This window comes from Trachypithecus francoisi, unplaced genomic scaffold (genome assembly GCF_009764315.1).
Source record: "Trachypithecus francoisi isolate TF-2019V2 unplaced genomic scaffold, Tfra_2.0 Lachesis_group3, whole genome shotgun sequence".
NCBI classification, from domain to species: Eukaryota; Metazoa; Chordata; class Mammalia; order Primates; family Cercopithecidae; genus Trachypithecus; species Trachypithecus francoisi.
This window is the reverse complement of record NW_022681468.1, coordinates 62,193,269-62,265,357: the sequence shown is the minus strand read 5'-3', so window position 1 is coordinate 62,265,357 and position 72,089 is coordinate 62,193,269. Positions and strand designations below refer to the sequence as shown.

The 72,089-nt window shown below is 34.2% G+C and overlaps 1 pseudogene; it reads left to right on the top strand.

Moving 5' to 3' along the window:
* Window positions 1–22,963: 22,963 nt before the first annotated feature.
* On the top strand, window positions 22,964–31,438 carry LOC117071031 (annotated as a pseudogene).
* Window positions 31,439–72,089: the final 40,651 nt, after the last annotated feature.

Here is a 72,089-nt window from a genome sequence, read left to right as displayed (position 1 = left end):
GAATTCTATCAGTCTGAGTTTTTCCCTTCAGGACAGTGGAATCCTTTCTGACCCAGGGAAGGTCCAGAAATGCCATGCAGGCGCCACGGCCTGGAATCAAGGACTCCAGGAGCCCAGTTGGTGCTCTAACTCACTGTGGCTGAGCTAGTACCCAACCTGATTTTTGGGTCTTATGAAGATGCTTTTTTGTGTGTGGAGAGTTGTACAATTTGGTATTCCTTCTCGGGAATGGGGTACAATCACTAGAGGCTTTTTTTTTATTTTTTAGATGGAATTTCACTCTTGTTGCCCAGACTGGAGTGCAATGGCATGATCTCGGCTCACCACAACTTCCACCTCCTGGGTTCAAGTGATTCTCCTGCCTCAGCCTCCCAACTAGAGGTTTCTAATAGACTATCTTGCTCTTTCTCCCTCTCTGCAATGTAATTTTACATATTTTGGTTTTCATCCACTATCTATTATTTATAAATTTCAAATCAAAATAGACCTCATTCCCAAATTGTAATGTTTTCAGATTCTCTATTATCTATAATAATGTCACCCATATGTTACCAAATGATTACAGCATACAAAACAGTATGATATGTGGTAAAAGTGAAATACAAGAGTACTGAGACCATTCATAATAAATAGGTACCATGAAGAAATTGGAGACATCCTCATAGATAAGGTATCTATGTAAACTGTAACATTGTATTACTTTTTATTTTCAATCAACTCTCATGGTGCAATAAAGTCTTATATTAATACAGTACACTTGAAACTAAAAGAAAAAACAGTGATATCATAGTAACTGTAAAGATTACAAGATAGCCTGAATTACTTCAGTTCTGTCAGTCTTTCTAAAGCAGTGGATAAAACATTGCCAATATTTATCATCATTTATTAATTTCACTTATAAATAATATTTCAAAGTAAAGAACAACATTTTGGCTCTTTATCATAATAGAAATTGTTGCTACACATCCTATTGAAGATTTTTTAAAGCAAGTTTTATTAAGTATAATTTACATGTATAAAATTAAAGTATGATTTTGTAATTTATAAAAATTTTCTTTTTTATATATAGTTTTATGAATTTTGACACAAGTATACACTAGTGTAATGGCCACAAATAAGATCTAAAATTTATCACCTCAATAATTCCCTTGTGACTTTTTGCAGTCAGTCTTCTCCATTTACATTTAGCCCTTGTGACAATTGTTTTAACTTCTATCATAATGTATCACCTAAATTAGATTACTTTTAAGAGACATTGAACACAACTAATAGTAATAGCTAAGAAAATGTGTGTAACCTGGGACTATAATAGAAAACGTTATTTGCAATGTTAACTGTTTATATTTAACTAGTAGGCAATGGAAACTCCTGAACACTATACAGTATAGGGTGGCATAGGTATAGCTGCTATTCAGCATAATAAAAATATATGACCAATTCATGAAATGAAAAATAAATTAACAGAAATGGTTCCTGGGAAGCACAGACATTACTAGAGACTCACTAGATAAAAGAATTTAATCTAATTTTCTTAAATGTAATCAAAGAACTAAAGGAAGCCATGTTTGAAGAACTACAGGGAAAGTGGAAAATAATGTTTCAACAGTGAATAAACTTACAAAGATGGACACTATAAAAATAAATTTATGGAAGTTACAAAATTGAATAGTACAATAATAGACCCAAAAAATTAACAATAGGGTTAAGCAGGCAGAAAAATAATCACAAACTTGAAAATAGGTAAAATGAAATTAGCCTAGGGAGCCAAAAGGAAAAAAAATAAAGAAAAGACATTGAGACTTATGAAATACCATCAACAGTAAAAACATAAAGAATGGCAATGTCAAAAGAGTAATTAAAGTAATTAAAGAATATTTAAGTTAAAAACCTAAGAAATTTGATAAAATACATGAGTCTACATTTTCAAGAAGTTCAACAAGCTCCAAACAAAATAAATTCAGATTCAATTTGAGACATATTATAATCAAATTGTCAAAAGACAAAGTCAGACCATTAGAAACAGCAACAGGAAAATGACTTGTCATGTACAAACATATTCAGTAAGACTAACAGCTGATTTTTAATGAGTCAATTCAATACTGCCAATCAAGAATTCTATATCTGACAAAAACCATTCTTGGAAAATAAAAGAGAAATTATGACATTCTCAGATAAACAAAAGCTGATTGTTCATTGCTAATAGAACTGAAAAAAAAATCTTCTAAAAGTTCTTCAGGATAAAATGAAAGGATATTACATTGTGATTTGAAGCTATGTCAAGAAATAAAGAACACTGGTCAAAGTAACTACATCAAATAATGTTAAAACCGGTATCACTAACCTTTTGGTTTGTAACTTCTCCATTTTCCCCATGTGATTTAAAAGACAAATGCATAAATCAATGATTATAAATATGTTAATGGGCACATTATACATCTGTTAATGTAAGTGTTGGAATGATAGGAACATAAAAGAGCAGGAGTGGAGCTGAATAAATACAGAGCTTTCTGTACTATTAACGTTAAATTGGCATTCATTTAGATTACTATAATTTTAAGTTGTTAATTTTAGTCCCAGGGTAAACAGTAAGAAAATAACTGAAACATATAGACAATGAAATAAGATGTGACTAAAATGATATACTAAAAGCAATTAATTAAACACAAAATAAGGCATTCATGGAGAAAATGAGGAACAAAATAATATAAAAGCATAGAACAATGATCAAAATGACAGAAGCAGGTTTTTCCTTACCAGTAAATAAGTGTAAATGAATTTAAATCTCTAGTAATGTGAAAATTGTCAGGCTGAATAAAAAAAAAAATACAACTGCTATCTACAAGACAATACATTTAGATATAAAGATAAACATAGGTTGGGGAGACGATAGCAAAAAGAGTTCTATAAAAATTGTAACCAAAGAAATTTTTGGAGGCTATAATAGACAAAATAGACATAGATGTTGAGTTAAACATGGTTACAAAAGGCAAAAATACATTATATATCAAGGAATTTTAAACTCATGAAGAAATAAACATATATACACCTAAGAACAGAGCCCTAAACATCTGACATAGAAACTAACAGAATCAAAGACAGAAATAGATGGCTCTAAAATAATAATTAAAAGCTTTAATTACGGCCGGGCGCGGTGGTTCACACCGCTAATCCCAGCACTTTGGGAGGCCAAGGCGGGTGGATCACGAGGTCAGGAATTCGAGACCAGCCTGGCCAATATAGTGAAACCCCGTCTCTACTAAAAATACAAAAAAAAAAAATTAGCCAAGTGCGGTGGCGGGCGCCTGTAGTCCCACCTTGTTGGGATGGCTGAGGCAGGTGCTTGAACCTGGGAGATGGAATTTGCAGTGAGCCGAGATCTTGCCACTGTACTTTAGCCTGGGCAACAAAGTGAGAATCCATCCAAAAACAAAACAAAACAAAACAAAAACAAAAGCACTTTTAATTACTTACATTATTTAGTCGCTTTAAGTGATAGATAGAACATCCAAACAAAAAACCAAAGGATCTGAAATACATTATGAACCAATTAAATCTAAAATATATACAGTGCATTTTACCCAACAATAGCATAATACTTATTCTTCTCAAATGTACATGAAGCAGTGTCTGAATTGACTACATATTAGATCAAAATATCTCAGTTAGATTTGAAAAATTGAGATTATACAAAATATCTTCTCTGACACTATAAAGCAACCAGAAAGTAGCAATAAAAGAAAACTGTACAATTTTAAAACATATGTAAATTAAATGCACTCCTATCCAGTGAAACAAACAAACAACAACAACAACAAAAAAAAAAAAGAGAGAGAGAGAAATTTAAAACTACTTTGAGACAAATGAAAACAAAAACACAACAAACCACAATGTGTGGGATGCAATGAAAGCAAAAGCAATGCTCATAAGTAAATTTATAGTTGTAAACACTTACATAGAAAAATAAATACCTCAAATGAATAACCTAACTCTACACTCAAGGAACTTATACAATTTTAAAACTAACTAAACTAAATAAAGCTATATTATCAGAAAGAAGAATGTATTAAAGATTAGAGGAAAGTAAAATAAAGAATTTTAAAAATAGAAAAAAAAAGGGCAAGATAAAAAGTTTCCTGTTGAAAAAAATCAACAAATAGCTAAACTTTTATTTATACTGACTAGAAAATAGATACGTCTCCATTTATTAAAATCAGAAATAAATGTTAGGACATTATTATGACCTAACAGAAATAGAAAGGTTTATAATAGAATGCTACAAAGGAATTTTAACCCTAAAATTAGATAATACAATGAAATAGACAAATTCCTAAAAGCAGAAAATATACCAAAACTAACTGAAATAAAAAATAGGGAAAGTGAACAGACCTATAACAAATGTACAGATTGAATCAGTAATTAAAAGCCTCCCCAAAAAAGAAATGAACAAGACTCGATGTCTACTTTGATGAATTCTAACAAACATATAAAGAAGAGTTAATGTCAATTTTTTCCTATGTCTTCCAATAAATATATAAAAGAAGACACTTCCTAATTTATTCTACAAGACCATCATTATCCTTTTGTCAGTCAAAGAAGTCACTAAAAAATTAAACTAGAAAACAATACTACTTATTAATATGAATGGAAAATATTAAACAAAATACTACACACTCATTCTGGCAGCACACTGAAAGAATTACATACCATAACAAGTGGGATTGAACAAAGTCAGTTTAACATGACAACCAATATAATATACATTAATAAAATAAAGAGAAAAACCCCATATAATCCCTAGAATGGATGTATAAAATGTATTTGGCAAAAATTCAGACCTTTTCATGACAAAAACACCACCAAAGTAGAAATAGCAGGAATTTTCTCAACATGCCAAAGGGCATTTATTAAAACCTTACAACTAACATTATACTCATAGTGATAGACTGAAAATGTTCTGCCTAAGAACAAAACAAGGGTGTCCATATCATTTCCATTCAACATTGTAATGTACGTACTACCCAAAGTAATTAGGCCAGAAAAACAGTAAAGGCATCCTAGTTTGAATGAAAAAAGTAAAACTATTTATATTAGCATATGACATTGTCTTCTACTCAAAAAATCCTAAATACTAATATATATATTTTAAAAACTTATATTTTTTAATATATATATTTTTAAAAACTTATATTTTTTAATATATATCTATTTTATATATTTTTAAATATATATATATTTTATATATTTTATATAATAAATATATAATATATTTAAGAATTTATATTTAAAATTTATATTTATAAAATATATTTTATATATTTTTAAATATACTTTTAAAAACTAATAACATATTGAGAAGAATTGTAGTATATAAGATCAATATGTGAAAACTAATTGCATTTCTTTACACTAACAATGATTCATCACAAGAAGAGATTATTCCATTTATAACAGCATCAAAAAGTTAAAATACTCATGAATAAATTTAACCAAGAAGGAGAGAGGCTTGTATACTGAACACTACAAAGCACTGCTGGACGAAGACCTAAATAAATTAATGAAAAAGCATTCCCTGTTCATAAATTAAAATTCTTATTTTTTATTTTTTATTTTTTGAGAAGGAGTTTCGTTCTGTCGCCCAGGCTGGAGTGCAATGGCGAGATCTCAGCTCACTGTAACCTCCGCCTACGAGTTCAAGCGATTATCCTGCCTCAGGATCCTGAGTAGCTGGGATTACACACATGCGCCACCAGGCCTAATTTTGTACTTTTAGTAGAGACGAGGTTTCACCATGTTGGTCAGGCTGGTCTCGAACTCCTAATCTCAGATGATCCACCCGCCTTGGTCTCCTAAAGTTCTGGGATTACAGGCGTGAGTCACCGCACCCGGCCGAAAGTCTTAACATTGTCAAAATGGCAATGGTCTCGAAAGTAATCTACAGGTTCAATGCCACCTATAAAGTTCCAATGGTTTCTTTTGCAGTGGTGGAAAACCTAATACCAAGAATATATGGAATTTAATGGAGCCTAGACTCACCAAAGTAATATTGGAAAGGAAAAGAATAAAGTTGAACTTCTATGTTTTGAGTGTGTCCCCCCAAGTATGGAGGTGTCGCTAAGGTGACAGTACTAAGAAGTGAGGCCATTAAGAGATAATTAGGCCATAGGAGTTCCTCCCTTGTGACTGGTACTAGGTGCCATTATAAAAGGGCTTACCTGAGGAGGTTTTTGTTGTGTTTTGTTTTTTACCTTCTGCCTTCTGCCGTTTGAGGATACAACATTTCTCCCCTCCAGAGAATGCAGTATTCAAGGTGCCATCTTGGAAGCAGAGACAGGATCCTCACCAGAAAATGAAACTGCTGGTGTCTTGGTTTTGAACTTCCCAGAACTGAAATACATAAATGTTTGTTCTTTATAAATTTCCCAGTCTGCCATATTTTATTATAACAGCACAACATGAACTAAGTCAAGGACTCTCACTTCTCAATATAAAAATTTCCTGCAAAGAAACACTATTAAGAAAGTGTGGTACTGACCAAATTTATCGTATACACCACTGAAATCAAACTGAGAATCCAGAAATAAAGCCACACATACTTAGTCTTTTGAAATAACCCATAAAAAAATTCACTACTAAATTACTGCTTTTTGATTTTTCAGATTGTGCATTTAGGATGCTAAGTCATTTTGAAAAATTTACCCAGCCCTGCATATCAATATCAATCCTCTAACTGTACTTTTTTTTTTTTTAATCTCAGCTTAGTTTGTAAGGCTACCAGGCAAATGTCATGTGGCTCCACCTTAGCATACGTCATCATTTTTTGTAATGATTGTTTGAAAATCCAAGCATCCCATTAAGATTACTCTGCCTATCATTTGACAGTACATTGAAAGCCATAATGCTGAACTTCAGCATCTCTCCATATAAACATGTCATTACATGCACTCATACTACTTCCAAATTCTTATAACACTATGTGTTCTCCTAGTGCTTTCACACACTTCCTCTGCAAAAATAGTCCAAAGTACCTGTTTCCATTTCTATTATTTCCATTTATTTCTTTGTCAACTACAGAAAATGTTCTATATAAATCCAAAGAAATTTTTTTTTCCAAAATGACTAATGGTCTTCTAAATATTAAACTAGTTTCTCACTTAAACTATTTTTTTTTTTTTTGGCCTTGTTGCATGAATTTACACTGTCGTTTCCATCCTTCTCATTATAATTTTACCTTTTTTTCTTTTTCTTTTTTTTTTTTTTGAGACGGAGTCCTGCTCTGTCCCCCAGGCTGGAGTGCAGTGGCACGATCTCGACTCACTGCAACCTGTGCCTTCTGGGTTCAAGCAATTCTCCTGCTTCAGCTTCCTGAGTAGCTGGGATTACAGATGCGTGCCACCATGCACACCAGCTAATTTCTGTACTTTTAGTAGAGACAGGGTTTCACCATGTTAGTCAGGCTGATCTCAAACTCCTTATCTCATGATCTGCCCACCTTGGCCTCCTAAAGTGCTGGGATTATAGGCGTAAGTCACCGCACTAGGCCATAATTTTACTTTTTAAAGCTTTTTTTTTTTTTTTTTTTTTTCCTTCAAGAGTGGGTGCTTTTTCCCATTTTATGTGCTCAATATTATTTTATTTTGGAATTTTTTTCTCCATTTATTTCTTAAATTTGATGCTTTCTGAGGTTCTTTCTTTGTTCTTCATTTCCTTTCCATCTTGTCACAGAATAATTAATGAATGCCTTTGTTTTCAACCATCTATGGGTGATTGTTAATTCTTTGTTTTCAGTCCACTCCTATTCTGAATTTCAGACCTTCAGTTTGCCTATAAGACATTCCACTTAATATTACACATCTTAATTGAAACTAAAATGAAAAACCATAAGACCTACATGGCACCAGGAGGAGATAGAAACAACACATTCATTCTTTTGCCTAAAACCTGATAGCTAAGTGTGACTCCTCAATTCTCCTTAATTATTCCATGTAACTGATGATGATCTTTCTTATTTTTATGCCTCACAGTCTCTTAAAGTTGACTAATCTTTTTAATTCCAATTTCAAATTAAGTTGCTTTAGATCCTCTCTCACTAGTATTATTAGCATAAGGCATTCTAATTGGTCTTCCAGTCTTCTGAGTAGTTTTCCTTAACCCTTCCTCACCCCAGTCCATCTTTTATACTACTTCCAGAGTGGAAGATAATACAAACATAATCATAATTAAAATTTGTAAAAAATCATTTAATGCCTCTGCTTCAAAAAAATCATTAAATGCCTCTGCTTCACTCAGGAACCACCTAATCTACTTCGGTATTGACAAATTGTATTACAGGTAACAGACAAAGTGGATCTTCTGTTACTAGACAGTAAAATTAGAACCAAGAGACCATGACATGGTGAGAAAGAATTCATGCTACCTGTGTCCTTAGAAAGAGTTGCAAAACCTGTTCTTCTGCAACTAAGTCAAAGTACAGTTTCTGCAAACAATACAGCTGGTAATATCCCAGCCAACCACCAATAAGCAACCTGGTGCCAACTGATGGACTACCTAAAAATCAGCCAATTAATAGAGACTCATGATTTGGGGCTTAAAGGCTGTCCAGTCAAGACTCTGTTATCACTTCCTTGGCTCCTCCCCTGCCCTGCAGTTTTTGCATTTATGATCTTTAACTCTCTACTCTCCGAATCGAAGTGCACTTTCATTTTACACCAAAGAGTGCCTCTTTCCAGTATGCAGAATACTTGTAGAAAATAAAGTTCTCCTCTTGCCCTCGCAGATCTCATGGGTATTTTATTAACAGTGTCCACCACAAATACCTCTATGTTAGAGATTTTTTTCTAAATTTATATAATGCTTTATTTGGCCTTTCTAGACTAAGTTATGTGTGTATCTATTCAGAGCTAACTGTGAGGACCATGAGCCATGACACAGCCACAGTGATACAGGAGGTAGAAATAAATTATTTAGGCAGATACTGAGGGTAAAAGAGTTCTTGGCAGAACTCTTAGGCAGGACAAAAAGCAGCTCAAGAAATTATTTTTTCTAACAAAGAGCAGCCTGAAAAATTGAGCTGCAAACATAAATACGCAAACTGGTAGCTTGCACAGGGGAATGCCAGCAGCAGTGCCAATAGAAAAGGGCTACCTGGGGGCCAGGCATGTCTAACATGGAGGCTCTATCTTCCCTCTTTTTGTTAACAGGTATACAGTAAAAGAATGGGCAACATGGCACTGGCCAGGCAGAGAATCCGTCTGCATAATAAAAGATTAAGGTGGGGTCAGCCAGTTTTACATGCACTATGCAAACGGCACACCTGGTCCAACCCATCTTTTGTGCCCTGTGTAAATCAGACACCGGCTCCTCAAGCTCATCTATAAAACCCCCTGCATTTTGTTGCAGAAACAGCAACCCATTCTCCAGGACCCCTTTCTGTAGCAAGAGAGCTCTTCTCTTTCTTTGGCTTATTAAACTTCTGCTCTTAACCTCACTGTTGTGTGTCCACGTCCTAGTTGTCTGTGGCCATGAGACAATGAATCTCAGATATCACCCCAGACAAATGAGGCCATTTCATCAGGAGGTCCTGGGAACATATGCACCAGATGGTTGGGTTACAGGTTAATTTTATACATTTTAGGGAGACATAAAATGTTAATCAATAGATACAAGATATACTTTGGTCTGGAAAAGCAGGGCAACTTAAAGCAGGAACTTAACAGTCATAGATGGAGTCAAAAACTTTCTAATTGCCAATTGGTTGAATGAGTTAAGTTATTATCTAAAACCTGAAATGAATAGAAAAGAGTGTGTGGGTTAAGATAAGGGGTTGTGGAGACTAAGGTTTTTATTATATAGATAATGTCTCATAGGTGGCTGCCCTTAGAGGCAACAGATGGCAACGTTTTCTATTCAGATCTTTAAAAGGTACGAGATTGTCAGCTAATTTCTTCAGAACCTGAAAAATATCTGGAAAGGGAAGGGGATTCTCTATATTATGTAAATTTCCCCCACAAGAGACAGTTTTGCAGGGTCATTTAAAAATATGTCAGATACATATGTTTTGGGGTAAAATAGCTTAAATTCTTTCAGAGCCTGCTATTTGATACTATACTAGAGTCAGATTGGACTTTGGTTCCTATTGCTACAAGGAGTCTCTTTTGTCAGTCCTAAGATTTCTCTTGTAATGTTAATGCAGGTCACTTGTACCTGAATTCCACAGGGAGGAGAATATACTAAGATATGTCCAAACACCCCTTCTCATCATGTTCTAAACTAGTTTTTCTGGTTTCTTTGGAATCCCCTTGGATGAGAAGGGGGATCCTTTTAGTTGGTTGGGGGCTTAGAATTTTATTTTTGTTTTATACTTCCATTGCACTCATCTAATACTTATTTTGTAACTGGTAAACTGGTCTGTGATCTCTAGGAGTGCAGAAATTAAGTCTGATATCTCCATGCCTAATATTATACCTGAATTTTACTGAATAGTTGTTGAAAAAAAAATTAATGAATCGAGACAAATGCATAACAGAAAAAAGTTAGCCTCAAAAATATTTGTAGAAAAATCTACTCAAGGATGCTATATCTAATCTCTAGCTGTTTTTCCAGTGTATCAAGGTGTCAGGTCTCTGAGCCCAAGCTAGGCCATCATATCTCCGGTGACCTGCACATATACATCCAGATGGCCTGAAGTAACTGAAGAATCACAAAAGAAGTGAAAATGGCCTGTTCCTGCCTTAACTGATGACATTACTTTGTGAAATTCCTTCTCCTGGTTCATCCTGGCTCAAAAGCTGCCCCACTGAGCCCCTTGTGTCCCCTGCCCCTGCCCGCCAGAGAACAACCCCCTTTAATTGTAATTTGCTATTATCCACCCAAATCTTATAAAACGGCCCACCCCTGTCTCCCTTCGTTGACTCTCTTTTCAGACTCAGCCTGCCTGCACCCAGGTGAAATAAACAGCCTTGTTGCTCACACAAATCCTGTTTGGTGGTCTCTTCACACTGAAGTGAGTGAAACAAGGTAAATATAGAAATGCTTTTAAATGCATGAATGTCTATTTTTTGGTTAACTGCCCATATTTTAACGTAGTTCTTAATTTCAAGTTTACTTTCTATCATTTTAATACTGAAAATTCAAATTGTAACCCATCTATGGTGGTCAGTCTTAAAATTCTTTACTAGCTCCTCTTTAGGCCACTATAAAATATTTACTACATTTGTTTTCTCTTTTTGGCTCCATTGATAGTTTCCATTACATAGTAAGATTATCTAGTATTTTCTTAAAGACACCCTCCTCTTGATCATTGCGGAGATGGACTTAAAGCAAATTTGAGTGACTTTTGTTTTTCAAGATCATAATATTTTATTTAAATAGCAATTTGATGAAAATTCTCATATTTTGTGATACATAGACATTTTAAGTTGTATATAAGAAACACTGACAAAATTCTCAATCAGAAAAGGAGACAATTAACCAAATGATAATTTTTTTTTTTTTTGAAACGGTGTCTTGCTCTGTCACCCAGGCTGGAGTGCAGTGGTACCATCTCAGCTCACTGCAACCTTTGCCTTCTGGGTCCAAGCAATTCTCCTGCCTCAGCGTCATGAGTAGCTGGGATTACAGGCACACAGCACCATGCTTGGGTAATTTTTGTATCTCTTTAGTAGAGACAGGATTTCACTATGTTGGCCAGGCTGATCTCGAACTCCTGACTTTGTGATCTGCCTGCTTCAGCCTCCCAAAGTGTTGGGATTACAAGGATGAACAACCACACCTGGCCCCAAATTACAATTTTAATGGCAATATTTCATGTCAGCAATTGCCAACATCCCCATGTCATTTTCTCTATTTTTCAGTGATTAAGCATATTTTTGTAGAAAGTATGGTATATAACAAAAAACGGTCTCTTTCTAAAAGGTACCAAACAATTTTTTGAGTATTTAAGAAATAATTCTTATAATATAAACTAATATCTGGCCAGTGATCCGCCCTGCTGCTCACTTGTTACGTGTAAATTCTGCATGCAATCTACATGGGTTTGAATCAAGTTTTTCCCATTTCAGCTATGGTATTTAGGACACATTTTTTAATGTTTTAATATCAGTTTCCTCATCTATAAAATATAATAACACCTACCTCACAAGATTATTGTATTATGTGAGTTATATAAAGTGATCAGGAAAACACCTGACATTAAAACTTGGGAGCATTTTCAAAGGGTAACAATTCTTATTATTTTAGTAATTTCATATTACAAGCATACTTCATTGTATCACAATTCTCTTTATTATGCTATGTAGACATTGCATATTTACAGATTGACAGTTTGTGGCAGGCCTGTGTCAAGCCCACCAGTGCCAGTTTTACAATTTGTGCTCACTTCATGTCCTATGTCACATTTTGTTAATTCTTATAATACTTTTAACTTTTGTTATAGTTATATCTGTTGAGGTGATTTGTAAAGAGTGATCTTTGATATTACTGTCATAACTGCTTTGAGGAACTACGAATTGCCACCATATAAAATGGTTAATTTACTTGGTAAATATTGTATGTGTTTTGACTGTTCTACCAACTGACTCTTCTCTCACCTCTCTTCTCCTCAGGCACTCCTTATTCCCTGAGAAACAACAATATTAAAAGTAGGCAAATTAACAACCTTACAATGGCCTCTAAGTGTTCAAGTAAAGAAAGAATTAAACCTATCTCACCTTTAAAACAAAAGCTAGGTATAATTAATCTTAATGGGGAAGGCATGTCAAGGCCAAGATAAGATGAAAGCTACTCCTCTTGTGTCAGATAGTTGGCCAAGTTGCAAATACAAAGGAAAAGTTATTGAAAACAATTAAATGTTCTACTCCAATAAACACATGAATGATAAGAAAGCCAAACCACCTTATTGCTGATTTTGAGAGTGTTTTGGTGATATCAAACAACATTCACTTAAACCAAAGCCTAATTTCAGACTAAGGCCCTAAATATATTCAGTTTTATGAAGGCTGAGATAGGTGAGAAAGCTTCAGAAGAAAAGTTTGAAATTAGCAGAAGTTGCTTCATAATATTTAAGGTAAAAAAGACATTTTCATAATACAAAAGTTCAAAGCAAACAGCAAGTATTGATGTAGAAGCTACAGCATGTTATCCAGAAAATCTAGCTAAGACAATTGACAAAACTTCCTATCCTAAACAAGAGATTTTCAATGTAGACAAAAATAGTCTTATATTGAGAGAAGATGCTATGTAAGACTTTCAAAGCTCAAGAGAAGAAGTCAATACCTGGCCTCAAAACTTCAAAAGACAGGCTGACTTAATTGTGGGGGCGAAGGTAACTGGTGATTTTAAGTTGAAACCAATGCTCATTTACCATTCTAAAAGTTCTAGGACCCCCTAGAATTATACTGTCTGATTTGCCTGGGCTCCATACATAAGACAATAAAGCCTGGATTTTCCTACTACTGAAGAAACACATTGCAAAGCTATAGCTGTCAAATATAGTAATTCTTCTGATGCATCTGGGAAAGCTAAAAAACTGGAAAGAATTCACTACTCTAGATGTTAGCAGTGGCTAATCCATATGGGTCTGCAGCAACCTCATTTCTTCCCCTCTAAGAAGAAAGAATTTGACTGAGGGGCATAAGGCAGAGTAAGAGACTAAAGAAAGTCTTAGAGCTGGAGTGAAAGTTTATTAAAAAGTTTTAGGACAGGAACAAAAGGAACTAAAATACACTTGGAAGAGGGCCAGTTGAGCAGTTTGAGAGATCAAATGCAGGGTTTGACCTTTTGACTTGAGATTTTACACATAGGCATACTTCCATGGTCTTGCATCCCTTCTCCTCTGATTCTTTCCTTGGGGTGGCCTGTTTCATGTGTAGCGGCCTGCCAGTACTGGGGTGGGGCTGCATGTGCAGTGCATTTACTAGAGTTTTAACCTCACTTGAGGTGTTCTTTCCTTACCAGCCAAATATTTTTTTAGAAGACCTTATACTAGTTACACTGCACCATTTTACCTCCTAGTGAATATGTTTGAGCCTACTCACCCAACTCCTGAGATCTTATCAGGAAGCTGCTGATCACCAGTTTCTGGTCAGTAGAAATCTAGTAGGAGACTGCCTTTCCCTGGTGCTGTCTGGGACCAGTTATTATTTTAGAGAGACAGTTAACAACCACCTCTGACTACCTACTGTTACACAGATGCCATTAAGAACAATCATGACTCATTAGAGGAGGTCTAAAAACGATATGAATAGGAGTTTGGAAGAAGTTTATTTCAATCCTCATGGATGACTTTGAGTGGTTTAAGACTTCAATGGATAAAGTAACTAGGAATGTGTTGGAACTAGTAAGAGAATTGGAATGAAAAGTAAAACCTAAAGATATGACTGGGTTACTGAAATCTCATGATAAAACTTTAAGAGGTAAGTAGATGCTTCTCATGGATGAGGAAAGAAAGTACTTTCTTTAAATGAATCTACTGCTGAAATGCTGTGAACATTGTTATAATGAAAACAAATAATTTAAAATATTACATAAAATTAGTAGATAAAGCAGTTGCAGAGTTTGAGAAGATTGAATTAAATTTTGAAAGAAGTTCTTCTTTGGGGAAAGTGTCATCCAATAGCATTATGCTACAAATAATATGAAATGATGAGTCAATTGATGTGGCAAACTTCAGTTTTCTAAATGTTAAAAGTTTCCATAGCCATACAAAATTTCAGCAACTCCTGCTCTGATAAGTCAGCAGCCAGCAACATCTAGGCAATATCTTCTACCAGCAGAAGAATTATATCTCATTAAAGGCTCAGTTGATTGTTAACAATTTTAAAGAATAAAGTATTTTTAATTAAGATATGCATTTTCTAGACATAATGCCATTGCACACTTTATAGACTATAGTATAAACATAACATTTATATGCACTGATAAACAAAAAAAAAGGTGTGACTTACTTTATTGCAATCATTGATTTATTGCTGTATTAGTCCATTCTTACACTGCTATAAGGAACTGCCTGAGACTGAGTAATTTATAAAGAAAAGAGGTTTAATTGACTCACAGCTCCACACAGTTGGGGAAGCCTCAGGAAACTTAACAATCATGACATAACCAGAAGCAGGTACATCTTACACAGTGGCAGCAAGAGAGAGCATGTGAAGAAGGAACTGTCAAACACTTATAAAACCATTAGATCTCCCGAGAACTCACTCACTATCATGAGAACAACATGCGGGAAACTATCCCCATAATTCAATCACCTCCCACCAGGTCCCTTCCTCAACACGTGGGGATTATGGGGATTAAAATTTAAGGTGAGATTTGGGTGAGGACACAGAAACAAACTATACCATTCTGCTCCTGGCCCTCTAAAATCTCATATCTTGTTAAAATTTTAAAACCAATCATGCTTTCTCAACAGTCCCCCAAAGTCTTAACTCATTCCAGCATTAAGCCAAAGTCCAAGTCAAAAGTCTCATCTGAGATAAGGCAAGTCTCTTCTGTGTAGGAGCCTGTAAAATCAAAAGCAAGTTAGGTACTTACAAGGTACATTGAGGGTATGGGCATTAGGTTAAGTACTTCCATTCTGACATTTTCTGGCTGTGCCCCCACAAAAATCTTATTTTGAATTGTAGCTCACATAATTGCCACATGTTGTGGGAGATACCCAGTGGGAGATAATTGAATCATGAAAGCAGATTTTCCTACACTGTTCTCGTGGTAGTGAATAGGCCTAACGAGATTTGATGGCTTTGTAAGAGGAAAACCCTTTCACTTGGTTCTCATTCTCTCTTGCCTGACCACCTAAGATGTACCTTTTACCTTCTGTCTTGATTGTGAGGCCTTCCTAGTCATGTGGAACTGTGAGTCCATTAAACCTCTTTTTCTTTATAAATTACACAGTCTCAGGTATGTCTTTATCGGCGGTGTGAAAATGGAGTAAAACACATGCCAAAAGGGAGAAATTGGCCAAAACAAAGGGGTTACAGACCTTATGCAAGTCTGAAACCCAATATGGGAGCCATTAAATCTTAAAGCTTCAAAATGATCTCCTTTTACTCCCTGTCTTACATTGACGGCACGTTGATGCAAGAGGTGGGCTCCCAGAGCCTTGGGCAGTTTTAGCTCTGTGGCCCTGCAGTGTATTGCCGCTGCAGCTGCCTTCTTCACAGGCTGGCTTTGAGTTCCTGCAACTTTTCCAAGTGCATGGTGTAAGCTGTTTGTGGATATACCATTCTGGGGTCTGGAGGACAGAGACCCTCTTCTCACATCTCCACTAAGAAGTGCTCCATAGGGGACTCCATGTGGGGATTCTGACCCCACATTTCCCTTCTGTACTGCCCTAGCAGACGTTCTCCTTAAGGGCTCCACCTCTGCAGCAGACTTCTGCCTGGCCATCCAGGTATTTGTATACCTCTCCTGAAATCAAGGCAAAGGTTCCCAAACCTCAATTCTTGACTCCTCTGCACCTGCAGATCAAATACCACCTGGAAGCCACCAGGGTTTGGGGCTTACACCATCTGAAGCAACAGCCCAAGCTGTATCTTGGGCCCTTATAGCTATGGCTGAATCTGGTTTGGCTGGGATGCAAGGCTGCACACAGCAGCAAGGCCCTAGGCCTGGCCCACGAAACCATTTTTTTTTTCTTCCAGGCCTCCAGGTTTGTGATGGGCAGTAGTACTCTGAAGACCTCTAACATACTCTGGAAACATTTTCCCCATTTTCTTGGTGAATATAACATTTGACTCCTCATTACTTAAGCAAATTTCTATAGCCAGCTTGAATTTCTCCCCAGAAAATGGGTTTTTCTTTTCTACCACGTGTTCAGGCTGCAACTTTTCCAAACTTTTACACTCTGTCACCTCTTGAACATTTTGCTGCCTAGAAATTTCTTCCACCAGATACCCTAAATTATCTTCTCAAGTTCAAACTTCCACAGATCTCTAGAGCAGGGACAGTATGCTGCCAGTCTCTTTGCTAAAACACAGCAAGAGTAATATTTACTCCAGTTTCCAATAGTTTCTCATCTTCCTCTGAAACAACCTCAGCCTGGACTTTATTGTCCACATCACTATCAGCATTTTGGTCAAAACCATTCAACAAGTCTCTAGATAGTTCCAAAGTTTCTACATTTTCCTCTCTTCTTCTGAGCCCTCCAAATCGTTCGTATCTCTGCCCGTTACCCAGTTCCAAAGTCGCTCCCGCATTTTCAGGCTATCTATCTAGCAGTACACCACTCTACTGGTACCAATTTACTGTATTTGTTCATTCTCACACTGCTATAAGGAACTGCTCAAGATTGGGTAATTTATAAAGAAAAGAGGCTTAATTTACTCAGTTCTGCATGCATGATGAGACCTCAGGAAACTTACAATCATGACAAAAATGGAAGTAGGCACATCTTACATTACAGCAGGTGAGAGAGAGAAAGCATTTGAAGAAGGAATTATCAAACATTTAAAAAACCATGAGATCTCATAAGAACTAACTATCCTGAGAACAACATGGGGTAAACTGCCCCCATAATCCTGTCACCTCCCACCAGGTCTCTTCCTTGATACTTGGGGATTATGGGGACTACAAATCGAGATGAAATTTGGGTGGGGACACAGAGCCAAACCACATAAATTGCAGTGGTCTGGAACCAAACCCACAATATCTCCAAGATATGCCTTTTGTTTGATGCTGTTATAAATAATGATGTCTAGTAAATATTAAACAATTATATACACTTTATAAAGAAAAAATATTTAACTCGTGATAATATATTAAGCATTTTATTCTGATATTTGAAAAAAATGATAGGCCATACTTTGTTCATTTGTCTATTTTTAATTTTAAAATTTATCTAAGTTTTTTTCCAAACAATATGACCAGTACATAGAGAAACAATGTCACTAAGGCTATTAATTCAATTATCAAATTGCCCAATGAATCAATGCAGGAGAAAGAATTTCTATTACAAGGCTACTTATGTAAACATTAACTATTATTCTAATTGTCTTTCATTTATTTTATAAATGTTTCTATAACTAGCATATTGGACCCATGATGTGAAATCATGGTGACTATAGTTGTTGTTATATGTGTGAATAACCTTGGTGATAAATTAAAACAAGAGAAATGATGCAGTTCATTACTTTTCACAGTGTTTCTACAAAGGGGAGTACAATAGGGATTTTCTTAAGTATGAAAAATTGAAGAAAATATCACACACTTGGGTGATGAATTTTGTTCATAAAGCAGGAAAAATGAATCATGATAAGGAATAATAAGGGATATTGCTAGTGAGTAGACATGTGACAATGTCTCTTTTTCTTTTTCTTGGAATGGATTTAAATGAGTATTGATTTAAGGCAAAGACATGGATGAGATAATATCATGGTCTTTCACAACATCTAGATTTTTTGACTTCAAAACCCTTTGATGAGATATGCGGAATGAAAAGTAGGTTTGTTGAGAATAACTGCCTACTCTTTGTTTAGTAAGTGATAGATAAAACAGATGGAATCTATATGAAAAAAATTCACCTTTCAGTTCTAAATTTCCCACTTATGATCAGAGAGAATGAGCTGGACAGTGTTGAGCTGATCAGAGTATTATGAATTCTGATTTTTGGAAGAGACCCACTCAAATCCTACATTGCTTTCAGATAGAAAAAAAAATGTATTATAAAATTGCCTACTATAAAAAGCCTAGTTTTCAGGAATATGCTGAGTCTATGGGATTTATTTATCATTACCATCACATTCAGCTGGTTCTTTTCTGATTTTAATTTGTGGTGTTTACACGGATTCTGGTTAAGTTAACCTTACAGATTTTTAAATTCACAAAGTTTCTTATATTCCAAAGCATACTTGTTAAAATTTATTCTCACACTTTTATATGACATGTTGATATACAAATATTGTATTTATTTTACCAGCTAATTCTAACACTCTGGAGGAAAATATAGCCTCTAATATTTTTATCATTAAAAAAATCACTGATTTTATAGGAAAATATGTTTAGCATATTTTTGTAAATATGTATTGCAGAGGATAATTTACAAAAATCTTAAATAAAAGTAAATAATCCTAATATCTTTTTAAGCAATACATATATTCATAAACAAAGGAAAGGTCATATGTGGAAGAAATGATATTTTCCTTGATTTTATTCTTTAAAATGGCATAAGGAAGAGGATATATTTTTGTTCTTAATTTTGATTTCCTGATTATAATTATTTATGTGTGAAATGATATCAGACTTGACTACTCATACATAATAATATTAAAATTTATGATGTGCTTCTTGGAAACATAAAACTTGTTGGAATTATATTTCTGATTGGCATTGAAAATGAATTAAAATGCTCTTACAATATGTTAAAAACATTTTATTAATATACATTTTACATTACTATCATTTAAATAGTAATATATTCTATTATTAATTTTAGTAGCAGTAAGTCGTTAACTTGAGTATATTGCTTTAGGAATTGAAAAATAATTTTAAAAGATTAAAAGTAAAGTATTTTTTATTTTAAATTTATTCTCATTAGGTTAAGGAACAATATACTTATCTTTACATGGACCTTAAAAATTTAATTGAAAAAATTGATTTTATTCTGTCGAAGATGTCATCAACAGAAACTTCTGACTGTCTGATATACATGACAATGATGTAAACTAATCACCTACTGATGCTAAGCATATGCTTCTCCGTACACTTAGGATGAAGATGTGGACAATACACAATTTCACAAATGACTAAAACTGATTTGTTGGTAGGAGACTCTTAAGAAAACACAAACCATGAATACAATAGTGTATGCTTGTCTGTGGAAAACTACAGAAGATATTTAGCAAGAGAAACCTTAATGGTGATTAAGAGCCAGACACATGACGATCAGATGTAAGAACAGAACAGGTAGAGAGAGTATGAATGCAAATTATTGAGATAGAAACAACCTTTATGTGTTTCAGGGGCAGTTTGGCCAGGATAAGAGTAGTAGAAGTCAAATGTAACAGTGTTCACAAACCGCAAAGTTTAATTGAATGATTAATAGCTATATTTGTTTTAGTTTACCTATCCAGACTAATTTTTTTTTTTTTTTTTTTTTTTTTTTTAATTTATGGAAGAGGCGGGGGCTGAGAGGTTTGGCCTTGCAGTTAGCTCCCTGCCTTTTCAGTCTATTCTTTAAAAATGTGCCACTTAATGCAATTAACATTATAGCAATAAGGAAATTTCTTTGATAAGGTCAAGCCATTGTATAAGCATCTCTCCTTCATGGGGATTCCAACTTGATAAAGCAGCTGTTCATGTTCTTCATGAATTTCCACTTCAAGACTCAACTCAAAACCCATTTCTTTTGTAAAGTCTGACATAAACTCCCACAGAAAGTTTAAGGGTTTTTTTTTTTTTCACATTTCTACTGTAATTTTTAATATATTTTTATTATAATATATATATAATTTTATAGTTATAATTTGAGGAGATGTCAGTCTCCCTGTTAAATTATATCTCTCTAATGGGTAACAATATATTGTTTATTTTGAACCACACAACTGGCAAGCATCGTAGATGTTCAATATATTTTGGCTTAGCCGAATAACGTAATTGCAACACTGTTTTTGAATCAAGGACAATATAGAGTGATTATAGGTTATAAGAATAAAAAATAAAATGGTGGTAGGGCGCGGTGGCTCACGCCTGTAATCCCAGCACTTTGGGAGGCCGAGGCGGGCGGATCATGAGGTCAGGAGATCGAGACCATCCTGGCTAACATGGTGAAACCCCGTCTCTACCAAAAATACAAAAAGTAACCGGGCTCGGTGACGGGCACCTGTAGTCCAAGCTACAAAGGAGGCTGAGGCAGGAGAATGGCGTGAACTTGGGAGGCGGAGCTTGTAGTGAGCCGAGATTGCGCCACTGCGCTCCAGCCTGGGTGAAAGAGCAAGACTCTGTCTCAAAAAAATAATAAAAAAATAAAATAAAATAAAATAAAATAAAATAAAATAAAATAAAATAAAATGGTGTTCCACATTGCAAATTTTGAGTATCATGTCAAGTACTTTGAAACTTAGGAAAGTAGGGTGTTATTTCAAAAGGGAACATGCAGGATCAGCTTGCCATGAAAGCACTACCTTTACTTATCTATTTCCTAGATGACATCAAGCATACTCTTTCACTTACAGAAATAATAAATGACATTACCTTCTTCGTAGAAATGAACATTTATAGTTTGCAATAGTGGAATTAAATTACATAGAAATGTCTTTGTTGAAAATAAATTATGGATGACTTATTTATAAGCTTTAGTACTTATAGAGGTATTAAACCTCAGTGTAGTATTCAAATAGGTTATAATATCTTCTCTCTGGTATCTCATTTTATATATACTAATTGAACAGCATGCATATTTTCTTGTTAATATACATTTTCATGTATTGATGTTTGTTTTTGAAATTAATTGTAAACCAAGGACTTTTCTTTATATAACTTAAGGTACAAAAATATAAATAGAGGGAGCAACTTTTGAAATGTTGGCATTTCTATTCACCTTCCCCACTATCTTTTAAACTTTAATAAGCTAAGATTCTGCATTAATTATGCAATTATCTTAAATCCACAAATTGGACAGAGATTCTTGTGCTATATTACAATTATCTGCACCTATTTCACTGTGGCAAACTTGCTCAATGGGGACAAAACAAGTTCCTCTGAAAAGAACTATTTTCACCAGTATACAAACATTATGACAAAGCAATACTTGAGAGAGCGCCGTTGAGCGTACCTGTGAGAAATGTAAACTGTTAATTTTTTTTTTTATTTTAGAAAACTTTTCCATGAACTTTCCTTTCATTATCTTAGAATAAGTGACAAGGCATTTTAAGTTATTTTTTTTTACAACAATATAAACCTACATTCAATTTTGTTGTCAGGTTATTATATCAAAAAGAACTCATCTTATTTTTGAAGACCAACCAAATTCAAAAGTCTGCATCCTTTTAAGAATAGGCATTTTTCTTAAAGTGTATTCAAAGTTTTTTGAGTTTGTTTGTTTGTTTCTTCCTTGAAAACATTATAAAGATTGCAAAGACTTCTGAGATGGAATAACACCAAAGAAGCCTTCTGAAGTAAAAAAAAAAATGTAAAACCAAAGATACTTGAAGTAGCTAGCTAGACTCACTGCTGTGTTATAGAAATGAAATGTGGTGCTTTATAAAACAAAAACAACAGATAGGTATAGTTACCGGTTACCTCATGATAGTCAGATTTAAACAAAAATAAGATCAGAGAGACCAAATGAAATAGCTGCCAAACTAGGAATTACACCAAATTTTGTTCATCCGCAGAGCATTATTATTTTATATTGTATGCCACATCCCATATCTTGATCACAGGATCTGAAATGATTTTTAAGGACAAGTGAAATATTTATATTATTTTAATCTATCAGCTTTTAATATAGTGAGAATTCCTTACAAGGATGAAGATTTATTACCGTCATTCACAGTTGTTTATATTATATGGAGTATTATCTGACAATATTTTCCTGAAAGTGAATGAATAATTGTAATTTAAATTTTTCAATGTTTCTTTTATTTTTGTGATAAAATGCTGGAGATTATGGTAAAACATCCTCTATGCTATAAACACAAGTCAAATTATTTTATCCTTCTACTAAGGGCCCAGGCATAGCTTTTGTTATGTTGCAATTTGTTCACTCTGTATCTTTTTACACATTGAATTTGTACATGAAATTATGTTTGTTCTAATAATTATTGCATCACATTATTAAAAATAATTTAGAACTTCATTTTATCTTTCAAAATAAACTAAAAATGAAATTCTGTACTTTATTATCCTTTTGACCATGTACATCTCCTAAATTTGTGGACTGCTGGAAATTTATTTAAACTAATTTTTGGAGTGGGAGTTGGAGTCGTGAAAACTTAACAGAGAAAGTGATATATGAGTGAATGTGAGAGTTATGACTGGTAAATCAAAGAAGCAGGAGCATACTGGGTAAGAAAATAGCAAGGCTTGAAATTGTATTAGTGCGCAGCAATTCCATAGAGTATAAAGCAGTTCTTGTGTAGTTATAATAAATATTATAGTAGCTGGGCTTGTGGGCAGTGAGTTATTATAAGATTAGAAATGTAGACTGCGGCTGTGTAGAAATAGTCATGAATACTTGGGAATTTGAGTTGTATATTATACTCAACAGGAAGCCATAAAAATGTTTTTTAACATGAGACAAACACCTCAACATCAATGTCTAGAAATTTTATTTTCACAGTCATATATTGCAAGAATTGAATAGTGAGGAGTCTACTGGAAAGCAAGTAATAATTTCAATAATCTGATTAGTATCTCTGGAAGAGAAAAGGAGGGGAAACGTAAGGAACATTGGTAAGATAATTTTGACAGAGCTTGACTTTCTATTAATGTGAGTGTTTAAAAATAATTAAACATGACTGCAATTCTAGGACAGCTGGCAAAGAAAGTAGTGCCGGCCGGGCGCGGTGGCTCAAGCCTGTAATCCCAGCACTTTGGGAGGCCGAGATGGGCGGATCTCAAGGTCAGGAGATCGAGACCATCCTGGCGAACACAGTGAAACCCCGTCTCTACTAAAAATACAAAAAACTAGCCGGGCGAGGTGGCGGGCGCCTGTAGTTCAGCTACTTGGGAGGCTGAGGCAGGAGAATGGCGGGAACCCGGGAGGCGGAGCTTGCAGTGAGCTGAGATCCGGCCACTGCACTCCAGCCTGGGCGACAGAGCAAGACTCTGCCTCAAAAAAAAAAAAAGAAAGAAAAAAGAAAGTAGTGCCATAGCGTTACATACTGTGCATGTTATGTTGATAATAGTTCAGCCATCACATATGGTCTCCATATTTATGAAAGATGGAGAAGAAAAGAACTGGATTATTCACAGGGGGTTTTATAGTTTTACCCTCCAAAAGACATGCAGCACTTCCAATACATTTCCTCGTCCAGAGAAAAATGAATTAGCTCTAACTGTAATAGGGCTGAGAAGTTTCCCTTTTGCATAGGAAGAAAAGGGGAACCAGATATAAGTGTTTGTTACTGAAGCTGGCTACAACTCACAGGTTTTCATGAATAAAGACAAAAGACATACTGAAACATATGAGGAGCCATGATATATTTAAGTTAAAAAAAAGAATTATTTGAAAAGAATATCAAGCATACTTGATGAGGGCTGCACTATGAGGATAAAAAGAAAGTCAAACTAGAGCATATGTATGTACATGTATGTATACATTCCCACATAACTATACATAAAATGTGTATATATTTTATACAGTCAGTTGCAGGATATAGAGATATACAATGGAAATATTTATGGAAATACATAACTTATTTTAAAAATTGTAATAAGTAATATTAACAATGTTTCAATCATTGAATGCAAGGGACAATTACTAATAGTGTGCTTCTTAAATTATTTTCTAGGAACTCTATTTTTCTTAGAAGGTATGTTTTTTACTTGCATATGCAGCCTACTTTTCTTCTGGACATATATTTATATTATGTGTTTTTTGTGATTCATCTGGTAGGAGGATAAACCATAGCATATATTCAGCGTCAATGGACTAGATTCATTTTTAAAGAAAAGAAACCTTTAGATATCTATCTATCTCACTATATCTATGTCTATCTCCATGTCTAGCTATCATTTAGTTGTTTATGACTTAGCCAGTGGTGTGTGAATCACATGGCTTACTTTGATATCTTAACTGAAAGATTATCTTTTTATATTAATATGTGGTTTAGAACACTTGTGATTTAGAACATTTTTACATATTATTAAAGGTAAAGTGAAATACTATATATCAATTGTTTAAATAAAGCCTAATTTTATTAGCTTGTTTTTGAATAAGTAAAAGATTATATATAATTATTATAATTAACATGTTAATTAAAATTATCTTTTTGTTTCTGTTTAGTTATTATATACATTAAATTCCTAGAATACAAAATTAATAATCAAAGGTGTATATAGTTGCTAGATTTGTCAGCCAGTTTACTTCCAGCAGTATGTGAAGTTGCCAGTCTCTGATCATACCTATTACTATTGTTTATTTTCATTTTACTGTCTTAACATTTTAAGATCTTATTTTTATTTACTTTTTTATGAACAATAACATTTTTAAATTTCACTTATTTTTACTTTTTATTTCTCTGAGAATTAAACTGTTCACATATTTGGTAAACTTCACCTTTTTGTTAGAACTGTTTTATATCACACTCTTTTTGTCATACAATTCTTTTTTTTCCAAAGTAATTATTCTTTTTTATATTCTTAATGATATTTTTGAATATTAACAATAAAAGTTTCTGGAGACCAGCCTGGCCAACATGGTGAAACCCTATCTCTACTAAAAATACAAAAATTAGCCAGGCATGGTGGCACGTGCCTGTAATCCCAGGTATTCTGGAGGTTAAAGTAGGAGAATTGCTTGAACCCAGGAGACTGAGGTTGCAGGGAGTCAAGATCGGACCATTGCACTCCAGCTCTGGGTGATAGAGCAAGACTCTGTCTTGGAAAACAATAATAATAATAATAATAAATTAAAAGGTTTACCATATGTGTATACAAGCACAAACACTCAAACACTTGTTTTGCTGTACACATTTTGAACCATTTTCCCAACTTACGTGCATTTCATATTCTGGTCTTTTATTGTCTCTTAGATAATATCATTGTGTTCTGAAACGTATTCAGACATACACATTAGAGATGGGAGTCAGACTTTGTTGCCTAGACTGCAGTGCAGTGATGCAATCATTTCTCACTGCTGGCTCGAGCTCCTGGGCTCAAGTGATCTTCCTGCCCCACCCTGCTTAGTAGCTGGCTAATTTTTTAATTTTTCATAGAGATGGGGTCTCACCATATTTTCTAAGCTGGTCTTCAAACTTATTCAATTTTTTCTTGATTATTAGCTGTGGAATTTGAAAAAAATTACTTATATATGCTTTAATATAACATACATAAAACAGAAGTCTTAATTTCCCCACCATATGCAATGTGCTAAAATAATTGATTTTACATGCTTAGCACAGTGCCTAATGGAAATTAAATGCTCCATGTATTTACTACTGTCATCATCATTTATGTTTTCTCTATTGTTTTTGTGGTTAAGTCTTTTTTTGGTTCAGATAAGTGCTAGGTAATGGCAAGAGAATTTCTACATTCACATGTCACTTTACAACTTTGACAAATTTTATGACTTTCTAGACTTATTGTCCTTTGAAAATAAAGCAATAAAATAGGATTTCTGTCATAATTTCAACTATGATAACAGAAATAGCAGGTTTTTACATGAATTTTCTGTAATAAATCTGTCACATATTTGTAAAACAAAGGAATGCTAACCAACATTATTTATTCTCTTACAGAAATGTAACCTTTTAACAACAACTAAAAATATTTTCATTCATTATTTAAAGGAAGAACTTGACATTCAAATGGTTTTGAATAGTAGTGTTATTTTAAAAGTAGTACTATTTTCAAAAAACAGATTTATACAAATATATGAAAGGAAAGATTGGCATTATATAAGTATTTCTCTATTTTAAAGAGTAAGTACAGAAAATAAAATGCAGAAGTAAAACGAAATACAAACATAGATGAAATTGATAATTTCAAGATTAAGAGAAAATAATTAGTGAATTCTAAGTATGTATACCACTTATCAGCTTAATCAAAGGAAAACATAGGTTCATTCACAGAGGAAAATACAGGGAATAAACATCTTTAGTTGTTTGCATAGTATATGAAAATTCTTTTTGTTAATGAGTATCTTATAATAAGTTTCACACTTTTCAGAAATTAAAACTTAATATCTTGATTTTCCTGCCTCTTAGAATTTGATCCTGCATTTTCTACTAGTTTATGATTAATGGTGATGGAGATTGCTTTTTTCCTATGTTTCTGTTTCTACCTCTACATAATTATAGAAATTATAGCTAACAATGTTTGCAAAACCCTTTTGCTTCTTGATTTGGTCATGTGACAAGACAGTGAACAGTGGGATGAAAAGGAAATGTCATATAACAGTTTGAATAGATTTTCTTAAAATCTAGTTGGCATTCATACCTTTCTCTCTATTACTTTGTTCCTTTCTCTACCATCTTGGTGATTTTGGTCACGTAATGAGGATAAGTGTGCAGTAAGCTGAAAGAAGCCTTGATCCCAAAGAACTTTGAGAAACATCATGATAGTATCATCCTTGTATTACATACAAAAACACACATACAAATGAGATCACTATTTTCTTTAAAACAATGCTATTTTACTTTACTATCAGTTTAAAACCAATTTTAAATTTGCTAATACATAAATTTTATTCATAATTTGGTAACCCTATATGGCACTGACAGTCCAAGCCAAATATTTGATATGCTATTGCTGTGTATTTCAGTCATCTTTGTAGAAGTTTTGGAACCATGGGCTTAACTGTGACCAGTTACCTCTAAGTTGAAGTAATATGTGCATGTCTCATCCCTGTCTATTTCCTAGTGGAACACTGCCTTTAAGACACAAGTGGTCCAGACTATCCAGTTTTAAATCAAGGAAGGGCATAAGAATTGCATCAGACATTTTGAGAGTGAGAAATAAATTTCTATTGGTTTATGCCATAGTGATAAGGCTGGGAGGAACCTGACTCTTGCTAAGTGGTTTAAATGCATTTGCTTCATTTTCTGATTTCTTCAGGTCCATATAGTAAGTCTTTTATATAAGAAATTATTGAAGCCCACAAGAAAGTCCTAAATGTTTTTTAACAAAGTGCTTTAACACTGCAGACAGACTCAACATGTGTTGGAACTGCAGGCAACAAGAGGAAGCAGTCCTTTACAATGGGTGTTTTCTTGTGGCAAATGTCTATAGGATGTGATCCCGTGAGGTAATACGCTCAGAGAAAAAGAGAAAAGAAAGGAGGAAAGGGGAAAATAGAAAAAAAAAAAAAAAGTAAAAAATGTATTATTTCATTAGCAGTAAATTGCAACAATGACAATATTTTTAGACTTGGTAATTTGGAATAAAATCAGTTAAATTGTATCTATATCCTAATATGTTGTAAACATTGATTTTTTTTTCTAATTAATTGAATGAACACTTTTACACAGAATAAAATGTAAAGGACTATTTATCTCCATTGCTTTTCCGCTATAGCTGTTTTATCTTTTTGGCTATTTGACTCCTTGAAAATACAGTTTATTTTTCTCAATGGAAAAGTCGTAAATGGACTTCTAAAGTGAACAATATAATGCAGAGATACTGAAATATAATGATTGCAATGTGAAGTCAGTTTTAAACTGACTTCTAAAGTGACCGGAATATTGCACCGATATTGCAATGTTCAAATAATAAGACCTTAGATTGATGTTTCCCAGTGGAAGAGCTAAGAACCAAGAATATGCTCAAGTACAAGGAAAAAAAGCAAGAAATATCCAAATTAACCAATCTAACATATTAATTTCAAGCTGAAGTTAATAAACTGAGTATGCTGAAATAGAAGCTGAGAAGAATGGAAGGACTTTAAGTAGTAAGAAGAAGTAAAAATCTACTTAATGTAAATTTTCCAGGAATGAGGAAGCATAAGAAATAATTCATTTCAATATAGTTTAGTTCTGTTTGGATGGAATTAATTAATTCAACAATAAATTTTTAATCATTTGGTATAAAATTTGGTTTTGAGGATGATAGAGCTGATGACTTTGAATGATATAGTGGCTGAATTTTATATTTTTAGCCCCATGAAAATTGGCAAATGAAAATACTATATTTTTAAAAAGGGTAAAACAGTAAGAGGGAAATGTTATTAGTCAATTATAATAAAACTACAAAATTAGTAAAGATTCTGACATTTTATAACAACCATTTCATTTGTGAAAATCACTATATCACAGTACACTAAAAAATCATTTATGAGCCTTTCATGTGTAAGTCAAATAGCTGTATAAAACTTACAGAAAATTGCCAATTGTTTTCCATTAATTCTGTTTTTATAAAATCTTTTCTCAGATAAAAAAACATTTTGGGGGGGATTTGAAATTGTTTGAATTTCAATAATTTTCACAGGAAATTATATCTTTAACTGTATTTTCTAAGAGCTGTAGAAGAATTCCTTTCTTTTCTAGTTCAGCTTCTTTTAAGTTGAATATTGTTTTAATTTATTCATTCACTCATCTATTCATTCAATCATTCAAGAAATTTTGAGGATATTCTATGTATAAGGCCTGGTTCAGATCTTGAAGTTAAAATGTTGAGACTACATTGCAGATGCGGTCTCTGCTCATGTGGCCCTTACAGTATGTAGAATAGCCTATCCACATTTTAGAGGCAATGCAAACACAATTACAACATGGATAATATTCAAGGAGTCTAACTTTCAAATTCTTTATTACGAATATTCAGAAAAAGTAAAGCTATATTTTTATATTTTCTCAGGTAGTTTTCCTACATACTGGCATTTATTCTAAGTTAAAAATGTATTGATCTAAATATGTCTAAAATGTTCATCTTTCTGTTAGACTACATACACCTTGACTGGTGCTGCAAAGAAGTGATAGCAACAATTGCACTATGTTAAAAACTCCTGGACTGGAACAACTACTTCTTAGTAATATTTAAAGTATCTTTGTAACTTATAATGGTGGCTTATGTAGAGTTAGTCCTCAAAACTTATTTTAGTGTATACCTAGATGAGTAAACCTGAGCAAATTTGTGACATGAGGAATTTAACTTTACATTTTGCTGACCTCCACTTACCAACAATTAATTAGAACACAGTAAAGAAATAGAGATAAATTAAAAATAGAAATAAATGAAAGTAAGCTGCTTCTCCATTTATAATTTTATCCAATGGATGAATATATAGACAGACATAGATGAATACACAGAGATAGATATAAATATAGATATAGATTAACACCCCTATTGTCACCTAGGGACAATTGTGCCCCACAGTGCACATTTGGCAATACCTGTGAAAATTTGGCTTGTCACATCTTGGGGTAAGAGTACTACTGGCATCTGACAGATAGGGCACAGTGATACTACCAAACATATTACAATATACAGGAGATGCTCTACCCCCCAAACAATTGTTTGGTTTTGAAATCAATAATGCCAATGTTATGAAAGATATCAAGGTATTTGATGTAAATACAGATACAATACATTTATCTTAATTCTTCATAAAAAGTAAATTATAATTAACAAGTTCCCTGAGCAATTACGCTTCCATATATACTCACTATGTATACAAATCTGTGTTAATAGAATGCAGATACTTGGTAATCTATATCAACTCTTTAATATGATAGCAAGACAATGTTTACCCACATACAATAGCAATATTAATGAAAGAAAAAGAAACATAATAATATCAGTCATTAAGTAATCTCAAAACAAGAATTTCGACGTAGAGCAAAGAACATTTCAAAGGTGGTTTAAAAACGTCTTTTTCCCTTTTTTAATTTATTTTACTTTTCTTCCTGTTGAAAACAAAGCAGTTGTCTTAATTTTCTATCTGAATTCTGATTATACAAGTAAATTCATCATAGTTATTCAGAGCATTTAAATAGGATCATAAGCACACTCAGCATTCTGCTCTCACCCAAGGTGTCAGACACCATGTTAGAGTCCCACAATGCCACCCTCTAAGTCTCATAGCAAATGCAGATGAGACATTTTGCATTGATAATGAAGCTTTCTATGACACCTGCTTCAGAACCCTCAAGCTGCCCATACCCACCTACAGTGACCTAAACCACCTGGTATCTGCCACCATAAATGGGTTCACCACCTGCCTGCGCTTCCCAGGCCAGCTGAATGCTGACCTGCAGAAGCTGGTCATGAACATCGTCCCATTCTCCTACCTGCACTTTTTCATGCCTGACTTTGCCCCACTCACCAATCAGGGCAGTCAGCAGTACCCTGACCATGGCTGAGCTCACTCAGCTGATGTTTGACGCCAAGAATATGATAGCTGCTTATGACCCCCCCGTCCCCCTTATAGGCACTACCTAACGGTGCCTGCCATTTTCAGAGGCCACATGTCCATATGGGAGGTGGATGAGCAAATGCTCAATGTTCAAAACAAAAACAGTATCTACTTTGCTCATTGGCCGCCAACGACGTGAAAAGAGCTGTCTGTGACATCCCACCACAGGGGCTAAAAATGTCTGATACCTTCATCAGCAATAACATGACCATTCAGGGGCTGTTCAGGCACATCTCGGAGCAGTTCATAGCCATGTTCAGGTGCAAAGCCTTCCTGCATTGCTATATGAGTGACGGCATGGATAAGATGGAGTTCACCGAGGCCAAGAAGAGCATGAACAACCTTGTGTTTGAGTACCAAGAGTACTACCAAGATGTCACACTTGAGGAGGAGGTAGAGTTTGAGGAGTGTGCTGAGGAGGAGGTGGCCTAGATCCTTCTGTTAATAGTAGGCGTATGGGGATTCTCTATTTACTTACAGTGTGTTCTGGGATAGCCATGTCTCCCTATGCACTTGTTCTTCATGTCTTTACCTCACAACTTGTTGCATTTTAAAGCATTTTCATAGTATGCGGTTTTGCCTAATAAAGCATTCTTATAGAAAAAAAGAAAAAGAAGGTTACTTGAAAAATATAAAGTGTGGTATGCTTTTTGTTAAAGATAACTACAGGGTATTGCATATACAATTCCCCCTTAAATAATTTCATAGACTAGCTGTAATTAAAGAAAATTGGGTTATTTCTCATCTATATCACAAATTTTACTTAGACCATAAGGATTACAGAAGGTCAAATTTCATTTTTTTAAAATCCAGGTGTTATGTCACTGAGTATTTAGCTAATTTAAGAAATTTGAGTGGCCTCCCAGTGGGAATAAGGTTTTTGTTCAATCATTTATGTCCAATAAATAGGTAATAAATGTTTTCCATGTGGCAAACATTGACCTAGGTCCTATGGACACAAAAGTTGATAAACTAAACATGGTTCTAGTCTTCACATATTGTGTAAGCTAATTAGAAAGACAAAGTATGGGCAAAAATAAAAAATACATGAATAATTTGGGATTTTGAAATGTGATGACAAGTAAACAAGGTGTTATGAAAATCACAGCAAAACTGGAAGACCCTGACTTAGTGTCGTCACACAAGTTCATCTACCGAGTTGATATTCACCCTCAGTTCTTAAACATGAAAAGAAGGCAGAGAGGAAGGCTGAATAAAAATAAAATTGTAAAAATATTCTGATAAATAAAAGAGTTCAACCTGCTGTATCAATGGTCTCCAGAGTAGAATGCTCAAGATGATTTGCTGAGGATTAAAAATAAATTGTTAAAGATCTTATTTATAGTTATCTTTTTATCTAAGGAATAAGAAAGGCAATAACTTTATAAATGAACAATGCATTAATTGATAGTAGCAGGTGAATCCATGGCCACGCTAACATTTTAAATGAAATAAAAGTAAAGTGAGAGATCTACAGGATAGACAATTGCAGTGGAAATTTATCATGCTTCTTTTCTCTTCCTAAGACTGCTTCAATGGACTATAGGTTCCATTATCTACAATACTGAAATTTGGCCTTATATAGTAGGTGAGTAGTTTTCAATGATTCCTGTTTAGAAACTGAAGCCTCAATGTAATGATGATACTGATATAAAGAAGTAAAAAAAAAAAAAAAAAAAAAAAATACAGTGGTATTGCTCCTCTTTAAAGTGCTCTTCTCAGCCATATTTTGGTATAAAAATAATGGCAATCTAAGTTGAAATATCAAAAGTGGCAATGAGATACAGCATTTGGCATTATTAAAAGATTATCTGAAATAAAAATTTTTGAGTAATCTTCTACTAGTATTAAGAATAAATTATGCCCTTTGTGTGTATTGTACTTTGATGTTTTAACTAAGGATGATATGAAGCCAAAGCATATTTCATTTAATCATTTTATATAATTATATAAATGTTAAGTATAATAAGAAAAAGAACATATTGGAAGTAACCTGGGAAACACGAACAAGTGAAATTAATGGATGTTGCCGCAGCTTTTTCACTCCTGATTTTGTTTACACTCACAACTGGCAAACTCCAGATTCTTGTCCCAAGACCAAGAAGAATAAGGCAGGCAGACACCAGAGAGTGAGTCAGGCAGAGTCAAATTTATTAAGTGACAGAAATGCTCTCAGCAAAAAGTGGCATCCCAAAAGAGGCTTGCCAGTTGCAGGGCTAAGTTCAGGGGTTTTTACGGAGTGGGACAGGGGAAGAGTGCGCTGACTGGTCTGCCTGCACTGAGAAAAAGACATGATAGTGAAAAGAATCAATTGGAGGCAGAGGTGAAGGCTTGACCTGGGAACTTGGCCCAGGAATAGTCAGGGGTTGAAGTGAAGGCTTGGTCCAGGGCCTTGGCCCAGGACCAATCAGGGACTGATGGGACATTACACTTTATGCAAATGAAGATTTGGCCCACAATCACAGGAGACAGACATACAAAAAATGAGTGAAAGGTAAGGACCAATATGGAGGAAGCAAGACAAAGATGAACCAAAGAGAGAGAAATGTGTCCAAAAGAGAAGTGGAATGTGTTCATCTGGGCTCACAAAGTAGGCCTTTCAGTTCAAGGACACGTGCTCTTTCTTATCTGAGGCCTGCAGCTTGATTTTTAAGCTGTTCTTGGTTGGAGGGACTTTTGGCAAGGAGCCACCCTAATTGCATGCCTGACTGGTTTCTTCCTTCCTCCTCTCTCAGTATCACCGGTACTGTTAATCTACATGTCTTTTTTCTAATTGTTTCACCTTCCAACTCTCCAAAACTCATGAAATAACTACTAATCGGGTTGATATGATTAGCCTGTGCCTTATTTTTTATAGTTTTAATTCTATCATATGTACATATATTCTCAAAAACAAGTTTTTCATATTTTCTTATTTTTTGAGCTCTATATAGTGTATGAAGTCCTTGAACATGTTCTCTTTTCAACATTGTGTTGATGAAAATATCTGTTGATTTATGTTACTATAGTTTATTTTCTCTTAATGTTATATACAGAATTTCATTTTGTTAAAATACCACAATTTCCTTATTTTCTTTTCAATAGGCACTATATATAAATCCTTTTTTCACATAATTCCTTTTATTTTCATTGACTCATAGGAGATATTTATGAATTTACTCTATTTATATCTTAATTTTTTTTATAAATTGTATTTTGCCTTGTATCATTCTTTAGGTGGTCTCTGATGAGCAGAACTTATTGATTTCAAAGTAGATAATTTTTTAAATCATTTAATTTGTAGATTATATATTTTTTTACTTGAATAATTGTTCCAACTTGCAGTTAATAAGTTTATTGTCCCTTGTACTCTATTAAGAGCTTTATTTTTTTGACTTTTAATTTTAATTTTATATTAATTTATTACTTTATTTATTTATTTATTTATTTATTTATTTATTTATTTTGAGACAGAATTTCGCTCTTGTTGCCCAGGCTGGAGTGCAGTGGCACAATCTCGGCTCACTGCAACCTCTGCCTCCCAGCTTCAAGAGATTCTCCTACCTCAGCCTCCTGAGTAGCTAGGGTTACAGGTACCCACCACCATGCCTGGCTAATTTTTTTGTATTTTTAGTAGAGATGGCGTTTCATCATGTTGGCCTGGGTGGTCTTGAACTCATGACCTCAGGTGATCTGCCTGCCTCAGCCTCCCAAAGTGCTGGGATTACAAGTGTGAGCCACCACACCTGACCAATTTTAATTTTTTAACCAGTCTAAACAGATTTGTTTTTGTTTAGTTTTCAGGCAAGATCTTCTTTATGGTCACCTAATTATCCCAGCATAATTTTCGGGAATATTCAACTCTTTGCCTACTGAACTGTAATACAATATTTGCCATAAAAAATTTAGATAGGTGTAAATATATGTTTGATTGGTTCCCTATTCTGCTAAATTGATAGATCTGTCTTCTCTGTGTGATTCCACATTATGAATGTGGAATCCTTATAAGCATTTAATATTCTCAGTCTTTTAAATTATATATATATATATGTATATATATATATGTGTGTATATATATATATATATATATATTTTTTTTTTTTTTTGAGACAGAGTCTTGCTCTGTTGCCCAGGTTGGAGTGCAGTGGCGTGATCTCGGCTCACTGCAAGCTCTGCCTCCCGGGTGCACGCCATTCTCCTGCCTCAGCCTCCCGAGTAGCTGGGACAACAGGTGCCCGCCACCATGTCCAGCTAATTTCTTTTTGTACTTTTAGCAGAGATGGGGTTTCACCATGTTAGCCAGGATGGTCTCGATCTCCTGACCTTGTGATCCGCCCGCCTCGGCCTCCCAAAGTGCTAGGATTGCAGGCGTGAGCCACTGCACCTAGCCTAAATTTTACATATTCCAGTAGATGTGTATACTGGCATTTTGTTTTACTTTGCATTTCTTTAATAACTAATGATGGTGAGCACCCATATGTGTGTTTATTATATATGTGTGTATACATATATACACACACATACATTCTTTGCTGAAAAGTCTAGTCATATTATTTGCCTAATTAAAATTTTGGCTTGTTTACTTACACTAATTTGTGGGGTTCTTTATATATCCTGGCTACCAGTTTTTTTCTCTTTTGCTAGGTTAAATGTAATCACCCATCTCACTCAAGAAATATCTATTTCTTGAAGAAAAATGAAAACTTGTGTTAAGAGAAAAACATGTATACTAACGATAATAGAAGTTTTGTACATAATTAAAATAGGAAATAACTCAAATATTCTTCATCTAGTGAGTGGATAAACAGTGATACAGACTTACAATGGAGCTCTAATTAGCAACAAAAAAAATGAACTACAAATACATGCATCCAGCATAGATGAATTTCAAAGCATTATGCTAAGTGAAAGAATCCAGATTTTAAAAACCACACGCTATAAAGTTCTATTTATATGACCTCTGAAACAGGCAAATTTATAGGGATTAAAAATAGATGAGTGTTTGCCAGAAACTAGGAATTGGGGAGGGTGTTGACACCAAGGGCTCATGAGTTAATTGTGGGTGACAGAACTTGTATAAATTATGTTGTTAGTGAAGGTTTAGAAATCGTATATGCTTGTTAAAGCTCAGATTATATTTTCTTTTTAATGGGCGGATTTTGTTCAAACAGATTCCAAAAACCTGACCAAGGACAAAACAAGGTGGCTGTATCTTTGATTTGATTTTATAGTGATTCCGACTGTGATTACAGTACATTTTCTATGCTGGAGTCCTCTAGCGTTTTAAATGATTTTGAAGCATCTCCTTAATTTTGCCTTATTTTCTTTCTTTTTCTCATTTCTATCCTCTCTGCCTGTTATTGTGCTTTGTCTGGTGTCTATTTGCTCTGCGTGCCTCCTAATCTAGTGCTTATTTATAAGATTTGCTATTTCCTATGTGCAGCACCCTCACTTGTTGTTTGGCTGTCTCTTTGAATTCTTCTGTGTGTTTTATGGGCTCTCTTCATTAAGTTTGTTGGTTTTAATTTCATCATGAAATTTTTGGTTAAATTCTCTTCCACTTCTGCCATTTGCTTGGTACTTTCTTTGTTTCTGCTTTTTTTTTTTTTCCCTGAGGCGAAGTTTTGTTCTTGTTGCCCAGGCTGGAGTGCAGTGGTGCCATCTTGGCTCACACAACCTCCGCCTCCCGGGTTCAAGTAATTCTCCTGCCTCAGCCTCCCCAGTAGCTGAGATTACAAGCATGTGCCACCACATTCGGCTAATTTTTTTGTATTTTTTTTAGTAGAGACCGAAGAGTCATTTTCATGTATGTTATCCTCTTCTGAAAAGTGGTCCCAAGTTCCTTTCTAGCTTTTTTAACTAAAAAACTCTTTCCATTGTGGCTACTCTGATGCATACAGATATATAGATATAGACATATACACACATATGTGTGTGTATACATTCACACACACAGTGTACCTCTACCTGGCCACACCTCTTACACCTATAGAAACCTAACTTCATTCCAAATGACTCATTTCATGAGGCCTGAACTATATCTTTGCTTTACTAGCTCCTACCAATTTCTAGCCTCTAAAACGATCCTCTCACTTTTAGAAAGTGCATTTTACTAATGTTCTTGAATTTAACCATCTCTGGGCACTCCACAGTAGCTTATATCCCTTCTTCCCCCTTCCCTGCAAGTGCTTGCATGTAGTTTAATTGTATATCTGATCAAAGTAATTTCCACTATAGGTTGAGACTTCTGGGAAGGTGTATTTGCTGGGTATTTTAGTTACCTAACTCTAATCATTTAATCAGTTTTGATCATTTTGATCAGATTTAATTAGTTATCTAAATCTAGTCATAACTCTAATCTAAGTCACCATTCTCTGTTCTTCCTACTAAAATTTTCTACAGTGTCTGCATATGTAATTCTGCTGTTTTAAGCTACTGTAGTTCTTAAGCACCAGCTATGTGTGGTTTGCATTAGTCAGGGTTCTCCAGAGGGAAAGAACCAACAGGATATATGTATATATAAAAGGGAGCTTATTAGGGAGAACTGGTTTACATGATTATAAGGTGAAGTCCCACAACAGGCTGTTTGCAAGCTGGGAAAAGCAGAAACCAGTAGCATGGTGCAGTCCAAGTCCAAAAGCCCACAAATTAGGGAAACCAACAGTGTAGCCTTCAGTCTGAAGCCAAAGGCCTGAGGGCCCCTAGGAGGCTCCTGGTGAAAGTCCCAGAGCCCAAAGGCCAAATAACATGAGAAGGAGGAGAGCAAGCAAACATTTGGCATGAAAAGACAGAGAGAGCCAGAGGGCTCAGCAAGTGAGCTTATACCTCCGTTTTCCTCCTGTTTTGTTCTAACACACTGGTAGCCCATTGGCTGGTGCCCACTTATATTGTGGGTGGGTCCTCCTCTCCCAGACTTCTGACTCAAATGCCAGTTTCCTCTGGCAACACCTTCACAGACACATTCAGAAACAGTGCTTCACAAGCCATCGAGGCATCCCTCAGTCCAGTCAAGTCGACATCTAATATTAACTATTACAAGTCCACCCCTTGACAGCTTGGCACCTGTACACATCCTCTTAAATCATACTTAATATCCAACTAAAGACAATAATAAGTTCATAATTCTGCTAAGATAATAAAAGTATCCTTCATACAACCAAAAATACACTAACCTAAATATGATTACATAAAATTAACAATACTTTTTTTTTTGAGATGGAGTCTGGCTCTGTTGCCCAGGCTGGAGTGCAGTGGCACATCTCAGCTCACTGCAAGCTCCGCCTCCCATATTCATGCCATTCTCCTGCCTCAGCCTCCCAAGTAGCTGGAACTACAGGCGCCTGCCACCAGGCCTGGCTAATTTTTTTTGTATTTTTAGTAGAGACGGGATTTCACCATGTTAGCCAGGATGGCCTCGATCTCCTGACCTCGTGATTCGCCCGCCTTGGCCTCCAAAAGTGCTGGGATTACAGGCGTGAGCCACCACACCTGGCCAAAATTAACAATACTTAAATGCTGATTTGAAGTGAATAAATTTTGTTTACATAATAAAAAATAATAAACGTAATAAAACAAAGATATTTGCTTAATACAGTTGTGTATATGCACAAATTTATTCTTAACAAAATAAGGAGGAAATACTCATAAAAATTACCATCCTCCTTTCTTTAATTAGCCACATGGTTGCAGCTGGTATTTAATAACTACCTTCTTCTACTATCCATTCTGTATTTCCTTTGCCTTTTGTAAGCACCTCTTAGCAAAAGGATTACATGTGGGAAAGGCATATCTATATCCAGAGGAAATGTTTATTCAGTAAGATAAACTGCTGCCCCTTCCATGATGAAAGTGGTCCAATGTAATCAACCTGCCACCAGGTAGCTGGTTGATCACCCAGAAGAATGGTGCTATATCTATGTTTCAGTGTTGGCCTCTGCTGCTAGCAGATTGGGCAATCAGCAGTGGCCAGGGCCAGATCAGTATTGGTGAGAGGAACTTCATGTTGCTAAGCCCATGCATAACCTCTACCATACCACTTTGCTCACCAGCCCGCTGAGCAATAACAGAAGTGACTGAAGAAAGAGGTTGAGTGTTGTCTACGGAATGAGTTATCTTATCCATTTGATTACTAAAATCCTCCTCTGCTGAGGTCACCCGTTAGTGACCATTCACGTGAGACACAAATATCTTCACAATTTTTGACTATTCATAGAGGTTCATTCACATATCTCTTCCCCAAATTTCTTTGTTGCCAATTTTTCAATCATGCTCCTTCCAAGTGCCTCAACATTCAGCCAAACCATTGGCTACAGCTCATCAATCAGTATATAATCACATGTGTGGCCATTTCTCCTCCCAGGCAAAGTGCAAAACAAGGCACAGTGCTTGACGTTTTGCCCTTTGGGAAGATTTCTCTTCACCATTGTCCTCCAGGAATGTCCCAGAAAGGAACCATAGAGCTACAGCTGTCCATTTTCAGGTGGTGCCTGCATGTCATACAGAACCATCTGTAAAACAGACCCTGGTCTTCTCTTCCTCTGTCAACTAATAATAGGGAACTCCCAAAGAGGCCATAGGTACAGGCTGAGAAAGAAAAGGCAGGGTAGCAGGAATGAGGACCATGGGCATTTGAGCTACTTCCTTGTGTAACTTGTACCTTCAGCTCCTCCTCAAGCCTGAACACATATATGCCACTTCCGTTTAATGATGGAATGTTTCTCTGCATGCCCAATTTTATTGCTAGGTGGGTCAGAAAGCACCCAGTTCATAAAAGGCAGTTTAGATTTCCTGATAACTTGGTGACCCATGTTCAGTTCCTATAATGGCCCAGTAGCAGGCCAAGAGCTGTCTTTCCAAAGGAGAATTGTTATCTGCAGAAGATGGTAGGGCCTTGCTCCAAAATCCTAGCACCCTCCCCTGTGATTCACCTATGGGGACCTGCCAAAGGCTTCAAACAGCATCCCTATTTACCACTGACACCTCAACCATGACTAAATCTGCTTGAGTATGTGGCCCAAGTATCAGTACAGTTTGCACAGCAGGCTAGACCTGTTGAAGAGTCTTCTCCCGCACTCACAACTAACAACCTTTTGAGTCATTCAATAAATAGGCCAGAGCAACACACACAAATGAGGAATGTGTTGTCTTCAAAATCCAAATGGGCCCACTAGGCATTGTGCTTCTTTCTTGGTTGTAGGAGTGGCCAGATACAATAACTTATTCACCTTAAAAGGAATATCTTGACAGGTCCTATACCACCGGACCTCTAGAAATTTCACTGAGGTAGAAGGCCCCTGGATTTTAGTCATATTTATTTCCTATCCCCTGACATATGAACGTCTCACCAATAAGTCCAGTGTAGTTTCTACTTCTTGCTTACTAGGTCCAGTCACCATAATGTCACCAATGTAATGGACCAGTTTGATATCTTACAGAGTAAAAAGCGATCAAAATTTCTGTAAACAAGATTATGACTTAGAGCTGGAGAGTTAACATACTCCTGATTTAGAACAGTAAAGGTGTATTGCTGGCTTTGAAAGCTGACGGCAAATTGCTTCTGGTGGGCCTATGGACAGGGGTGGAGAAAAAAACATCTAAGTCATACAGGATGTATCTCAAGTTACCATTCTTCTCTATTCTTCCCACTATAATTTTCTCTAGTGGCTGCATATATACTCTGCCATTTCAAGCTACTGCTGTTCTTAAACAGCAGCTATTTGGGGTTTACAACAGTTTGATTTTTTTGTATTTTATATTTAATTTATTTCACTGAAAAATATGTAGTTTCTTCTCATTCTTTTATTTTATCTGAGTGGATTCTAGAAGACAGTGAGATTCTAAACTAAGGTAAACTCTTATATTTCTTTTTTTTTTTTTTTTTTTGAGATGGAGTCTCGCTCTGTCACCCAAGCTGGAGTGCAGTGGCCGGATCTCAGCTCACTGGAAGCTCCGCCTCCCGGGTTCACGCCATTCTGCTGCCTCAGCCTCCCAAGTAGCTGGGACTACAGGCGCCCGCCACCTCGCCCGGCTAGTTTTTTTTTTTTTTTTTTTTTTTGTACTTTTTAGTAGAGACGGGGTTTCAGCGTGTTAGCCAGGATGGTCTCGATCTCCTGACCTTGTGATCCGCCCGCCTCGGCCTCCCAAAGTGCTGGGATTACAGGCTTGAGCCACCGCGTCCGGCAACTCTTATATTTCTATTGGAATTCCACGGTAAAAATAAATTGAAGCGAATTATTTTCTTTTTTTATAATCATACTTCTTACGTATAAGATTATGAAGGTATAAATATAACATGTATGTATACAATGAAAGTCACTAAAATGTTTTTAAGTTGTCTATAGTTTTAAAAATCAATAGCATTATAAAAATTGAAGAACAAATAACTTTCTATGTTAGAACAAATTTCTTAGAACAAATCATTTTCTATGTTAGAAAGAATTATACCCATAACAGTAATAGGAATTATCCATAAATGTAAAAGAATGTAAAGGAATTATATGTAATTATCACATCTCTTTTAATGTATAAAAATGGTGTACACAGGCCGGGCGCGGTGGCTCAAGCCTGTAATCCCAGCACTTTGGGAGGCCGAGACGGGCGGATCACGAGGTCAGGAGATCGAGACCATCCTGGCTAACACGGTGAAACCCCGTCTCTACTAAAAAATACAAAAAACTAGCCGGCGAGGTGGCGGGCGCCTGTAGTCCCAGCTACTTGGGAGGCTGAGGCAGGAGAATGGCGTAAACTCGGGAGGCGGAGCTTGCAGTGAGCTGAGATCCGGCCACTGCACTCCAGCCTGGGTGACAGAGCGAGACTCCGTCTCAAAAAAAAAAAAAAAAAAAATGGTGTACACATAACCTAACCTATTTATTCAAATAAAAACAGATCAGCTGTTGCTCTTTCTTAAACTATTCATCTTTTTCCCATAATTCATATAGTGGTTTGTTTTTCCTCCTTGTTTTTAATGTCATTTTGCAGAACTGTCTCCATTTTGTTGCCTTTTCTGTGCCTTGCACTATAATCTTTGTCTTTCTCCCTGTCGATTATGTTGTGGAAGTCTATTTATTTTTCCTTAGCAAAGTGTTATTTTGATGAGAAAGGTCTGGTTTCCACAGAGTAGTGCCACAACTCTAGAGTTTCCAGAAAATTATATTAAATAAATTGTTCAGATAACACTAACAAAAGTGTTTGTATTGTTTTTAAGTTAATCAGATTCAGCTATGTGAAAAGCTCAGAGCATGTGTATACTATAGCCATGTAGATTGGTGTTTAGTATTTTGGACTGCAAAAAAAAAAAAAAGAAAGATTTGGGGGAGTCATGAAATAGAAGGAGGGGATTGAAAACATTATCACAGGCAGGAGATAATATAAAAGGGGGGCTGAAAATGATATAGAGAGGTTGGAACAACCTATCCATATCCTACTGAATTTATTTTGTTAATCAGCAAGCTTTAGGATATATTATTAAATTCCAGTAAATAGATCAAGTTCCCAGAGATTCATAGATATCAAAAATTTAAAGAAACAATATTTGCATCAAAGTGAGTTGGAAGTAAATAAAATAAGTGAGTATATATTATACTTTAAAAATATATAACAGAAAATAAATTTGGGAGCTCAGATTTGAAATTAGAATCTATTTTACTTTAGATAATGTATAAAGAAGGGAGATATAAAGAAGAAAATTAAGTGCAAATTAATTTCACTGCAATTTGTAGTATGATCTTGAAAAGTGTATTTTAAAGTAATTTGAAAAACAGATGGCAATAAGAGCCAATTTCATTAAAATAATTTTTCTACTCTTTAATTTTGTGTCAAAGAGGAGTTTATCATATGCATTAAATATTCTGCACTTCTTACATTTTAGCTCTCTACATTTTAACAGGATCAAAAAAAAAAAAAATAGTCTTTTCTATTTCCAAACTAATACTCTGGAATGATATGGCTAATTCCCCAGAGGCTCCAAACAACTAAATGCTGATGCAAAATCTATTCTGTTATTTTTAGAAAATAAAAGTTAATCTTACAGAGAAAAGAAAATAATTCTGGATTAATTGAAAGACTTTATTTAAGTCTATTTTATCTTTATGATATATTTAAAGAAAATGATTCATTATATTAGTTGGTAACTGGTATTGACCAGTGAAATTTAGTGTTCAGCAATTCACATTTTTTTTAAGAAAAGCAAATTCATTCTACATTGAATCTATAACATGACCAAAAATCCCTTTAAAAACTAGGAACTTTCAAGATGATTTGTTAATTCATATATTAATTCATTTATTCATTTTTACACACACACACACACACACACACACACACACACACCATATACTACTTTAGTCACTAGAAAAGAGGTAAGATTTTGAAGGGCTATAAAAGTGTAATTTCACCATAGTGACTGTTTTAAATAGTGTTTTATATGCATATTTATCTTGCATGCTAACTGAATCTACTGGATCAATGTACAATATATGTTACTAATGGTTCATTGCATCTCTTAAATAGTGAGATATGCTTAGAGAAAAAATACATTAATTTTAAAGTATTCTAATGTTAAAACATTTGAAAATTAGTACATAAATTATTATTTAATTTTAATTAGTTATATTACTCTCCCATCACACTTTTAGTATTATGCACTGGAATGCATTTTCCTCACACTAGAAATTATGATGAATTTAAACTGTTCATCATTTTTGCAATTTAAATGGCATTATTTAATAACGAACAAAATGTACATAGATAATGAGAAAAGAAGAAATGTTGAATTCTAGGCAACTATCAGTGTAAAACTGCCTAATATACAACAAATCTCAACTTATTACTCTGCTGAACAGAAATGCTAGATTTACTGACTACATGAAAAATGCATCCTTTATAGAATATGATTTCAAAAGTATTCTGATTTTATTAACAAAAAATGCTTAACATTTTTTACATACTGTTTTAATTTATAAATGTTACTTCATTTAAGGTTTAACACTGAACACTATGAGGAATAGTGTTTTCCCATATTTACTTTTCCCATATTTACAAATGGGGAAAGGGAAGTATAAGAAGACTTTGCTGACTTCTAATCACATTTTGCTGCTTATAGCCTCTTTGCATTATGTATTCCAGTAATATTTAAGTAACAAACAAAATATTCTATATCTGTAGATTCTGTGCCCTGAACTTGATACTTCCACTATCTGAATTATGCAGACCCTACTTGTCTGAAGTTAAAGTACATTCTTATTTTTAAATCTCATATCAATATTGATATCTTCTTGGAAGCTTACATGACCTCTACAGACAGATTCAGGAAGCTCTTCAATCCTCCATTGTATATTATTTATACTAAAATTATAGAAACAATTGTAAATGAATATGGTTTTAATTTCTCTCTTTATTACATAACATCTTTGTTTAGTATAAGCAGTAGAAAACTTCCATTTTGGAGCCAATATTTTTATGACATTTAGCTAATCCAGGGTAGAATAAAGACGACTGGGAATGTAAAGCATTAAGAATCACAGAGCACCTGCCAGATATTTTCTACTCCCACTTAGGAATAGGGATTTCTGATTCCCACTGGAGAAGATTGACCATAAGTAAATTGTGCTTCCCTTTACCTGTTTTATTTGCAGCCAGATTCTGAACCATTAGTCCTTTGAATAGGGTGCAGTGGTAAAAGCTGTTTATTTCCTCCTAAAAGTCCTTTTTTTCTTCATTTATTTTTAACCATCCATATTGTCACCTAGTTTTTTCTTAGGGGCTATCTGTTGCACTGATGGAAAGTATCAGAATGTTGCTAATCCCATGCCTAAATTAAGCTTGTAAATAATCTCTTTGTATTGCCATGTGTTTATACTTAATAGAATGGATGGATTCTTTTACACAATCCTTTCTTGATCTGCTTTATTTATGTTCTGTTAATTGTGAGCAAACTATTTGTTTTCTCTGCTCATCACTACGAAAATAATCAGACATTGACTTTCCAATATATCTCATTGATGTTAAATGTACGTATCTCTATCTCTGTTTATGTAAATGGACTCTGCTTTTTTGATGTGAGCATGCTCTTATTTAGATTGCACTTCAGTCAATTCAGCTGCTATAAAAAATTAACATAGACAGTGTGGCTTATAAACAACAGAAATCTACTTCTCATTGTTTTGGAGGATGGAAGTCTGAGATCAAGATGCCAGCATGATCGAGTTCTGGTCAGGGTCCTCTTCCATGTTACAGACTGCCAACGCTTTGTATCCTCACATGGTTGAAAGGCAGAGCTCTTCGGGAAAAAAAAAAAAAAAAAAAAAAAAAAAAAAAAAAACAGTGTCTAATTCTGTTGCCCAGGCTGGAGTGCAGTGGTACAGTCTCGGCTCACTTCAAGCTTCGCCTGCCTGGTTCACGCCATTCTCCTCCCTCAGCCTCCGGAGTAACTGAGACTACAGGAGCCCACCACCACGCGTGGCTAATTTCTTTTTGTATTTTTAGTGGAGACGGGGTTTCACCATGTTAGCCAGGATGGTCTTGATCTCCTGACCTCGTGATCCGCCCACCTCGGCCTCCCAAAGTACTGGGATTACAGGCGTGAGCCACCTTGCCCGGCCCAGAATATTTTTTGTAAGGGCACTGATCTCATTCATGAGGACTCCACTTTTATGACCTAATTACTTCCTAAAATCCCACCTCCTAATATCATCATATTGTGGAGTTACGATTTCAACATAATCCTGGGTGGACAAAAATATCCAGTGTGTTATGTTTACTTGTTTCAAAAACACTTTGAATTTGAACATAATAATATATTTATTAGAATTTTATTTTCAATCTCTTTGCTACCTAACCATTTTAGCCCATTTTGTGTATTATAGAATATTGTCAAATTAATACTTATATTGTACTCTTTTATAGTATGAAGAACTTGTGAAGAATTTTCTCTATTCCTTTTAATTATGCTTTATTGCAGAATTTAAAAAGTTATCTATATTTTGTATGGTATATTCCTTATCTTCTTCTCTCATTATCATAGGTATTAAAGTTGTGTGTTAAAGTTAAGCTATGTCACTAAATGCTTCGGTAGATTACACTCATGAGCCCAGATTTTCAGACTTCTCTGTATCCTCACAATTATGTAGTGCTCTCCCACAGTGACTCTTGGCTTGGCCATCACTTACCCAATGGGTATTTAGCAAACATGACATAAGCAGGAGCTTGAAAATGTTGTGCTTTTTTTCTTCCTCATTTGGTCCCGTGAAACAACCGTGACCAGATACATTAACTAGCATGCTAGAGGGTTGTCAGAGATGCATGGAGAAGAGCTGAGTTGACTCAGCAGAGTCCATTCTGTACCATTAGGCCCTTTCAACTTTACCACAAATACATTAGTAAATCCACTAGAGATGAGCTGATCCAGCCAGGTACTCAAACCACCAGCCAATCCACGGAGTCGAAAGAAATTATTGGTGTTTTATTTTGGCTTTGTGCCACTACAATTTTGGTTGTTTCACAACACTATTGAAGCCATAAGTGATTGATACTAGTGTCTGAATATTTAAAAATTTTATACCTTGGTGGTAGGTAGACTATTTTATCATAACATGTTATCTATCTATATTAAATTTTCTTACCTTAAAGTTTGCCTTAGCTGATACAAATATATCAACACTATTTTAGCCTCTTTTTTTCTGATACAACTTTTCTTACCCTTGTATTCTTAATCTTTTTGTGTCCATGTGTTTGAACAGTTTGTCCATTATAAATGACATAGTTTTTAAACTTTTATCTGATACTTTTGCACATATTAGCTTAGTCTATTTATATTTAATATATTTATTGATACATTAGGCTTCTACCTTTTTACCATTTGTTTTGTGTTTATCTTACCTATCTTGGTTTGAAGGACTTACACCAGCAAACTTCAAGAGTTACTGTAAAGGTATAATAATCAATAGAGCATGATATTAGCATAAGAATAGACAGATCAAAGAAACTAATCGGGTGCCAGAAGTGGATTCACACGTAACATATTTGACTCATTGATGTTTAACAATGATGCCAAAGCAATTTGATGTATAGGGATAATGCTCTTAAAAAACAACGTAGAAAAAATCGGACATCTACACAAAAAGTATATCAGACCTTATTTTTGACCACATAATAAATTAACTTGAAAGAGTCAGGAGCACAAATGTAAAACAAAAGTATAAAACTATAAAACTTAAAGAAATATTTTTATTTAGCAATCTTTGTGATCTTGAGTTATACATGTATTGTTTTTAGAAAAGCGCCAAAACTATAAATAATAAGGGGAAATTATAAGGTAGACTCCATTAAAAGTTAAAATTGTTATTTGAAAGACATTTTTATAAAAATGAAAATATATGCCTAGATTTTGTAAAAATATTTGCAAAACAAATATATTCTAAAAAACTGTGTTCCAAATATATAAAGACATAGTATATAAGTTAATATTGAGGTGATAATAAAAATGGGGATCAGTAATTTAAACAGACACTTTACTGAAAAAAAGCTATGGATAGAAAATAAAAGACAAAAATAAGCTAAACTTCCCTAGTCATTAAAAATACAGACTACAGGTTGGGTGCAGTGGCTCATGCCTGTAATCCCAGAACTTTAGGAGGCCAAGGCAGGTGTATCACCTGGTCAGGAGTTCAACACCAGCCTGGCCAACACAGTGAAACCCTGTCTCTAGTAAAATTACAAGATTAGCTGGTTGCTGTGGCACATGTCTGTAATCCCAGCTACTCTAGCGACTGAGGTGGGAGAATCCCTTGAACCCAAAAGGCAGAGTTTGCAGTGAGCTAAGACTGCTCCATTGCACTCCACCCTGGGTGAGAAAGTGAGTCTTAAAACAAACAAACAAACAAAAACAACAACAACAAAAAATGCAGACTACATTACTTTGTGATTAATAATGCCAATCAGAATGGCTAAAAACAAGAAATACTTAACAAACAACACAAAAGAAATTTGGCAACATCAACAAGATGAAAAGCATTAAAAACTTGCATTTTTTTTGTTAGTGGGAAGGCTAAATGGTGCAGTCATTTTGTACAACAAAGTATAAATTTCTTGTAAAAATGTATACATGCTTATCATATGACCCAACAATTCTCCATCTAGATGTCTACCCAAGAGAACTGAAAGCACATTTTCTCACAAATACCTTAGTCAGTGTTTATCACAAGTTTCTAAATGACAATAAAAACAAAAACCAAGTATCTATTAACTGGTTAATAGGCTAAAAGCTATGTTACCTTCATATCAACAATAAAAATGAAAGGATTATTCATATGTACAAAAATATAAATCTCAAAACTTTATGCTGAGTAAAATAGAATGGCTAGAAAAGCCAATATAACCTCATTTGTATGATATCATTATATAATATTCTCTAAAAGCACACTTTATAAAGATAAATAAGATTAGTTGTTGCCAGAGACTAGAGCTGGGAAAAGGGAATGGATTGCAAAATGGAGTGGGGATACTTTTGTAGGAAATAATCTACAAGTTAAATATAGTGGTGGTTACATGACTTTATAGATCTGTGAAAGGTCATTAAACTGTATACTTTTATATACAGTTACATTTATTGTATGGAAATTATACTTCCATTAAGTATATTATATACAGATTATATGAATATATTTTGAATACTAATTCAAACATAAAAATAAATAAGTGGGTGAAAGATCGAAACAGGAAATTTACTACAAAACATATGGATGGTAAATTAGCATACAAAAATGCTCAAAAATTTCATCTCTAGGAAAAGACAAATTTAAATCACGGGGAAATACAGGTATGCTCTTCTTCCAGATAGCTACACTTTAAACTATGAAAATTATCAGGTATAGGGATAATTATGAAGCAACTAAAATTTATGTATGTATATGGTGGGATGCAAAATCGTAGGGCCACTTTAAAAAGTATTTTGGCAGTTTTGTACTAAGTTAAACCTACATTTCCCATTGGCCTTAGTAATTTCACTCCTAGATATTAATTAAAAATAGAAATTGTTTGTCACTTGAAGATCTGTACAAGAAAGATTATAGCAGTTTTATTTACAAAAGTGGTATCAGCCCAAATGTTCACCAACTGATAAATATATTGGGATATATCTATGTGATGAAATTGTTTTCTGCAATAAAATCAAATGAACTATATATACGAGCAAGAACATTTGTTAATCTCAAAATAGATATGCTAAACGAAAAGGTACAGAAACAAGAAGTCTAAATGCTGAATTATTCTGTTGAATTCCATTCACTGAAACACAAATTTATACAAATACTTCTAAAAAGTGGCTGTTAGGAGTTTGACGTGAGCTAATAGTTTCAAAAGGGAAGTTTTGAAATTACCCAAATGTTTGACAGTGGTGATGATTGTTACATGATTAGGCACCTCATCAAAAATCAGTGTACAGTACAGATACAAAGTAGGCAATTTATGCCTCTATAAATCTGACTTTAAAAAGAAGTTCCAGGGGTCGGGTGCGGTGGCTTACATCTGTAATCCCAGCACTTCAGGAGGCCTAGGTGGGCGGATCACTTGAGGTCAGGAGTTTGAAACCAGTCTGGCCAACATGATGAAACCCCATCTCTACTAAAAAAATAACCAAAAACATTAGCTGCAAGGGGTTGGTGGGCACCTGTAATCCCAGCTACTCAGGAGTCTGAGGCAAGAGAATCCGTTGAACCTGGGAGGCAGAGGTTGCAGCGAGCGAGGTTGAACCATTGCACTCCAGGCTGGGCTACAGAGTGAGACTCTGTCTCAAAATAAATAAATAAATAAATAAAGTGCTACCCCTCAACACATACAAGCAAATGAGTGAAAAATAACTTATGCTAGACTGTTATAAATGTTTCAGAAAAAATGAGGTGGATCAAACAATTTTGTAGGCAAGTGAATATTATTTCTGCTTGTCAAGGGAGGTATGTTTGCAATTTACAATGCTATGAGCTGGAAAGTCATCTCTGAGAATATAATATATAAATAATATAGACAGATAAATAAATATCTGACTGTAGATGCTGGGTATTATTCTGGCTAGAGAGAAAAACAAATGCAAATTCCCCAAGGTGAAAGGTTTAGAGAACGTATCCGTGTTATTAGTGCAGAGTGAAAAAATAGGAAAGTTGCATCATGTACAGCACAGACATAGGGAGCTAGATGATATAAAATTTTGAGACTATTGTAAGGTTTTGCCTTTTTTTTTCTGATTGAAGTGAGTTGCTATTGGAAATTGGAAGAAGTGATGGCTAAAAGGAAAATTTTAGACAAATAAAATTGAGCAGCTTATGTGAGGAAATAATGATTCATGGATCAGGCCACACTTAGAAACAGAAGTGGACCAGGTGGGGTGGCTCACACCTGTAATCCCAGCACTTTGGGAGGCTGAGGTGGGTGGATCCCGTAAGGTTAGGAATTCAAGACCAGCTTGGCCAACATGGCAAAAACCTGTCTCTAAAAATAATACAAAAATTAACCGGCATCGTGGCACGCACCTGTCAGTCTCAACTACTCAGGAGAATGAGGCAGGAGAATCGCTTGAACCCGGGAGGTGGAGATTGTGGTGAGCCGAAATCGCACCACTGCACTTTAGCCTAATCAACACAGTGAAACTCTGTCAAAAAACAAACAAACAAAACACCCAGGAGAGGTTCAGAGATCTTCACCCAACAGGAAAAGAAACTGACATACAGAAACAGCATAATTGATTACAGCTCCAGCTCAGGATTTGTCTTATATGGAAATGATCTGATCAATTGGCTGCCTGTGACAGGCTGAATCTCCATTGCTCTGATTGTTAAAAACAATATACTCTTAAATTAGGTAACAGTTTGTTTACATACCAAGTTACTTTGTCTATATGGAGACAGCTTTAGTTAAATTAGTTTAACATAATTGAATTAAAAGAGTTGTTTAAAAAAAAATATATATATATTTTTTAGCTGTAGTTTAGGAAATTGGCTGCCGGGATGAAAGAGCAGAAAAGAAAAAATTGTTTATAAGAATATTGCTATAATTCCATCATTACGAAAGCATAGACCAAAATAATTTTCTACTAAAAAGATAGGATTCTTGTTTTTTTTTTTATTGTTGTTTCTTGTTTTGTTGTGAGTTATTCTTTATTGTTGTTATTTGTTTTGTAATACTGAGAAGGTTGGCTGCTTGCTACATAAGAAAACAAAGATTGGTGGTAATTTCAAAGCTCTTAACCTACGGAACATGAAGGAAGAATAGCAACAATGTAAGAATGAGTAGGTTGAGGATAGGATTAGAGAGTAGAGTGTAGACGTGAGAGTTAAAATTTGAAAAATATTATTAGGCTTCCAAGAGCAGATGTTAAATAGCTAACTGAGAATTCTGATTTGGGTTCAGTGAAAAATATATGGCTACAGCAATAAATTTGAAAAATTTCAGTATCAGACATCAATGAGAAAAGTTGGTCACTAAGCAATAAATAATAAAACATGCAAAGGCTAAACACTGGGATTTGCCCATACTTGGTAGAATAGATGAGGAGAAAAAAGCAAAAGTTATTGAAAACTGGCAACGGCAGAAAAAACAGAAAAAGGAGGTCTTCTAATATATGGGAAAAAAGGTTGAACATATCTGTCATTGTTTAAATTATGTAAATCATCATACATGTGTAAAATTACATAAATGTACTTAATGGTATAGATTGGTATATAAATTTTACTTTAATAATTTTCTTTCAACCACACTCCTTCATTTTAAAATGCTAAATTTTATTTCACCTTGAACTGTCATTATAAAACTAGTATGTAAAATGTTTCTAAAAATTATAATATTTTATATTGAGGAAAATTACTCCCACCTACACATGAATGAAACTCTGATTTTAACATATTCGATTCGATTTCTACTCTGTTATTGGCAAACTAAGACTCTGCCAGAAAATGTCATCCTATAAAATGATAATAAACATTGAACACAATGAATAAACCTCCTAGAGGCACTGAAGAGTAAATAGAGTAGAAACAGACACACTGTCATTGGAGGTACACATTGGAGGAAGCAAAAAGGGGCTGTAAAATATGAATTTGTTTTTTGTCTTTTAGAATTCGGCTAAGGACAACTGGTATATTGTATGCATTAGGGAATTGGGGTGACAATAAAGCAAAAAAAAAAAAAAAAGAGTAATTCTGGTCTGGGAATCAAAATCAAACAAAAAAAGAAAAGCAAAGAGGAAAACACTACTGAAGAAACTGAGTCTGCTGAAGAAAGTCAGGAAATCTTGGAATTCAGAGAGGGAATACCCTCAACATTTCTGACTGACACATGAACTATGAATTCAGGAATCATTTGCACTTACAATGTTCAGGAATTAATCTGAATTAGTACAAAAAAAGAAGAAAATGGAATGCATGTCTTAGATTAAAGATAAAAGCTGGGTTTAATCAGAAATAAGCTAGATGTTAGAAGTGGTACTCAAAAATCTTAAAGTATTAAAAAAATTAAGTATTATTTTAATAACCCTAATTAACTTAAAAGTAGTGCACAATGAATAAAAAGATTCCACAATGAATAACAAATTTTAGTCATGGAACAGAAGAGATTTAAAGAAATCAAGTGAAAATTCTAGAATTGAAAAATACAATATTTGAAATTTAAAAACAAATGAAAATGCTATTTGGATAATATCCAAGGAGAAGACAAGAAAAAAAAAAAAGGAGAGAGAGAAAACGAACTTGAGGACAGATACTTAGACATTGTCCACAGTGAAGAATAAAAAGAGAAAAGATTGAAAAAAATGAACAGAGACACAGAGAATTGTTAGACAATAGGTGCCTAAAATCAGTGTTATTAGAATCTCAGGAAGACAGAAAATAAAGAATGAAAAATAAGAAGAAAGAAATAGAAGAAATAATGACTCACATTTCTCCAGGTTTCATAAAAAAGAAATGAAATAACACAAAGTACTAAACATCAATCAGAATAAGACCAAAGAGGCCCACCCTGAAATACATTATAATACACTGTGGAAATCTAAAAGTAAATTTTAAAAGGAATATGTGAAAAATAATATACTAACATTCCAGTTAAATTATAATCTGAATGATGACTTGATTTTTGACAAAAACCATGGAGGCCTTAAACAAAGTGCAGCAACACATTTATAACACTGAAAGAGAGAGAAAAAAAAAAGTTGATCTAAAATTCTATACTCAATTAGTGGAATAATGCATTTAAAAATGACTAAGATGTTTTAAAATGTTTTAAAAACGGTTATCTTACCAAATATTTATAAATTTCAGTTAAACATTCTTTCAATAATTCAATAATATAGACATTACACAACATATTAAATGAAGAACTAACAGAACTTTCTTAAAGAGAACTTGTATTGTGAGAAATGCTAAAAGCATTTCTTTTCAGGCTACATGGAAAAATACTAAATAAAAATGTAAATTCTTCCATAAGAATAAAAGAGTATCAGACATTGTAAATATCTAGGTAAATTTAAAAAATATATCTTTCCTTACTGCTTTCTTAATTGTTTTTAAAACACATAACTGATTAAAGTGAAGATTAAAATATTGTCTTCTGGGATGAGCAATACAGATTGGCCTTCCATAATCAGAAAATCATGAATCCAAAATGTTCCAAAATAGAAATTTTTTGAGTGCTAATATCATGTCACAAGTGAAAAATCTCACAACTGACCTCATATGATGGGTTTCAGTCAACCTGCAGTCAAAACTTTCTTTAAAACTCTACAAATACATGGAAATTAAGCAATTTCTCCTCCTGAATGATCTTTGGATAAATTAATTTAAGATAGAAATTTAAAAATAAATGCTTGAGACAATTAAAAATGTAAAACAACATATCAAAACCTGTGGAATTCAGAGGGAAATTTATATTGTTAAGTGCCTATATAAAAAAATAGAAGTTAACAACATAATGTTGCACCTCAAGAAATTTGAAAAAGAAAAAATTACCTAATAGGAAATCAATTCCAAAGCTAGCAGGAGAGAAATATCAAAGATCAGAATAGACTTAAATAAAATTGTGACCCCCCTGACCCCGCATCAAAAAAAAAAAAAAAAAAAAAAGGATATGAAAGATCAATGAAATGAACTGTTGGTTTTTTGAAAAGATAAATAAAAGTGATAGACCACAAGCTAGAATAACTAAGAAGAGAGAAGATCCAAATAAGCACAATATGAATTAAAAACCGAGACTTTTCAAATGATACCAGAAAGATACAAAAGAATATAAGATACTGCTATGAGAATCTCTGTACTTACAAACTAGGAAAGCTTGAGGAAATGTATAAATTCCTGGAAACATAAAAGCTCCCAAGATTCAACCAAGAAGAAATCAAAATCCTGAACAGACAGTAATAAGAAGTGATATTGAATAAGTAATAAAAATATCTCAACAAAAAATAAGCCGAGAACTGGATGAACTCAGCATAATTCTAGCAAATATACAAAGAAGAGCTAATATCAATCCTGCTGAAACTATCCGACAAAAATCAAGGGGGAGGGAATTCTCTCTGACTCACTCTAAAATGCTAGATCACCCTGATACAAAAGCCAGGCAAAATGAAACAAAAAGAAAATTACAGATATTCTTGATTAACAAAGATGCAAAATCCTCAACCAAATACTAGCAGATTTATTATAACAGCAGATTGATAAGGTAATTCACCATGATCAAGAGAGTTTTATTAAAAACAAAACCATATGATCATCTCAATAAATACAAAAAAATTTTGATAAAATTTAACATTTCTTCATGATAAAACTATCAACAAAGCATGAAAGAAACACATCCCAAAATAATAGAAGTCATATATGATGAGCTCACAGCCAACATCACATATAACAAGGAAAAGTTGAAAGTATTCCTTCAAGTAACATATCAAGACAAGGATGCCCAATTTTTTAACTCTTGCTCAACATAATATTGGCAGTCCTAGCCAGAGCAATCAGGCAAGAGAAGAAATTAAAGGAATCCAAACTGGACAAAAGAAAGTGAAATTGTCTTTGTTTGCTGATGACAAAGACTCCTCCAAAAGACACCTAAATTTGACAAATGACTTCAGTAAAGTTTCAGGTTACAATATCAACATACAAAACTCAGTAGCATTTAATACACCAGTAATAATCACACTGAAAACCAAATCAAAACTAAATCCCATTTACAATAACCACATGTACAAAAGTACCTTGGTATACATTTAATCAAAAATATGGATTCAACCTAAATATCCATCAATGGATTATTGAAAAAAGGAAATATAATATAGCACATACATAAACACAAACACACAAACACACATACACCACGGAATTCCACTCAGCTGCATGAAAGAATGAAATCATGTCTTCTGCAGAAATGTTGATGAAACTGGAGACAATTGGCTTAAGTGAAATAACTCAGAAACAAAAAATCCATTACTACATGTTCTCAGTTATGAGTAGGAGTTATATAATGTGTACATAGACATAGAGAGTGACATAATAGACACTGGCAAGTCTGAAAGGTGGTAGGGTGGGAGAGGGGATAAAGAATAAGAAATTATCTAATGGGTACAAAGTACACTATTTGGGTGATGATTGCACCAAAAGCCCAGACTTCGCCACTATGGAAAATATCTTCATGTAATAAAATTGCACTAATACCTCTATATCACACACAAATTACACAAACATACTCTAGAAGAAATATAAAATTTTAAGTGCCTTCTATTACTCAAAAGGAATTGAATCAATAATAAGAAACTTTCTAAGACAACTCTAGGCCCAGATGGCTTAACTGGTGAATTGTCGAATGTTTAGGGTAGAAAAAATTCCAACCATATACTTTTTATTTGCAGAAAATAATATAGGTTGGAACATTTGCCAACTCAATTCATAAGACCAGTGTTACAGTAATATCAAATCCAGAAAACGATATCAGATTTAAAAAGAACTGCAGACCAATATGCCTCATTAGCAGAGATGAAAGCATTCCTAATAAAGTGTTAGCAACTTGAGCTAATACTTTACTTATGTATTTAAAGAAATACATAGGGAGGCTGAGGCGGGTGGATCATGAGGTCAGGAGATCGAGACCATCCTGGTTAACATGGTGAAAACCCATCTCTACTAAAAATCCCAAAATATTAGCCAGGCTTGTTGGTGGACACCTTTAGTCCCAACTACTTGGGAGGCTGAGGCAGGAGAAGCGTGAACCAGGGAGTCAGAACTTGCAGCAGTGAGCCTAGATCGCACCACTGCACTCCAGCCTGGGCGACAGAGCCAGACTCCGTCTCAAAAAAAAAAAAAAAGAAAAGAAAGAAATATGACCAACTGGGATACCAGGGTGGATCAGTTGGAAAGACAATGAGGAATAATTAATTATATAATTTTTATGGTGTAAGAATTGATAACAAAATGCAAAGATTAAATGTAAAGATTTATCTTTTTCAGAGATAGTAAAGGAAATATGGTATAACCACAGGAGCCATATGGAATAAATTCAAGGCAATAGTATTTCAAAAACAATTACTGTTTGTGTGTTCATTGCTACAAGCTCCAAAATATTCCTGAGAAAATTTTTATATCATAATGCATAGAATAAAGGGTTTGAAATAACTTGCCAGTATCTGTAATCATGTTTATTCTATTTCTTAAAGTCATATGGTATACTTATTGTCTTCTTTGATCATTTAGTGCATTGATATTATTCTCAATAATAGTTTTACCTTATTTGTTTTGACTGTTGGAACTTTATTCTTTTATGCCAAATAAGCCTTTAAGTATTTTTAAATCAAGAAACAAATGTATTAAACTAGTTTTATTGGGATGGGGGTATATTCTTTTGAAAGACTTGTTATTGATTTGGTAGGCTGCATAATATCTCTTTTTTAACTTGTCATAAAAAGCATGTTTTATATAAACTGGTAGTCTTAAAAGTATAATTAGTAAAAAATAATTATTCTCCTATATGCATGCTTTTCAATTGTTGATTTTCACTGTTACAGATTTTAAAATGTATATGAAATTCTGGTACAGTAATTCTCAAGTGTGTCATATTTTCAAATAAACTATTATTTCTGAAAAAGAAAAATTAAACTGTATTCCTCAGGTAAAAAGTTCTTTTTAAACTATGCATTTATTTATGTGGCATCAACAATTTTCTAGGTTAAGGTATTTTAAATTTATATGTTACTTATTTTAACAGATTTGTATGACATGGACTCTTTTAAGGTAGCCAGAAGCTTTACACCGCCAATCTAGGATGATAGATGTGTTATATTTATTGGTCAAGAATTTATTCTTATTAATGTTGATTTAGTGAATATGAACAAATTTTAACAAACCATGCTTGCTCCATTTCTCTATAGATGTATAACCATTGATGGTCTTTTACATATTCTGATTCATGTATTTATTGTATCTGCCTATCACTTTTCATCATTTGTGTTTGCTCTTTATACTCTAGAATGCAGATTTCATGATCACAAGGACATTAATATATTTTTCATAATAATAACTCCAAAATGTAATTAGCAACTAACTCAGTAACTTTTATACACACACACACACACATACATATATATTCTCCATGTATATTGTCAGTTTAAATATTTCTATCCCATAATCTTTGCTAATGCTTTACAATAGGATGTCATTATTCTATAATAAAATTTCCTTTTATTTTTCTAGAGGAATTGGCTAACAGTTGATACCTTTATAACAACAACCTCAGTATACATAGCAGATAATTATTTTCAAAGTTTACAAAAGATTTTTCATTTCTTGATTCTTAGAAGTGTAAAAATAATGTTAAACATATAAGAATATAAAAGAAGTCACATTTTTATTTCAAATACTCTTCAATGATTTATTAGTATGTGACCTTTGTTTAATATTTCAGCTACTCCATCTGTAAAAAAGGTAGTTTTTAATTTCATAGACTTACTGTGACTATTAAATGAATTCATCTGTATATAACATTTAACACAATGCCTAGCAAACAGTAAATTTTTAAAAAATGTTAAAGAGCTGTAGGAGGATTATTAATGTACTTTTATAGGTAAAAAAAAGTTTCAGAAAATTTAAGTGACTTTTTAAAACTAACACAGTAAGTTCAAGACCACAGAATATAATTAAATTATGAAAATAATTTATTAGATTATTTTTCCATGTTAATATATTCCAGAGAAAAAATTATAGTTGATCGTTGAACAATACAGGGTTAAGGAATGCCAACCCCCACCCAGTCTAATCTTTGCATATAACATTTAACTCCTACAATACTTAACTACTAATAACCTACTATTGGCCAGAAGACTTGCCAATAATATAAATAGTAAATTAACACATATTTTCTGTATGACTTTATATTCTTACAATAAAATAATCTAGAGAAAAGAAAATGCTACTAAGAAAATCATATGGAAGATAAAATACATTTACTATTGAATAAGTAGATGTGGATTATCATAAAGATCTTCATCTCTTATCTTCACATTCAGTAGGCTGAGAAGAAGGAAGAGGAGGGGCTGTTCCTGCTGTCTCAGGTCTCGGGGATAGCAGAGGTGGAAGGAACTCTCTATATAAATATACTCAGCCAGTTCACATCTATGTTGTTCAAGGGCCAACTGTATACATATATTACATAAAAGCAATGAAGATAGAGGCTTATAATTCTTTTTTTTTTTTTTTTTTTTTTTTTTGAGACGGAGTCTCGCTCTGTCGCCCAGGCTGGAGTGCAGTGGCCGGATCTCAGCTCACTGCAAGCTCCGCTTCCCGGGTTCACACCATTCTCCTGCCTCAGCCTCCCAAGCAGCTGGGACTACAGGTGCCCGCCACCTCGCCCGGCTAGTTTTTTGTATTTTTTAGTAGAGACGGGGTTTCACTGTGTTCGCCAGGATGGTCTCGATCTCCTGACCTCGTGATCCGCCCGTCTCGGCCTCCCAAAGTGCTGGGATTACAGGCTTGAGCCACCGCGCCCGGCCGAGGCTTATAATTCTTAAGATTTTTAGAGTAATCTGTACATTGACTGGGTCAGAAATCCAGCAAGTACAATTTCAAACTCTTTCTTTAAAATACAGGAAATACAATACTATAAAAGTGACATACTAAGCATGTCTGGAACTCCAATAAAGTAATAGGAAAAGTTTGGGGTCAAAACTTATTTTGTGTAGGACTGTTTTATCTATCTTTTGTGGATCTTCTAAAATGTATATATGGTTCAAGGATAAGATATTGTGTTTGGAGCTGTACTCTTCTAAAATCAAAATTTTAGTTGCATTCTTTCACAAGTATGCCAAGCCTGACTTTTGTTACATTTAGTATGTAGGGTCATAGGAACTTAAGTGTGACATTATTTTATGCTTAAACTGAGTTATCCAGATTATTGCATTTTGGTTGTAGTATGACCTTTTCAAAATTAAGTTCAATTTGGTTTTACTTTTCTAAAGAAGTAAGATATGAAAAAGCAGTGGCTTAATCTCCATGCCAGATGAATCCATGGGCTAAAATGAGATAAGGGTAAGTTTTCATTATCTGTCATGTTTTATTACACACAGAATAGTCATAATGCCTAATACTTGTGATTTCTCCTCTGTTCACTTCAGAACCTTTTAAATCCTTTCTGTGATTTAAACAAAGATCAATTACGGTGAAAATTCTTTTTTTATCTTATGCTGGCACATGTCTGCTTCAGATCTAAGAACTCAGGTTCTATCAGCTTAAACGCACAGCTGTAAGTATCTACAGCTCTATGTAAAAACACAATATTCTACATCTGTTTCAACACTTTCTCACTCCAAAAATTATTGTCATTTGTCTGAGCTCAACAGATATACCAGCAATAATTTATATTTTTCTGGCAGCCTCTTCCCTATCTTGACTTTTTTTTTTTTTCTTATCTATACATCGTCCCCTGGAGACATCAAGGATTAATCTTATGCATAGGAAACAGAAGCGCATATGCGTGCTTTCTCTTGTTCTCATTCCATGAAACCACATATTTCTAGCTATATTCATACATAGTAAAGGCTTTACACTAGAATTCTTACAATTTGTAAAAATTAACTAGCCTAGATATGTGTTATAATTAATACTACACAACTGCTCCAATGTTACAGAACGAGGAATAAATTGAAAGGATTAAATCATCTGGAAAGCTTTATACAGAGAGAGTTTAGAACATCAAATTTTCCAAATAGAATATATTTGTTAATGGGTTGAAAATAAATAGAAGTGGGTGGTGGTAAGCTACTAGGTCATTATTATGCTAGTTTTCATCATAGTCTCCTTAGGTATTACCAAACTTTTTTATATGTAATGGTTGCAGGATTTTTCCTTAGTTCAGCTAAAGATGGGGTCCTTGTCCATCCCACAGACACAAAAATTTAGACTCGCAGATGGTTTGAACGGTGAGTAAAGCAAGGTTTTATTGGGTGAAGAGGAAGAAAAGGGAGAAACAGGGACTCCTGCTAGGCCAGAGTCCCTGCTAGAGCATTTGCCGCCTGGCCATTCAAATCTCCAGTTCCACACAGGAAGAGGAGGGGCCATACTCCTCCCCACCGCAAAGTGCACTAACTTTCAGAACTTTGCTTTAACCTGTGGCTTATAATTAAGAGAAAAATGGCTTATATTCAGAATATATTATATAAAGTGTCCTTACAAATCAATAAGGGAAGAAAAAAAAAAATCTCCTTAGGAAAAACGAGACAGAACCATAAGAAGACAAAGGCCCAATAAACATGAAACATGAAAAAAATGCGCCACTACATTCATAAAAACGGGTATACAAATTCTGTGAGTCACTATTTTGGAATGATAATTAGTTTGACAAAAAGAAAAAAAGAAAAATCATTACTTTTTTATTTGTCAAGTATACAGAAAATTGACCACTTGCAAAATCTTTATATTTTATATGCTGACAAATTTTGCTACAGAAATATTATTCATCTATGCTAAAATATATGTATAGGAGTTCATGATAGCATAGAAGCTACTTTAAATCTGTTAAAGAGATTATTCCAGATGGTAATGGTAAATCACTCATGTATTATGCAAGAGCAGTATCATCTATAGAATAGACCTTTGGTGGCCGGGCGCGGTGGCTCAAGCCTGTAATCCCAGCACTTTGGGAGGCCGAGACGGGCGGATCACGAGGTCAGGAGATCGAGACCATCCTGGCTAACATGGTGAAACCCCGTCTCTACTAAAAAATACAAAAAAAACTAGCCGGGCGACATGGCGGGCGCCTGTAGTCCCAGCTGCTTGGGAGGCTGAGGCAGGAGAATGGCGTAAACCCAGGAGGCGGAGCTTGCAGTGAGCTGAGACCCGGCCACTGCACTCCAGCCTGGGCGGCAGAGCAAGACTCCGTCTCAAAAAAAAAAAAAAAAAAAAAAAAAAAAAAAAAAAAAAAAAAGAATAGACCTTTGGTAAGCAAGTTAACAGTAACCATCCCTTTGCTGTTAAAATTGGTGTTTAGGATATACACATCTATAACCATGACCATACTCCTAAAACATGTACTAATTTTAGAATTCTTCTAAGGATATCCATGACCATAATTAAATCATAGCATATACCTCATGGCTATCTCTTGTTCAGTATTTATGATAACACTCTTCTTGTCAACTATGGAAGAGCAATATCATATCCTAATACAAAAAACCATCTGGTGCTGCAGATGCCAGGTTGTGGTATCTTGACAGTTTTGATGGTAATATCACTGAGTTAATTATTTGCTAGGGGCAATGAAAAATGAGTACATTTGATTTTTTGATGTATAATTAAAGTAACATGGTTTGTGTCACAAAGGTTTATAAAGTACTTGGGCCAGTCTAGCAAAGCCACATTGATCAGATATGAGGGTGTGTACCAAAAGGAAACTCTTTCCTGCAGGGCGAACACTATGATTTGTCTGAACACAACATGGTACATCAGAACAATTGTGTTTCATACTCCCTGGTCTGACTTATTTGTCAGTCCTACAAGCCATGACCTCAGACTAGCTCTTTGACTTTAGTGTCCATGCTTTCTTCTCATTTTATTGAATGACATCTCCTATTAATTAGGTTATTGAATTTGATCTTTGACCAGCTCTGCTTCCGTTATGAGGCCTAATTCCCTTTATGTTATGTAATTAAATATATATATATTTTTAATGTAATATTATTTATTATCATTATTATTATTTTACCTTTAAATGTTTCTGTCAGCCCTTATGTTTTCAAGGAATCTTAACACACTGTACCTGTGTGGTAAATACTGTAGGCTGTAAAATTATACCACATGTGTTTAAATACTAGCTCTGTCACTCATGAACTGGGTGATCTTATAAAAGTTAACTTTTGTGTCTCAGTTTCTTCAAAAAACATGGATGCAATATTGCCTACATATAGGATTGTTATAAAGATTGAATTAAAAACTGAATTTAAAATGCTTAACACAGAGGCAATTATAATATAAATGTTATATTTATTATTCACTCAAAACTTTCCTCCTAAGATAATTCAACTGGAGTATTAGACGTTTTAGTTAGTATAGACATTGCTTTACCTGTATGCAGTCAATCCTCATTATTCATGGATTCTGTGAATTGGTCCACTCACTAAAATTTATGTGCAACTTCAAAATCAATACTCATGAATTTTCTCAGTCCTTTGCAGACATGCTCATAATCTCAAAAATTTGGAATCAGTAAGTATGCTTATTCTCAACTGAAATTGAACAAGGCAACACTCTGCCTTCTTGTTTTAGTTCTCATACTTTAGACAAATGTCCTTTTTACAGTCTATTTGGTACTACTACATTTTGTGCTTTTTGTTGGTGATTTTGCTGTTTAGAATGGCCCCCAAGCATAGTGCTAAAATGCTATTTGATGTTCATGTATATCCATGTGTGCCATATGGAGAAAATATATGTTTGATAGTTTTCATTCAGGCATGAGTTATAAGCTGTTGACAGTGATGTCAATGTTAGTAAATCAACACTATGTACACCCAGAAAAATAAAGAGGAAATTAGCTGATCTATACATGAGGCTGCTCCATAAAGTGCTAAAATAACATCTACAATGCATGATAAAGACATGGAAAAGATGGAAAACCTGCCAAATTTGTAAATTCATGAGATGACACATATAAAAATGTGTAGTGAACAGCATTGTTGTCATTCTTAAAGCCAAATATATATATATATATATACAGTCATGTTACTCGGGGTCAGGAAAACGCTAAATCCTTCTTGGCCAATGCTGACTGTCTTACATTTTTCGAAAACAGCATGGTCTGAAAAATGTTAAACTTGAAGATTTAACAGACAGGGTGGGTTCTACAGATCTGGAGACTTCAGAAAATAATTTAGAATGCCTCCTAAATATTATACAGGAGGAAGATTAGGTGGAAGATCAGGTTTTCAGTGCTGATGATTAAATACTGCCTTGTTTAATAAGGACATAGTCAAATTAACCTGTATAACACAAATGACATTTTGGTTAAGGAACATGTTGTGACCCAAGGCTTGCATAAAAACTTAACTCTGCTTTTTCCCAGAAGCAGTCATTCAATATTTTTAAATTCTGTGTTCATGGTGACTTCATACAACATAACTACCATGAGTAATGAGTGTTGACTACATCTTGAGGTGTTACCAGATCTACTGAGAGAAGGACGCAGGAATTCACACTGAAAGATAGTAGACCTGTACTATCTCAAAAACCGGCATAACAGGAAGAGTTTTATTTACTATTTTTAAATGAAAGTCTACCTTGTCGCTGCCTTAAAAAAATTATTGACAAATTAAAAGTTGATTTTTATATTGGGAGTTTTGGTTTAAAGTAAGTATATTAATTGCACATATTTGTGTTCTTATTTACATAAGGCAGTGTTAGCCAAGAATGGATAATTGGGTTGCAGGTATTGCTTTTGTGCCTGGAGCTAGTAAATGATAAAATACAGCACTCTGATGTCAATGGTAAAGAATCTCAACACTTCATTAAATTTAAAATCATATATCAATACATATTTTACTGAAAAGAAATTGGGAACGCCTTTTGCTGGGAATATTTTCATAACAGCGATGAGATTTTCTACCTTTCCATTGAGAAATGTATCAGTCACTACTTTGATAAACAGTAAAATCATGTAAACCATATTCAGGGAAAACACCATAATTGGCTATTTTATTTTAAAAACAAGTTTGTATTTGTTGGTGTAATTGTGCTTGTGTCAAGTCAAGCACCTAAAGTCTTTATTTATTAACCCTTACTAGAATTTGCTCTAGTATTCACTAATTTGATACTATATCTGTATAAAGTGAGTTCAACCAAATGTACATAAAAATAAGTTAAGTTTGGATTTACTTTAAATAACATGGTTTGTTTCCCACTATGGCTTTTTCTTATGATTTGTTACATTTAGATTATGTTTTATTTCTTTCAATGTATGATGTGTAGAGTCTAGTGAATACATTTGATGTTAACCAATAAGCCATTACACTAGTTATCTCTTTCCTATTTTTTTATTTGTATGTAGATAAATACTCCTTGTCTCACATGGCTCCTTTAACATTTTGGTACCACTATAACTCATAGTCAAATCCCCAATCTGAATATAATATAAATGAATATTGTTCTACATATCTTTCCATTATGCTATTGAGAAATAGCCTGCTTTGGGCTTTAGTTTTGAGGATTTGGTGTTGGACATAATTACCTACGTCTGCAAGAAGTGCAATACTTGAATAATTTGTTTTGTGATTTAAGAATAAACTGCCATATGTCAACTGTACTAAAATCTGAGAATTGTGGAGTACAGATATATAGTAGTCTTGAATTTTTAAAAATAAGGTCATAGTTTGGGGGAGAATTTTAAGGTAGTGGAAGAAAATATAACCTGTAAGCATTTCTGAACTTTAGAGTGAGCAAGAAAATTTAGGGAGATCTTAAACAGTAAGTACTCAGATTCATGAAAACTATGATGAGAAAAATATGAAGAGGTACTATATTTTGATGTGAAAATATTGGAAGGTACATCAAAATTATAGTGTTATCAATTTATTCTTGAATTAATATAATAAAGTCATGTCTTTTCTCTTGCTGCCCTGTTTGTTAGTTTCTATTTATCTTGCCCAGCAAATTGCTACAAATGAATCTTTCTGAAATGTCAATTTTATTAGTTTTATTGGACATTCCTATAGCTCCAAGCTGCCCTAATATGTCCTTATTGTGATTAAATTGTGTATGAAGTAGAAAAAAAATGTAATACATTGATCTAGGATTTATAGATACTTTATGTTAGTGTTATAGTATAGCAACCTATAAGTCATATATTACAGTTATTTCATTAGACATATAGCTTTAGTAATTTTATAAAACCATTGCCTTATTTTGGTTGTACCCTACCTAAATATTTTACCTAATAACTTTTCCAAAAAATCAACTAATTTCAAATCAATTTATAGTATTAAAACAATGAACAAAATAGAGACTATCAAAAAGGCAAAGTATGTTGTAAGTATTTAGTTTTTAATTTATGTGTCCTAGTTTAATTGACAGACCTGTACATAAAATATCACTCAGTATTACTTTAGGGAAACATTCTTGGTATTGTATTAATAACAAAGTATAAATCCAAGTACAATTTCCAGAATCCAGGTTTATAACAGCTAGAATATATTTTAATCTATCTTTTTAAAAAACAACACATATTTCTCAACAGATCAAAAAACAAATATCTTAATTGTTGCTATTGTTGTACTTGTACATAAATCTCAATTCTCAATAAATCAACTGTAATTATATTTTTTGATTTCACCTAAGTTTGGGGACACTGAGCTGAATTAAGCATAATTCCAAACACTGTAAATTAATTGTTTCATATTTTCTCCACAATCTTCCTCTGACATTGTCATCTGCTGTCACTAGAGAGTGTGGTTAAAATAAAACAAAATTACCCAGGAAAATCCTAACAGCCCTGGAGGTGAGAGCTGAAAAAACAACACGGGTATATGTAGTTAAGGTATCACGTACAGGAAAATCAATTGAAAAAAAATGTTACATTGCAAATCCACAATGCAGGAGAACTTAAGAGAACAAAAGTAATGTTTAAGGAGCATATAGGTTTTAGGTAAGAACAGAGAAACAAGGATTATCACTGGGGTGCAGAACTTGTGATAATCATCAACATGTGGTAACCTTATATTGAGGTCCAGTTGTCCCAATTTTTCTTGAATCAAATTTTAGGGAGAAAATCTACCCAGTACTTAAGATTGGTAAATGGTATTTTTAATTTAATATGCAAAATAGCAGTAGGAAAGGATAATACCTCTTGGACCCCAAAATCACTAAACCAGAGAAAAGTCAAGCTGGGAACTACATCAGGCAAACATTCCTCTCATTTTATTAAGGAAATTTCTTGTGAGCCTCAAGATTTTTACTCTAAAAATAGTTTTGTTGAATTTCACCCTGGCAAAGTAAATTGATAGCTTATCTTCACAGGTCTAGGACAGAAAGTCATCTCTCTGCTCACCTGAGACAAATGCATATCTAATTACTTTCTCAGCCCTATTGTTTATGTAAAAATGCAGATTCATTGAGCCAGATTAAGGCATCAATGACTATTCCTTTACCCTCCCCACCAGTGCTCGCTGTCACATGTAAATTGCGTATTCATTGAAAGGCTAATCAAATAACCAAAAGAATGCAACCATTTGTCTCTTATCTACCCATTCCCTGGAAGCCCCACTTTGAGTTGTCCTGCCTTTCTTGACTGAATCAATATACACCTCACACATATGATTGAATGTCTCATGTCTCCCGAAAATGTATAAAGACAAGCTGTGCCCCAACCACATTGGGCAGATGTTCTCAGGATCTCCTGACGGCTATGTCATAGGCCATAGGCCAGTCATGTTTGGCTCAGAATAAGTGTCTTTGAATATTTTACAGTTTGACTCTTTTTATCAACAGTAGAGACATTTTGTCCAAAATGATACAGTCTAAGGGCACTTAAAAAGTAAGCAGTGTTAAATAGAGTTTAGTCTAAAGCTGTATCATTACATATATTAAGTTCAGACTAAAGGTTTCTTTGTACATTGTGCACTAAAATCTAAATGGAGTCGCAAACACACTGTAGATTAATTTTGTACCAGTCACTGAATATTGATCAATCAAAGGTGGCCAACAATTCAAAACGTATTCAAATAAGTGAATGCCGAGCTGTAATCAATCTAGCTCTTTCTTTACCTTGCTTCCATTTTCTGTACATCACTTTCCTTTTTCTGTCCATAAATATTTTTCTACCACATGGTTGTGCTGGAGTCTCTGAGCCTACTCTGGCTCAGTGGGGTTCCAGATTTGTGAATATTGCTTTGCTCAATTAAACTTTTTAAAATTTAATTCAGTTAAAGTTTTTATTTTTATGGCGTCAGAATTGGGATCCAAAGTAGAGCTTCTAATGACCCCCATGAGCAGTGAGTGACCATCCGAGGTACCCACTAATCTCACTGTGTCTTTTGGTCTCTTGGAGGAGCTGGGGATTATGGTAAATTCTCTCTCAGATTCTGAAGTTGAATTGAGTGTGTTCTGAGTTCTCTGAGTTTCTTTGAGCAAAATTCTGATTCAAACTGGGTTTGGAAGTCATAACAGAAAGTGGACTGGGTCCAGGATCAGATTAGACCTGATAATTAACTGGCTTAGATCCAGTTAGAAGCCTCTTATGTCTGACTGGATTACAAAGAAACTGGTAGTAAATGGCAATATTGCAGGGGGTGTAAAATTTGTCTTTTGGACATTTGTAGGAAGTTTTGTGTTCTATCCACTTTGTTTCATTTTTTTCTCATACACTTGGGTAGGGAAAAGTTGATCTTTGGCTAATACATCATTGGTCAATATTTGTGGTAAAAACAGGATCCTCAATTTCTAAAGAAATGAGTTTCTTCCAGCTTATACATGCATAGGTATTAGGCCCTGGATGCAGCAAGGTCTTATAGAGATGACAAAATCTTACTAAAGATTAGTTACAGTGGAACATTCCAAATGAACAGCACTGCACTAAAGAAATGCATTTGAAAATGAGGGCTCCCAAATTAGTCTCATGTAAGAATGGCTATTGATATGCAGAAGCTTCTAAAAATATACCAGCATTTTCATGCAAAGACTTTATAAAAGACAAATAAGAAGCTAAAGTGACTAATTGATAAGAAAAATTAAATCTGCTAAACTTTTGACTTATTACTATCCCACCACAATGGTGGAAAGAAAAGCTATCCTAAGTGTTAATGAAATGTAGTCCCTCAGGTCAAGAAGGCTTGCCTCTTTTTCAGATCTATCCATGCTGAGTCCAAGCACAGAAAATGCTTCCTTGGCCCTAGTCCTTAATGGACTCCACCCTGAACTCAGTAATTTTAGATAAAAAACAGTAGCTAAGTTTAAAAGAACACCCTGTTAATGTAAAATACTCGTTTCTGAAATTTAATTGGTTATCCTGAAAAACTTTTGTGAAAGAAATTTACATCTATAAAGGAAATCTCCACTTTTAAGGATTTCTGCCTAAGTAAATTAGAAACTCGTAAAATTATTTTAAATTTACATAATAAGTCATACCTTTGTTTAAGGTGCTTTTCTGGCCATCTTGTCTTAAGTGACCTTTTGTTTGAGCCATGTTTTCCTTTGGTTTGGGCAAATGATGGTAAAATATTTAGGCTTAAAACCTTAGCTCTGTGCTTACAAAATTACATATATATGTGTTTGTTTCACCTAAGAGCTGTCCCTTTAGAAATCCAAATTGTCACCTAGTTAACAATAGCTTAGGGCAAAGAAACAGGTAATTGGAAGACTGATGGACTAAATGGGGTGTAAGCGTGGGAACTATTTAAAAGCCACCAAATGAAAATCCTTTATGAAAGCTTCTGCATGTTTGTATGTCTATACATGTTATATATGTGTGTCTATATGTGTTATGCTATATGTTGTGTGTCTATATGTGATAATATTTAGTAAATAAAGCTAGTTTTTAAATTGTTGGCAAAATAAAAATGCCTTCAAAATTATCAGTTAAATATAGATGCTGGCTTCATTTTACTGTGAGCTTATGGCTTTGGTTTAGAGTCTCTGGATTCAGGGATCTGAATAGGTAGTCACGATGAGGTATGAAGACATTTTCTTAGTGCCTATACCAGCCAGAGTCAAGCCCAATATGGCTGCTACCTCCTCTGTTTTTCCTGTTTGCCTCCTGGCTATTTTGGGATGGGTTGAATTCTCCAGGTATAGTCTTCATGGCTCTGTTCTCTGTCCTTATGGATTCAGAAAGGCCTTGAATTTCATAATCCTCTTGGGTCCCCTGTGGCTACCTGAGACCTAGAATGCCTCAGGGAACATTAGAAAGGCTACCTGTGTCAATTTCAAGATTATTTTCAGTAATTTAAAATTTTAGAGTCATGTTATGTAAAATTAAATAATAGATAATTATAAAATGTCTGAGTCATCTGTAAGTTGATATTGAAATATAGGTATTAAACATGAGTTTAAGTCTATATACCTTCACATGTTATTTTTACATGATATAGAAAAGTTAAATAGACTTGTCAATAAACCATAATTTGAGGAACTACTCCTTAAAAAATATAAAATGGTTTTTATCTACAAATACTGACATAAAACCGTTCAAAAATACTTTCTAGGTTTTTCACTAAAAAATACAGATAACAAAAGTTAGAAACTACTAGATATGAGACAATTCTGTATACAGATTGTATAAATAAAACCAAGATATGTGTTCAATGGGGAAAGTTATAAAGGCATAAAAATGTGTGTTTAAAATATTGTCTGGTTTAAAATTACTTAAAAGTTTCAAGTTGAAAGAGTAATAAAATAGATAAAACACAATGAACAAGAAAGTTGGGGGAAAATGTAAAACAAAAGGTTTATGGAAATCTTGTGTGGTTAAAAGATGACAGATTTGATACATTAATTTATAAGGTTTTATTAAAATTAATTTTAGTATTGATAATACAGTAATACAAAAAGAAAATTTGGTTTTCTCTTTTTAATAAAAACTTTGTGTAGTTTTAATAACACACAGTAAAATATTTTCATTCACCTTTTGAGTAAACTGCCAAAAAAGTGAAAAAGACAGAGGAAAGAAAAGACAGATTCTGTCTCATGCTGTCTTAGGTCTTTTGATTGTTTGGAAAACTGGGTCTCTTTTGTCAGAGTACAGTTTTTGCCTTTAAAAATCTTTAAAATTATCACTTTGGTTAAATGAACAACTATTGTTTTATGGTGACCAGTGATCCTATTTTGTTCAAGTGTTTTAAACCTTTAACATATTTGATAGGCTTCCCAAAATCATATTTCAGCCTCAAAATTAATTCTTCTTTGACCTCTAACTTTGGGATGCTAAAGAGGGCCACTGAAGCCCTCTGTAGGGAGGTAAACAGGATTATTTGACATGTTAAGTTACATGGGAAGCATTGTCAAATAAGAAATAATGTGTAACCTTCTTCAGGTTATATTTAATGAATGTCATTAATATATGTTCCAAAATTATATGGGCTTTCTAAAATTCTAATATGTCTGAGTATGTGCTATCAATCATACTTATGATTATAATGTTGCTATTGTAGACCACAGAAATAACAATTTTTTTTTATCAACTGTGTCTTTAAAATTCTTGTTTAAAGTCATTTCCACAGCTAATTGCTTAATTTTTATTCAGTTTCTGAAAACTTCACAAGCATGCAAAATTCTAGAATATGGAGGCTTTAAGGACGTTCATGAAAGAATGAAAACAACCCTGAAAAGCACTCTTGAGTTCAGGTTTCTATTAACTTTAGAATCATATCATTTGGTTTGGGTAAGAATTCCTAGAACTTTAATGAAGAGACTGACTGGTTTACAAAACTGCTAACTGAAGTAGAATAAAAATTAATTGAATACCGAGAAAATACTTTGGCAGATTTTCATGCTGAATCAGCTAGTACTGAAATTGTTTAGATATACAATCTGAATTGACTCCATGGTATAAGTCAGATTACCTATGATAACCTGTCAGTTATCAGTGTTATACCCCTAAATTGGAAAAACAACTGGTATTCAAGAGGACGTAAGTACAATGTTAAGCATGGTCTCACGGAGGACCAGGATGGCTGCCTTGTCCTTCCTGAGTCCTTAAAATTTTTGTTATTAAAAGTTCTGCATTTCATGACTCATCATGGAATAAGTAAAATGATCCAAATTAAATAGTGACTTCTAAATTGCTAAAATAGTTTACATAGTTTATGACCTATGTTTGGTTTGTCAAACTCATATTCCTGGGAAGACAATCAAAATTTCGTGTACAGTCTGCTACCTGATGGGCCACTTAAACAATGAATATAGAGGGGTTTCATTCAATTGTCTTTTTTTTTTTTTTTTTTTTTAGACGAAGTCTCGCTCTGGCTGGAGTGCAGTGGTGCGATCTCGGCTCACTGCAAGCTCCGCCTCCCAGGTTCACGCCATTCTCCTGCCTCAACCTCCCTAGTAGCTGGGACTACAGGCACCCGCCACCACGCCCGGCTAACTTTTTGTATTTTCAGTAGAGACGGGGTTTCACCGTGTTAGCCAGCATGGTCTCTATCTGACCTCATGATCCGCCCCCCTCGGCCTCCCAAAGTGCTGGGATTACAGGCGTGAGCTACCGCGCCCGGCCTCAGTTGTCATTTTTAATGCATGTTTTCTGGTTGTATTAAAGTTTTCTCATGCAAGAAGACTGACATAATAGCAGCTCATTATTCCACAGTGTATTTTCACCAGGTAAAGAGAGCTTTTCATGATTTACTGACTGAGGACAATTGTCCCCTTCACAATCAAGAACGCAAAGACTAAATCTTTGGAGAACATCAGAGAATGACCACCCTTGCTATTCACACTGCAGCAAAACTGTAGGACCTTGAACCTTGGATTCATAATCTCTCAACTGAGAAGGGTCCCTCCACACTCTTGGAACTGTATACCCACTGGAAAACCTTAAGGTAAAGCTAGCCAGGGAAGTTTCTCCCCAGAATCAAGATTACTATCATGAAACACTTATCTTTCTTTTCTTTTTCCTTTTTTTTTTTTTT